The following is a 72089-nucleotide window of genomic DNA, read 5'->3' as shown; positions in this document are numbered from 1 at the left end:
AGCAGATCTACAATCTCAAAAGGTATTGCAAAGCAACACGTTGTGAGCTTGTAGGTCTGCTATTTTCTGTGTGCGACGCGCCGCACAAGCAAGTATAAATCAGGCATTAGCCACTGGCGATAAGTGCATTTTCAATTCAAAGCCAGCGAATGTAAAAACAGTACCTGAAAATAAGGTTTTGTGTAGCCATACAGAAAACGTTGTTCAATAATATAATATTTATGATAGACACCAAAAAAAAAAAGGAAACAAAATGAGATGTCTTCCCTTTGTGGTGTTAAATCAAAGTAAAATCACTATACAGTACTGTACCTCTACAAAGACAAACTGAATTTTAAGGATGGATATCTGATGACATCTAAAGTAGATGTTTGGTCTCACATTCATGCACGCACACGCACGCTCGCTCTCTCGCACACGCACACACTCACACAAACAACGACTAAAAACCAACATCTATAATAAACCTCAACATCAAACGAAGTTGCAATACAAAACATTTCATAATGCACATATTCATACCCTGACAGAATATCCCAAAAGTTTAGCATTGCATTTATAAATTAGACAATGAATAGTAATTTAAATTATGCATTTATATTATAGTCTATGTTAAGACTGTTAACAGCAAAGGGGCTCAAAATGGGGACATAGATATGGTACAGAAAAGTACCCTCCCACAACACAATCCTCCAAGGGGACAAAATATACAAAGCACCGAATAGGAGATGAATGTACAGCCAGAGTTGCCACTAGCACAATATATCCAAGTTGTGTTGCATTTATTAGCATCAGGTCTGAGTTTGTTTTAGTTCAGAGTTCAGACAGCAGGGGATGCTGTAGTGTACCAGTTGCTCTGGGAGTTCTCACACATCATGGTCATGGATTTGCTGCTGCATCTTGTTCAGCATCTCCTGCATCCTGGCCAGCTGGAAACACAAATAGGGGAGAGGTCAGAGCGAGAGCGCTACACCTAATTTACACCCTGTTGTAAGATGCAATGCAACGCGTCGTGGATTGCATGTCTATGTCATGTGCAGTAAACATGTCATGTTCTGGTATGTATGGTAGCTTTACAAATTGTGTTGGACTGTTTTGAAAAATCGATTCCATCTCTGAACGGCGCAATGAAAAATATAATAATACAATGTATAAATTAATAATAGTAAACTTGATTTAAATAGCACCTTTCATACCCATGTAGCAAACAGCTCTGGTAGCGGTACCATTGTTAAGAGAAATGTCTGTAATAGCTTCCATACCTCCTCATCTTTCATTTTGATGAGCCTCTCTGTCTCTACGTCAGGAGTGGACAGGGGCAGGAAGGGGGTGGGGCTCTCCATGCGGTTGTCCTGGGACAGTTTACTGAGGAAGCACACAATCACACACAGAGGATAAAGGCACGCCGTTCAAATCTGCCAATGTCAGCAATAAACCAAGATGTTTACAACATATACAAATTTCTCACCCGACTCTTTCTCTCTACCACATGAACCCGAGCACGGCAAACATTCTGTGAAAATAGCCGTTCTACAAGCTCACAACGTGTCACGACACAATGCATTGTGAACTTGTAGAACGGCCATTTTCAGCCAAGACGTGTTATAGATGGAAAAAAGGAAGTGGAAAAAAGGATAAACCCTTACGTAATTGTTTGAAGCTGCATCCCTGACTTTTTGTTTGTAAAGAGATGTTACTTTAACCAATCTCTATGATAGAGTTATGCTAATCCAATTTATTACACGGCTTGGTTGAATGCTTGATTCTGATTGGTCAATCGCAGAATTCGGCGAGTGCTATTTCTGGATAATGACCGCTCCGCTCAATAACAGACCGCTCTCTAATCAAGGTCTCAGAGTACCTGACTGTGCTGCTTGAATGTTATGCTGTATCCAACATGAAAGCCATGTAAACAATTATACAAAGTCATTTACAACTAAGGAGAATGGTTCTTGTATCAGACGTCACTATTCTGGCTAGGGTAGTGACTACACACTACGGCCTCGGCATAGAGCAGAGGGCCTTCCATTCTCAGTCGATAAGAATGGAACACATGTTCATGCAGTAGTTGGTCAGGGTAGTGTCGCCGCTCTCAGTCGCTGAGCATTGAGCAGCACATTTCATAGTCAGGCAGAAGTGACCTTCCATACTAAGTGTTGAGAGAACACATCTTTTGGTCAGACAGAAGGAATGTCAGTCCTCAGAATTATCTTAACAATGTGTATGTATCCTTGCAGTATCTGTATTTAAGCTGCCTCAACATCCAGATCAGTGTCAGACTCCTGTTGCCATCCGAGACAACTGAACCCTGTCCACCTTTCCTTCTTTCATCTCTTTTTACTTTCTCCTCTCTTCTTTCTATTCTCTACTCTCATTTTCTCATTATTATATTACATAGGAATTATTGTCATATTATTGTTATTGTCATCTGTTAAATTGAATAAATCTGTTATAGACATATCAGTGTCTAACTCTTCATTCTCTCACAGAGGAAATGTTCAATTTCCACAACAACGTTGCTCTCAGGAATGTTTTTGAAAACATTTGAAGCGAGAAATAGACCATGCAGTAACCGAAAATTGATACTATTTGATCAACACTTCTTTGTTTTCCGAGGCTACGGTGATGCACTGGGCGGACGGCCAGCGCAACACTTATGGAATACTTTCATTACCTTAAGCAAGAACATTGTTCGTTTTGTTGTAACTTTTCAGTCAGTTAATTAATTAATTTATTAAGTAGCCATGTTATAAGCAGGATAATTGCCGGGTCGCCGGTCATTATTGAGAAATAAATCCCTTTGGGTTGATAAGACACCTTCGCTACGCGTCAGTGCCTTATCGCCCTGTCTGGATTTTATTTCTCAATAATGACCAGCGACCCGGCAATTATCCCTTAAATAACCAACAAAGCTGCGGTGGTTGGAGGTGCTCTCTCTGCTCTTCTACTGAGAGATACAGATCCTGTGGTTGGGCAGGATCACTACTGACCGACAAGAGCTATTGCATGAAACTCAGATAGAAACAACAAGTCTTCCCAGGAATGCTCTCCGTTATAGCTAAAGCTCGACAGTAGAAATGTCAGTGCTCGTGGCTGCAAACCCTGGGTAGGGCATGCAAGTAATGCATTAAAACCACAAACACACCTGGTCATCTCCTGTATGCACTGGGCTCTGTAGTTCTCATAGTGCACATCGCAGGTCACGTCCTTCAGGTCATGCATGTGGGAGCGAATCAGCATGTTCCTCAGCTTAACAAAGTCACAGTGTGACTGGTTTTCCACTGAGGGACAGAATGACAAACACAAACTGTCAACAACGCGACACATTGTGAGCTTGTAGATCGGGTATTTTCACTATTTGTCGTACAACATAGTATACATGGCTTATTCTTTTCTTTTTATAATAATACGGACTTCCCACCCCCACACTTGCGGAGATGAATGATAAAGCCATCACACGCTTAGCACTGTCAATAACAAGTGACACTGATCATCCTCTGTATCGCTACTTCGACCTCTTGCCTTTGGGGGGTAGATATAGAACCTTGACGTGTCACAAGGTACGGTTTAGTAGGAGTTTTGTCCCCTCAGCCATCGCTGCACTAAACAATCTGCTAAGCAAGCGCCCCCGTCGCTAGGATGGTTTTCTGTGACTAGTGGGGACCTGATGATCTGTCCTGTGATGTTTTGTGTTATATGGTTTTTGTGTTGTTTTTGTGTTGAACAGACTGTGAAGACAAATTTCCCCTCAGGGACAATAAAGATTATTATTATTATACATTGACTTTTTTCTACTGCTGTGAGCAATGGTGCTTATGAAGTTCTCACACATGTTACTTGTGCTAATGTTTACATTTATTTATGTTTGTGAGGGTGTAATTTCATCATAACGCTGTGTCCATCTGTACACCTTGCATCAGGGTTGGTTAAGGAGCGGACGATGTTGTTGTTGAACGTACCTTCAACGATACCCCACGGGTACAGTCTCCCCCTCACTCTCTGTCCACGGGCTTCCACCACAGTGTTGCTGCCGATCACTGCAAACGGGGTGCACTCCTGCACACAGGGGAATACATTATAGGCTCCATTATGTCCACCAAATAGTTATTCAACAAGATAAAACAAAAATAAAACACAAGATTTGTAATATATATATATATATATATATGTCCTAGAACCTAGGTTCTAGGACATGTATGCTAATACCTAGTTTATACTAAATTAGGCTTAACGCCCCACATCTACACCAGTGGTTCTCAAACTGTTTCATGTCAAGGATCCCCAATGATACGTATTAGGCCACAGACCCCATTTGAAAGGATTTAGTGCCAAAGACTCCCATAAAAGAATCATTTTATTGTTAGATTGGATTCAGAACAATATTCTACAACTGTCTAATATACTGTAGATGGGGAGATAACAATGCAGACACTCATTTTGCTGGCCGACCCCTGGTCCCCTGGGGGGCCCCAGACACCACTTTGACAACGGCTGCCCCAGACTCACCTTCAGCTCTTTGTCCAGCTGCTTAAACTCCTCATCCTCATCTGAGTCACACTCAGGGAACTGGTACACCTTGATGCCAAACTTTTCAATCTCTTCTCGAACCTACACACCCACACACACACCCACACCCACACACACACACACACACACACACACACCCACCCACACACACACACACACACACACACACACACACACACACACACACACACACACACACACACACACACACACACACACACACACACACACACACACACACACACACACACACACACACACACACACACACACACACACACACACAAACACATTTTAGTTCTTTATTTGAAGACAAATTACAATGAATTTTACAGGGAAACAAATTTCATTCTAATAGGGCGACTCGCCGCTCACCCTGTCCTTAAGTTTCTTAATCTCATTTGGTGTGAGGCAGTCTGCCTTGGCGATGAGTGGAATGACGTTGACCTTTTCATGCAGCGCCTTCATGAATTCAACATCCACCGGACGTAGCCTACAGAGGGACAGACAATGGCTGGGTGAGTACCAGAACAGGATGGAGAGAAGGTAGTTTAAAAACGTGTTGTTTACATTTGTAAGGCTGTAAACGGGAGCTAAGCAGTCTTGTCTGTTGTAGGCCCTATGCTAAATAGTCTTGCATGGCATGTTGGGATAAGAGGTTCTCCAGAGGTAGTTTACAGAAGTGTTGTTTATATTTGTATGGCTGTAAACGGGAGCTAAATAGGCTTGTAGGTTGGGATAAGAACAATTAAAAAGAATGTTGTCCATCTAAGGCCTACTCTGCAAGAATAACCAAGGTTTACTCCATTACATGGTTGCATAGTGTAACACGTACAGTAACCCCCACTGTCTGAACCAGAAGGAGAACTTTCTCTTGAAAGGAGAGAGGACGGCTCTTTCTTCCTTTAATCATTCTTAATTGACTACAAACTACATAAAACAGTATAAAGCTTATAAAAGTTCTTTCCTTTTTTGATTTTGAGTTGAGGCTCCAACCTGAATTTCTGAATGTTAGACCTGCCCACTGTATACACTGCTGGAACAGTGTTGATGTAATCACACTTTGATTACATCAACCTCCAATGTGCTTTGCTATCATTTGTCTTTGGGCTTTGGTGACAGACACGCACAAATATAAGCCATTTGAAGTTGCTCAGAGAGGGATTATAGAGGTTTGTATGTCCTAACCCCCTCAAAACTGTTCAGTGGCCAATGTTATGTGCGTTGCTAGCAGATTGCATGTATAAAACAATAAGAATCACAAGCGCATTGAGTGTCTGACCACTCACACAATGTTCGCATTGGTGTCTCTGCGGTGGTGTTTGACTTGTTATAATAGCTTGGAGGTGCCAAACAAGGCAAGGCACTGCGTTTGTTCGCTGCCTCCGCAATAATGTAATTTTGTTCTTTTTGACCTGCTGAAGCCAAATAATGTTTGAACACTTTTGGAGAATGTTGCAGACTTTACTGTCCAGGAGCTGTGTAGCGGAGTGTGTGATGATAACAGTAGTTAGTATTGGTCCCCCCTATCATCACTGTCAGGATGTGTTATTCCACCTAGTCATCAGCATCAACATTACAGTACATTCCTGCAAGTGTGTTTTCACTCGATCCTCCAAGACAAAACATCCTCCAAGGCTAACATGAGGCAGATCCTCATTGGGGCTGTAGGTTAGGTCATGGTTATGGTTATGGTTATGGTTATGGTTATGGCTAGGGCCAGGCTTAAAGGGAAATTGTAATGCTAATTCATGTTTATTTCACAGCTTTGGTAGACTTTTATTTTGTGGCTAATGTCTTTTTGTTGACATTTTCTCCATAATCAATGAATTACAAGTTACGTTAAATTACATTACAATTATAAGTAGAGGGCACATTACCGTACCGTTCCACAAACATTTTAATTGTTCCAAAGAACAAATTGAGATAGTAAAACAAATGATGAATGCCATTAAGTTGGTTGAAACATTCTTATGTTTTGTGTTTTCAGTTTTTACCCATGGCCAAACGGAGGTATGAAGTATAGACAGCAGTGGACTCTGTTGTCTTGGATGTTCTTTCTGTTCAGGCCACTCTCGTCTCTGAAGTACTGTTCAAACTGCTGATCGATGTAATCTGTGATTGGCTTCCAGCTAAAACACGGCAACACGCAGACACACGCACACGCACAAACACAAACACAAACACACACACATACCGTACACACACACACACACACACACACACACACACACACACACACACACACACACACACACACACACACACACACACACACACACACACACACACACACACACACACACACACACACACAGGATACATCAGAGGCACTTTCTGAAACACTAAGACATGTGAATACATTTTTGGTCATAGACCAGGACTGAATAAGTCATGCCATGCCTAAACAGGACTGTGCCAGAGAAGAAGGTTATCTCACCACTCATTGTTGTTGACAGCATCTCCGAACCCTGGCGTGTCTACGATTGTCAGTTTGAGTTTGACTCCTTTCTCTTCGATGTCCACCGTATGCTTGATAATCTCTACTGTCTGGTTAATACGCTCTGAAAAGCAGAGTCAGTGGAAGAGACGAGTGAGGGAAATGAAGATGAGAGACAGAGAGATGAGCCGCGAACGATCTAATTGACGATGTCCATGTTTACAGACAGGCGGCACCGACAGGCAGAGAGCTGTGTATTAAATACCCTGGGATAGCACTCACCCTCGGCATTGAGTAGCTTTCTGTCCTTATAGAGGTCAGTAAGAAACAGGCTGTTGACCAGAGTGGATTTGCCCATACCTGACTCTCCTGTGAACAGACAGACAGACAGACAGACAGACAGACAGACAGACAGACAGACAGACAGACAGACAGACAGACAGAGTGAAACAACTATGTACCTCATGTTACATTACATTATAATGTTTAATATCCAATAAGTAAAGCAATGTTCGATTTCAACTCCAAATTGACCTGCAACCATGAGGGTGAAGTCAAATCCCTTCTTGACAGATTTCCTGTGGACTTGGTTGGGCAAGGTAGCGAAACCCACATACTGCTTCTCCTGAGAGAGAGAGAGAGAGAGAGAGAGAGAGAGAGAGAGAGAGAGAGAGAGAGAGAGAGAAAGAAAGGGAGAGAGAGTGAGAGTAGGATAAATATAAATGTATGGAAATAAATCTATCTTTTGTTTGAAGGTGTGTACGCAATGCAAATACATTCTTTTTAAGTCACAGCAGGTGCCAAGGAATGATGGATAGACAGATAGACAGACAGACAGACAGACAGAGAGAGAGGGGGGGGGGTGTTGAGGAGGCCTATTAATCAAACAAACGCCCAGAGTGATTCTGAAGTGAAACCATGATTGACATTTGCTAAATCGTTTAAATCACCACAACAGAAGGTAGGCAGCCACTATTACGCAGCCAATCTAAAGCAGAATGGAAAACACATCATGCCACTTCTGCAAAGAACTACAATTTTCCACTACATATGTGCACACACACACACACACACACACACACACACACACACACACACACACACACACACACACACACACACACACACACACACACACACACACACACACACACACACACACACACACACACACACACACAACCACAGGATACCAGACCAGTCTCTGACTATAACAAACTGTAGCTCTCAGCCCAAAGGGCTTGGTCTGGCAGAATGTCATCCTTGCCCTACTGCCCAATGTGAGCCCATTGACATGCATACACACTCAAGGCCAGCCTGCCACAGGCTGCCAGGCTGCCACAGTCTAGGGTCCAGCATTGAGACAGAAGCTATATTGAATGGACATGAAAAGCCCCTTTCTTCTCATCATCCAAACACAGTCGGCGTCCTTATAAGCTGTCATAACTTGTCACAGGCACTTCCGACAGCCTCGCTTTTACAAACACATTGCACAGAGATACACACACACACACACACACACACACACACACACACACGCATGCACACGCACAACACGCACACAACTATGACCCGTCACCCGTGGCTTTGTGCACGCAACACGCTACCAGAGATGCTTGCTTGCATCTCTGTGAGAATGAGGAAATCTACAAGGACAACACACTGAGTAACCAGTCAATCATTCGACGGCAACAGGGTGTGACAGCGAATACAAATCTCTCGTCACAAATCAATTTACCATTTAAACTGTCATTACATCATTGTGAGAGCACGGAGGATATGCAACAGTAATCCAAACACCTCCCTACCAAGAGAATACCACTGATGGTTGCGAGATGAGAAAGATCCTTCAGTGTGACTGAGGACTTCTTGCATTCCGGCAGGAACCATAAAACTTTAGCTGTTAACACAAATCCTTTGACACAAAAGACTCTTCTCACGTTCCCTCCCAATATATTATGTTTAGTTTGTTACCTTTTGACGGGCTGTTCTTACACGTGGGCAAAGCAAGCGTTCCACAAGTTTCTCCTGCAACATGATGGCATCCATACTAAACCGCACTGACGCCAATGGAACGAAAATAGCTAGCTACTGTGGCTAGTCTCTGAGGGAGAAAAAAAATAACAGGACGAGGCGGAGAAGGAACTCGACTCGTCCAAAAAGTCAGATTCCAGTCAGTGCCCTGAAACGCAGAGCACTGAAACTCCTGTCTGTCCTGTCCTCCTGTCTTTCCTGTTCCAATGGGTACCTCTCCCCCACTGGATCTCAATACACTTCTGTATGTTTACACTTTTTTCTATCTTCCTTTGTTCCTCCTACTTTCCTCCTCTCACTTTCTTTCACCTCTTTCCCTCCTTCCTCTCTTTCTCTTGTCTTCTCTTCTCTGCCCTACAGCGATCCCCTGCTCCCTGTCCAGACAGGTAGAGAGGAATTCTCACTGAGAGGGAGGGAGGGAGATGAAGAGATTAAGTGAGAGAGAGAGAGAGAGAGAGAGAGAGAGAGAGAGAGAGAGAGAGAGCGGTGGACATGAGCAGGGGGATAGGTAGTGAGAGGTGGCAATTTCGGGGGAGGAAGTCAGGGCGGGATGGAGGCAAAGGTCTAAAAGCAACTCATTCATTCACCCTTCCACCCCCACCCCATCGGCTGGAAAATAAAACATTGCTCTGAGAGCGACGACACAGTACTATACAGAAGGCAGAACGATTCACGGACAGGAGGCCATACAGACTGACTATTGACTCTGTTGAGAGGACGTGAACAAACATGACCGACGATGACAAAAGCTCGGGAACAGTGTCAAAACACCCACAAATTAAGATGACTCCAAACACTCCACACGAGTATATACATGTGGAAGAACTCATCATGGAGAGATGATAAAGTAAATGAGTTTGCTAATCTAATCATGTAACTATTCTGTGTGTGTGTGTGTGTGTGTGTGTGTGTGTGTGTGTGTGTGTGTGTGTGTGTGTGTGTTTGTGTGTGTGTGTGTGTGTGCGTGCGTGCGTGCGTGCGTGCGTGCGTGCGTGCGTGCGTGCGTGTGTTTGTTTGGGGGGGTACTCGGGAAAGTCCTGATCTGGCGAAGCCCGAACTGGCGAACAGGGGAAATGTCCCCTACCGTAGCGATCTGGCGAATCGTTTTATTGTCTTAAACATGGCTCTGTTTTAAGGCATTTTTCGTAGTTATTGAGTGCTTGCGCATTGGTCTCGCCTGTTGCCCGTGGCGTTATTGTAAATGACGCCGCTGCTCGATTGTCCACGACACTGCAAGCAGCGCGAAGGCCAGCGGACCTTGGTCCTGCTCTTCGCCCCCGAGCGCCGCAGGCGCGAGTGGCCGCGAAGAGCGGGCCAGGGCTGCGCGGCCGGCGGAGCGCCGCGCGAGTTACGAAGCCGTGGTGAATGCAATCGTTATATTTATGCCCAGGCCGTAAGGCCTGGGCAAGCGCACGATAAACGCCCTGTCCAGAAGGATTAAACGAAAAAGACGAAAAATATGCAGAAGGTTTTTTTTCCCCTTTTTCTTTCGCCAGATCGCTACGGTAGGGGACATTTCCCCTGTTCGCCAGTTCGGGCTTCGCCAAAAAGGTACGTGCCCGGGTACTCAACCTCAGGGACGTGTAGAGAATGTTAGAGAGGCAGGGTTGTGACGCGTTGTGAGCTTTGAGGTCGGCTATTTTCAGTACTTGATACCACACTAAACTAAGCATAAAAAAGGCAATGTGGCGTACAGCTTGGATTTCTACACAGAGAGGGCACTTCTTTCAACACAAGATGCTGCATTCAAGTTCAGGAGAGCTTGGACAAGGCAGTTCTCTTGAATGCTGCCTTCAGGTATGGCATGGAAAGAGGGTATTTGCATTTATTTCACCATTGTAAAAACATGGTCTGGAGAGGGCACTTTTTACAGGCGGGTAAAAGGGCAGGGGCTCAAGCCCCCTTTGATGTCTATGTGTGCACGTGCCTGCTCAACCTATGTCTAGACTAAACAGCAATTGGCTGTTCTGTCAGCAATGCCAGTCCGAGGCTTTCTGCCCAACAACTGTCTGTAGGTGAAAGAGGCCCCTTTCATGGCAGAGGCTGGAAACAATTGTTTCCAGATGGGATGGGTGGTGGTGGTGTGTGTTTGTGCATGTGCGTGCGTGCGTGCGTGCGTAAGTGCATGCACATGGGTGTGTCTCACTCCTAGTTGATGTGGAGAACAGAGGGTTATATGCTGTGATTGCTCTTTAAAATAAAAGAGGGTGAACTTTTTTTCTGCAGTGAAGGCACAGCCGGAGATAATGCCACGTACAGATACTACTGCAATTTCAGTCCACATCACAGGGGGGAGACAGAGAACTGTGTGTGCGTGCTTGCACGGTACGTGTGTGCGTGCATGGGTGCAGGGTACTCCAGTCCAGTTCTACGGACCAGTCCTCTAGTCTGGACCTATAATACAAGCCTAATTGTATGGTACATCATGTTGGTTTTCTACTCTGTCTAGTGTCTACAGTACACCATACTGTCCATCACTGTCGGATAGAGTTATAGTAGTAGGATCTAGGATGATTTAGAAGGACAAGCAAGTTAGGGTCAGTGAAAGATGGTGAATTTCTGACTGCTGTAAGCCAAATGGGCTACATTTTATATGATCTAACCATGGGTTTAAACAATTTTCATAAAGATCACGATCATCCATTACATTTTATTTTTCTAAATGCCTGGTTTTGACTTTGAATTTTCATCTCCTCCATTAATTGACACCATGTTTATTTCTTAACATAAATGTTCATCTTCATGCATCAAGATCAAAATCAAGTGATGCGTGCCTGTGTTATGATAACGTCACACTCGTCACTACACAGAGAGCCATGTGCGTACTGTGTATGTACTCTGGGGGAGGGGTGCAGAGGGGTTCATCTAAAGAGAACAGATGTCCTGTGTGTGACATCACAATAGCCTCCGGCCAACTCCCCCCACGCCCCTAACTTTCTAAGTGCCCAGCTGTCCATCTCATATAGCGCTATGGAACTGGGAGCCCTGTCAGACACGGAGACAGGTGAATTGACACATTTTCACTCACTCACTCACAGGACGGTAGCCATCTCTATGAACCGCAGGCTGTGCATTACTCTGATGCAGTATCTAGATCACTGTTCAGAGAAAAGAAATAAACGTTGTGACAATTACTCTGTAACAGAACGCACATCAGTTAGTTAAATGGGATCGTGGCTGATAGGGCATCCCACATTTTTGTGACACAGCAGAAGAATGAATTCAACCCTTTGTTTGAGCCGAATCTGGGTTGAACGTGACTGGTGGAGCTGCCTCTGGTGTTGTGATTGTGGACGTCTTTGATGTTTTGGAAGTAGTTTGACAGGTACATGGGTATCTTAGTCATTGCTGCTGTTGAAGTGGAGCCTGGAGGCATTCTTTGGACGCTCACAGTCACTGCTGAAAACCTGTTACGCAAAGCAGCCATTCGGGTACTCGGAGGATGCGCACACCACTGGTAAACCTGTTATGCAGAGTAGTCATTTGATTAGGGTACTTGGCGGGTCGTGAATCTATTCCAGGGGAACGCGTTCCAGCATGCACCATTCCATTCTTGCACGTGCGCGCGGAAGAAATTCCGTCCACATGCTGTACCGCGTTCAACAACCATTACACCACTGCATGATGCGTTCAACAACCATGGGGCTTTTAAGCAGTGACATCATTTTGTAGTCAGACGTCCAAGCAGATTTATTGTCAATATCTGTCCCTCGCTATTTCAACAGATCCGAGACAAAAATAAAGACTAAAGTATAATTCTAACACTTTCCTTTCAACAACAAAGAGAAGAAAAATGTGTAAATAGTAAAAATAGTAAAAAGATTCACGGAAACTGGGGGCAGAAATTCTCCTCTGCCTACAAAATGATGTCAGACTTAACAGCCCCATTACACCACTGCATGATGCGTTCAACAACACTTCCAGCTGATCAAATACAGGAGAAGCAGGAATTTAGGGCCTGTGGCAGGTGCAAAGGGGGTCATAAAGAAGACATTATTACCCAGAGCAGATGATGGACACAAGGAGTACAAGTGTGTGTGTGTGTGTGTGTGTGTGTGTGCGTGCGTGCGTGCGTGCGTGCGTGCGTGCGTGTGTGCGTGCGTGTGTGTGTGTGTGTGTGTATGTGTGTGTGTGTGTGTGTGTGTGTGTGTGTGTGTGTGTGTGTGTGTGTGTGTGTGTGTGTGTCACAGTTCGCAACATAAAAGTGTCTGCATAGAAGATAGCAACTTTTACTGTCAGTTATCACCTCAACCAACCCAATTGGCTGGGTATCTACTTGTTAATTCATTTCCCCATTTGCTTATTGTATAACTTCATTTCCTGATCCTAGCCTAAACTGCTAGCTTCCCACTCAACCAGGTGTTTGAATTGGCTAGTAACTGGAGTCTCACATCAAAATTCCTCGCCAATCAGGAGGCTAGACTGAAAATCCAGTGCCAGCCAGGACCGGAGTTGAAAACTACCCTGTAAACCAGTGGTTTCCAAACGCTCCAGACACAAAAGAGAAATTTGACCTTTGCCCGGAATCAGGGCCGGACTGGGACATAAATTCGGCCCTGGCATTTTGGCCCAGACCGGCCCACCACAACCGGCGCGAAGGCAGCGCATCAAGTCAGCGGTCCGTTTTTGCCTTGTATGCTGTTAAATGTTTAGGTGGGATTCCTGTGATTGGGCTACTAGGCCCAGATGATAGACAAGCCAGTCGGCCAATCATGTGATGTCTCCCTGCTCTGTGGGCCGGTGCTACTGAAGGATTGGCCCGCTCCACTTAGTGGCCGCCCAGCCCAAAAATTACTCTATCCTAACACGCCCACAGGCCCACTTGTATAGTCGGCCCACCAGGCATATGCCGGGATCCAAACAAGTGAAAATAGCGTCGCACCACGTTGTGAGCTTGTAGATCGGCTATTTTCACTACTTCTTAAACATTTGTTTTCTTTTATTTATTCATGACATTACTTAAAAAAAAAAACAATGATTTTCATTTTTTTATCATTTATTTATTTTTGGTAATGTTTTGAAATAATAATAATTAAAAACGAAATGTAGGAAACTAAAAAAATAAGGGATCCATAAAAATGTGTCCACGACCCAGAAATGGGTCCCGAGACTCCTGACTCCTGACCCACTGTTTGGGAACCAGTGCTGTAAACCATGGACTGAACGTCTTTAGCACTGTTGTGACTTTGGCATTTCTCTACTCAGTCACTCTGCATTACGCTGCCAGGACGCGGCTCCCACCAGCACCCAGCGGCAAGTGGAGCCTCCCCTTCTCCCGCTCCCAGTGATCTGGCTCATAATATCTGTCCTTCATAATGGGAAGACACAAAGCGAAGCGGCATGCCTGCTTGCCCCTGCCGCTGTGTGCAACCATGGCTCCTCGTCCCAGAGGGTGAAGCACGCCACGCACACCCACGTGTTTGTTTGTCTGTCTGTCATGGAGTTGGATGGGCGTTACGGAGGCAGCGAGCCGGACATCGACCAGCACCGCCGCTTGACTTCCTCCTCTGGGTCGAACGCTGTTGAAACCTTGGAGGAAACCGCTGTCAAGCTTCCACCATGGTTAACAACACGCCGGTGGAGTTTGGTTTGCAGACCCATTCGTTTACGCATACTAGGATTTTACAATGTACGAACCACATACACTAATGTAGTGAATATGCAAATATCCAGGGAGTGAGGTCAAGTGTGACAACTCCAGCAGTAACAGACATCACTCTCTCCCTTCACTCACTGCCCGCTACAGAGGACCTACAGTCTACTGTTGACACAACACAACACAACACAACACAACACAACACAACACAACACAAGGACAGTGAAGCAGCCAGACACTGCAGTGCAGCGGAGACAAGCGTTGACCTTTCCTGATGACATCTCTCCATCTCACAGCCATCCAGCTGCAGCATTCACACCATTAACCCTGAATGCCTCCCATATACCGGCTCACTGGATATGTGGTGAGAGGCAACTTGGAAAACAGGAGAGGGAAATGTGTGTGTGTGTGTGTGTGTGTGTGTGTGTGTGTGTGTGTGTGTGTGTGTGCGTGCGTGCGTGCGTGCGTGCGTGCGTGCGTGCGTGCGTGCGTGCATGCGTGCATGTGTGAGTGAGATGGAGATTATGCTAGGGCTGGGGCGGTATGGATCTTCAGTTATGACGGTAGTAAGTCACTGTTTACCGACGGTATGGCCGTATGGCGGTTTCTCCCCCAAAAAGTAGTTTTGTATGATACAAGAAAGAACAGCACGTACCGGTATGCATTACACAACCGCTTGCTGTATTGCAGTTATTGCACCCAGCCCTAGACCGCACCAATGGAACTCCTTGCAAATAGTCGCAACTCCTTGCAACTGTCGGTAGTGGCCTTACAGGCACTGGCCTTACAGGAAGTTCACACCACTATAACGATAACTGTCGTCATAGTTCTGGTGTGAACTCTGTAATCCACTTAAGCTAGAACGTTTTTAATTTTTTTAATAATATCTCAATCAAAAACACTCTTCCTTCATGATGCTAATGTTTCTAAAATAACATGTGCACACCTTTTGTTTCTATCTCTCTCCCTCTGCTCTTTTGGTAGAGGTAGACTAGAGTGTGCACGAATTTCAGTCGTACGAAAAAAGAATTTCCCCAACTTTTTTACACCTGTGATGTGACAAATAAGTCTTGTATTATACTTGTGAGGCCCAATAAAACAAATACACAATGTGTGTGTGTGTGTGTGTGTGTGTGTGTGTGTGTGTGTGTGTGTGTGTGTGTGTGTGTGTGTGTGTGTGTGAAAGGGAGGTTAGACATAGGCTACATGTGTACCCCCCTGCCTCCATTTTTATGTTTACTCTCCTAGGAGATGCGAGTGCCTAGGCGCGTTTGGTGCTTTGGCGTGATGTTAATCCAACAGCGTGTAATTGCTCTGGCAACAATAGTCTACTACTCCAAGGACACTTGGCCAACATAGCCAAGTTTTAGCATCTGCCCATTGGGCAACAAACAATAGGCTCTTGTGAGAGCATGGCTAGTGTGTATGTGCATTAGCATTTAGCTTCCTCTGTCCAGTTAGTAGAGGAATGCAGGCAACTGAATGCCATCAGGGAAACACGGTAGATGAGAATTATTCCTAGGTCACTACTCACTACACACGCGGGGAAAGCTAGGTTTTTATGCAACAGAGTGTTAACAGTAACATTTCACATGGGTTGGATAAGGAATGGATATAATCTTAAAATCCCTCTACTGGATTTTAGCTCCAAATCCCTCCTCATAATATCACATATCACTAAATGTCAACCAGATATATGAAATGGTTGTAGAATCCTGCTATCTGGGTCAGCCTAAACCTTCAAAATGTTTTGCAGTACAGAGTGGAAAACCTGAGGCATGACAGTCACACACACGCGCGCACACACACTCACACGCGCACACACTCGCGCACACACACACACACACACACACACACGCACACACGCATACACGCACACACACACACACGCACGCACGCACGCACGCACGCACGCACGCGCGCGCGCGCGCGCGCGCACGCACACACACACACACACACACACACACACACACACACACACACACACACACACACACACACACACACACAAACAAACACAAACACACACACACACACACACACACACACACACACACACGTGCACACTCACACACTCACACAGGGTGCGACAGGGAGGGTGCTAAACTCTGGGAAGGTGCAGTTATGCCAAGAAAATAAACCATAACATGAATGGCATTAGCATTAACATCAGCACACACACGGGCATTTGCTGCCCTACCCTGGCTTTCTCTTTTTTTCCCTACCTCATGTGGAGAGCAGAAACCCCATGGGGGCTCCCCCTTTTGAACCCCCCACCCCACCCACAACACACACACACCCTCCACCCCACCCTGAGTGAGTTACGCTCTGCAGCTGGCCTCCTGAATGCAAGCGAGGGTCAGAGGGTCCCATCTAGAGATCAAGTGGGTGAATGTGTGTTACGGAGGGGAAAGTTGGTGGGTGTGTGTGTGTGTGGGGGGGGGGGGGGGGGCATATCAGCGTGATGTAGGTGGGGAACTAAGGTGAGATCCAAGAGTCAAGACAGGAAAATGCATAGTGCATGGATGTGTACTGTTTGCACAATGCTGTACCCCCTCGAACTGTATATATCGTCACTGTCGGGCAGAAACCTCTTATCTCCAAGTTTCAAATTTGTATTTTTTTTCGCAAAGTAAAGCACTGCTTCATCATACAAGGCCATCGCACAAAAGTAGTGAAAACAGCCGATCTACAACGCCTCGCGGTGCGAGGCGTTGTGTGCTAGTAGATTGTCTGTTTTCACTAGTTTAAATCATTTAAAAAATGATAAATACAAAATAAACGGTTTTGGACATACAAGGTTTCCGGTTTTGGACAACAACGATATGTTCCCCATTTTCAACAGTTTTTATTTTATTTGTGACACTTGCTTTGACAATGTAAACGTATGTTTTCTCATGCCAATAAAGCTCCTTTGAATTGAATTGAAAATTTAATTGAAATTGTATGGATAAAAACGCACCAAAATCGGATATGCCGCTCAATGCCTGCAAGACAACCACTGACTACAACTGATTACTGAGTCTACAATTATATTATGCACAGACTGGTATCACTCACTATGATTCCCTCATTCCCATATATATATATATTTGCATCAATATTCATAAACACAGGAGAATGGGCTTTGTATTATAATTTAGTTTTTTATTCTATTCTTTTCAAGGCTATAATACTTTGTTGCATAACAATGTCATATGACATATTTTTTCAGCTTCCCTCAGTTAAAAATAGGTCATTTTTTTCAGGCAGTGAGATATGAATAATTCTTAAGGGGGACAGTGTAGGAATTATTACACAATCCCCAGCCAGTGGAGAATGAAGATACGTGGGGTTGTGACAGACAAACGTCATATCCACCCAACACGGTCAACACAGCCACGGACGAATCTTTTCGCAGCACCCGCATTACGTACCGTGTTCGTTGTGAGAATCTTTAAGCACAAAGTCGCAACGTACCACAGGATGGTACCATGCAGAAACTGGCTTATAGTAAATCCTGCCACAGCCACGGTCTCAATTCTACTATGGATTCTAGTGTCAATGAACCCACTGCCCACACACAGTAATAACCACATGGGTTTGTAGCTGAGTCACAAGGTATCATCCACTCCGAGCTCTGGAGAAGAGTTTCTATTATTCTTTTATGTTGCCTAGCAACACAATGGAATGGCTAATGAAGTTATTGGCAGAGAGGTGATGTCAGTAATGAAGGAGGATGCTAGAGAGAGAGAGAGAGAATACAGGGAGCCAGTGATAGTGGAAAGGTGTGAGGAGGAAGGAAATAAAAAGGTGCAAGCTATTAAAAAATCACACCCAATGTGAAGCGAGCGGTGCTATTTATGAGTTAATTTCATTAAGCGCCCGTGAAGCTTGGTCAATGTGGGATGGGGCAGAACATACTTACAAACAGACACGGACAAGCAGATGTAGGAGCGGTTAGCAGCACCACTCAAAAATATATAAAAGAGTAATCAAAAGGCTGATTTGTGCAATTGATATGATACTCTGAATTCCAGCATTCCTGAGCATTGTAACAGGACTTCGTCATTCACTCCTACTGTATCTCTCCTACTCATGGATGCCAGTCCACCAGCAGCCAAGTGATTTCTTTTTTTCAAAACCACTGTACAGTAGAGTGTGTGTGGGAGGACTGATAGCCATGAGCAATACAAAGGTTACAAAGTGTATACAAAAATCCATACACAGAGTTGTAACTGTATTAACATTCAAATAGTAGTAACCAAATATTATAACGTAAAATGTATTTATTTGGGGAGTAAAAATCCATGGTTGCTAATGGATGTTTGATTAAGTTCTCACTAGGAATCTTTAGCATCCATCACAGACAAGTTACTTCTATGGTAAATCTTCAAACAGAAATGCCCATTTGCTGCTGCATTCATCCTAGTCTTTCATAAATGCACTCACGAGACCATAATACTACCATTACTGTGGCTGAGCCATGTGACACAATTGTGACACGACCCTTTGGATTTGGTCAGACTGTAACTAGGCCTGGGAAGGTGCAAATCTGTCTGCAACGTAACAGCCAAGGTCGCAATAATAAAGAACGCTGTTACTTAAACGGTCCACTTCAAAAGGGGTGATCATTGAATCAGATCAAGGTTACTGCAACAAAGCCATGCTTATATTCCCAGAATGCCTACTGTATGTATGTGTCACTGTTATCAAACAGCTAAAGCATTGGAAATAGGAGAGGAGTTGGAATGCTCATGTGAGATGGTGTTGAGATGAAGTAGACCCCCCATAAGGGCTCATGTTGTCACCTTGTTTACAATATGAACAGGGGTGTCACACCAAATTCTGGGCCCTGGGTACAAAGATTCACTCACATTTTGTGCTTTAACTATTATATAGCAGATATACAAGCTCACAGCGCGGCACTCGTGCCATGCTGCGAGCTTGTAGATCTGCAATTTTTGAAAAATCTTGAAAATTTGTGCAGAGTCTGAATATTTCAAATCCTTCTAAGGTTTCTCTGTCAGTCAGTGGTGCTCAAATATTTTCATGTGAAGGAAAGGACCCCCAAAATGATATGTATTTGGCCACGGAACCCCATCTCAAAATATTTAGTTCCAGGGACCCCCCAGAAGCAGAATTTGAGCTACAAATGTTCGCTTAAAAAGTACATAATATTCAAAGATTTGCACACATTTTCACGACTTTTAAAAAATAGCAGATCTACAAGCTCGCAGCACGGCACTTGGTGCCACACTGTGAGCTTGTATGTATCTGCTATTTTTCAATAGCTATAAAATAATTAAGGCCCCCTCCACCTTGGGCCCAAGTAACTCAGTCCCACTCCTCCCCCACCCCCTTGTGACGCCCCTGAATATGAACAGTGCAGGGTTCAGAAGAGGTAAGCACCCTGCATAGGAGATGTGACGTGATAATATTATTAGGTCAGTCTGTCCGTCTGTCAGCACAGTGCTTCGCCATTGGCTGGCAGATCACGCTGATTTAAATAAAAGCAGGTCACTGCATGCCCACGGGATCAGGATGAGAGGGCTGACGGGATGCCTGGGTACCATGTTGCTTACGCATCCTGCATCCTCCACTGGCCAGCATGCCCTGTGCTGACTGCTGACGCTGGCTGGCCTATTCCTTATGCGAATGAAAATTAAACCTCTGTCAGCTTGATGTTCACCGAGCATCTAGTGATGTCAGGGGCTACCCTGCTCCTCCTCAGCACCATGAAGCCGAGTGGAAAGACTATCAAACTATAACGCTCGACAAAACCCGCACAAGCAGTAGAATCCATCGTCATGAATCTGACATTTTTCAACATTGCAAGGCAATGTATTGTCGAGGCGAATTATGCCGTGCAATTGCAATATGCAACCTTAGTAGCTGCCATGGGAACACTCAATACCAGCATCCACCCCCAACAGCAGCGGGGGAAAAAACGACAAAATTACACATTTAAAGACTCCTCTTACCTCCATGCCTTCATCTATTGGCCATTTGATGGGTGGATGGATGGAAATGGGAGACGCAGGTGCAAGGATGGAGAGACCGACGTCCATGGAATTTAAGAGAACAGAGAAACATGAAACAGTCATTAGAATAATCCACAATCAACCCACATTTATAACTGCAAAACGAACAATTGCATTGCGTACCGGTTTTAACCGGGATGCGGCTTTTGTATCGTATGTTGGCCGTCATGTTCGCAGCTTTGAGGCTTGGAGAACGCAAACCCCCTCTCTCTCTCTCTCTCACATCCAAAGCAGCGAAGGACCGTGTGGGTCTGAGGAGGGCGAGGCCTGGTCGTCATAAGCCCCGCCCCCCCACAATGTAGAACGCAGGCCCAGCAGCCAGTGTAGCCTGCACTGACAGACTGTCCCATTTGTATGTAGCATTATAGCCTATATCAGTGTTTCTCAAACTTTCAAATTTCAAGGTCTCCCCTTACGGATTAATTTGGTTCCAATTGTACACTGTCAGAGTTACAGACTTGGATGGGTCGATTTAGAGTAGACCCCCCTAAAGGAACCCACAGAATCCACTTTGAGAACCACTGGCCTATATTGAACAGTGGGGTCTTTATCTATGGGTCCCTTTGTTTTTTGTTTCCTACATTTTGTTTTTAATAATGATTTCAAAACATTTCCCGAAAACATTCAGAAAAAAGCAAAAAAAAGTCATGAATTAAAAATAAATTTCAGTGATTCTAATAAGGCATTTCATGAATAAATAAAAGAAAAATCTAGCGAAGCATAGCGTTGTGAGCTTGTAGATATGCTATATTTCACTAGTTTGGGTCCCGGGGCAAAGGTCTAATAGCTCTTTTGGGCAAACGTTTTGGAACTACTGGCCTATATAACCCCATGTCATGTCACCATTACATAAATAAACTAAAGCTCCTTACCTCAACATTGAAGGCAAAGTGTTATTTTTTGGTTAAAGGTAAATGTTTTCAACCCTTTTCACATCAAGGTCCATTATTTATTTGGCATTTGAGTCACGGACCACCATTATTTGACGAGATTTTGCCTCAACCCAAAACATAGAATATTTTGTTATTGTTGGATAAGAGTTTGAATTCCATGCTGTATTGATGTGGTACCATAGGACAGATGATCATCATATTAACAATTCTACTACAATCTCAAATTGTAGAGACTTTTTGTAAATTAAGTAATGAAGATATTTAACAATCATTTAATGCTAGAGAAAATATTTACACTCTCAAGAGTTAAAGATTGATCATTTAGCTGAGGACCACCTTGGACCCCCTCAAGGACCACTGGTTGAAAACCACTGCTCTATAGCAATGAATGCTATCAGAATATAGAGCTATAATATAGGCCTAGGATTAGGGATGGTCCGATCAGGTTTTTTGGAACCGATCACCGAGCACCGATCACAAAAGTTTGATCACCCGATACCGATCAATCACCGATCCGATCAATTTATTATTTATATATTATTTATATTTTCTAAATGTTAATGTTTTAACTTTAATTAATTCACTCATGAATTCATTTAGATATTTGCCTTATAGTTATTTACCAGCATTACTATGTATTTATTATCATAGCAGTAACTAATTATTCCTTCAGCACTGTGGAAATCAATACGCCAAAATGGCCTCAAGTGGGCATACTGAACGGCTGGTTGATCGGATGCACCGATCGGATCGGATCGGTGAATTTACCTTTTGATCTAAACCACCGATTATCGCCGATCACGCTTTGATCGGCCCGATCCGATCCATTGCCGATTGATCGGTAACATCTCTACCTAGGATCATTGACTGCTTTAACCAGTGAAAAATAGCAGATATACAAGCGCGCTGCGAGCTTGTAGATCTGCTATTTTTGAAAAAGTCGTGAAAATGTGTGCAAATCTTTGAATATATGTATTTCCAAAGCGAACGTTTGTAACTCAAATTTTGCTTCTGGGTGGTCCCTGGAGCTAGATATTTTGAAATGGGGGTCCGTGGCCAAATAAATATCATTTTGGGGGTCCTTCACATGAAAAGGTTTGAGCACCACTCTGACATAGTAGTCTCTCAAGAACAGACTAACTGAGCTCCAGTTAAGTGAAAAGGACCTTTTCTTTGACGATGGCTGGCCAGATTGCTGACATAGAAACATAGTTTTTTTCCAAAAATCTTAGAAGGATTCAAAAGACACTTATAGAATCGGGTCAAAATTCTAATTTTCACGATTTTTCAAAAATAGCAGATCTACAAGCTCGCACTGCTATTTTTTTATATTTAAAGCATAAAATATTGCGTCATAGTGTGTTCAGGCCTAAATGGGTAAAAAATGTAACCAAATTGTTCATTCATTGTTACCTTTGCAGCTCCTTCAGACGACAAAAGTGTGTTTGCATAGAATACATTTGATAACATAAAGTAAAAAGGCAAATGTCCAATTGAATTTTATTTAATAAAAGGAAAGAAATATAAAAAGTGAGACATCTAAAACAGGTCTCTGTTGCCTTGTGGTTAATATAATCTTTTGGGAAGGGTTCAAAAGACAAAGTTGTGTAGAAAAAAAGAAAGAGAAAGATATAAGACCAAAACAATGTCACACAATAAAATTGTATTTGACAGACAGTGATGAACACGACACAAAAGCTAGAATGTATAATAAAATCTGCTGTAAATAACTAACAAGAGAATAGTTTGGCGAGAAGACGGCAATCAGTCACATCAAAAGGTCCAGATTGTCATATTCAATAAATATTAGGCGTAAGAAAAAACTAAACAAAAAGCACTTTTGTTTTGCATTCTGAGACTGCTCAGTGCAGCGTCAATGTAGTGTAAAAAATATGGCATATCAACACCAGAGAGGAAAATACTGAAGTAAATTAACTATAAGTTTAGTATTGAACCAGTATGTTCATCAGCAACAAGATAATGAATCACTAATTAATTAATACAATCATGTGGCATCTTGATATCTTTATTCAACTTTAACGTGATCATATTAAGACAGATATTGTTTTCTGTTAACCATTACCATCTGAGTACCGGTGTAATTATATCTGGATGAGAATTAGACAAATAGATAGAAACCTAACCAATATAAAGATTTAGGGTTCGACACGAACAAGGTGAGATATTTGACTTGATAACTAAGTAAATATAAACTGCTGAGTGATCCTAATTTCACTAGGCAACAATACCAGAATAAAGAGTATTCAGCTCACATGAATCTTGGATCAAACAGATGGGGGTTTCACCACATGAATCATAGGCATAGCGTGCCTTTTCTGGGCATGTCATAATATGCAAACATTCATCAAAAACAGCAGATCTACAAGTTACAACGTCTTATGCTGCGATGACTTGTGAGCATGTAGATCTGGTATTTTCTGTGAAATTATTTGGTGTAGAGGGAAAAAAGGAGGGGAAAGTATAGACCACTGCTGGACATTGGTCAAATAAGTATATAGGGTTTAAGATTAAGAAGTAAAGGCAGATGTAACGGTGATGTCAGGCAAGTTACATTTATAGTTTTAAGTTAAAGTATATTAAAATAGTTTTCAAAACATCATTAAAAGTTGTTATTCATATTCAGCTATGGTGCCGTAGATGTGGGCAAAGAGTATCTCTTGAACACTCTGCTGATGCAAAATGAAATGAAGCAAATAATATCTACAAGCTTTCTTTTTGTAAACATGCAAACAAGAACGGCAGGCATCTCCGACACCTAGTACCGTTTATCACTGCCAGTGCCGCAGAGATACGATGTGTCCACGTAAAGGGGCATGAAACTGTAGGCCGATTTTGTAGTTTGATTTCCTGTACAGGTTAAAAACTACAGAATGATGAAAAACATGGCAACGCAGCGCAGCTAATGCTAATGCTAATTTAGATTGTTGTATTTAGGTGGCAATCAGTGACACATTATATAACACCCCCAATCCCCCATAACTGATTAGACTGCAGCTGTGTTAAAGCAGCCTGCGATTTGATAGTTTTTAACTTGAACTCATTGCAGATGGATTGAGTACAAAGGACCACAATGAAAACAAGCCCCATGGGGCTTTTTGTGTTTTAACACAACCTTTGACTGTACTACCTGTACAGTTAACAAACATGCTAATAAAGTACTCAATCAAACTGGAAAACAAACTACAAAACCAGCTAAGGGTTTCATCCCCTTTAGAAGTGACCGAATAATATATTTCAGATTTAGGTCAATATTTGACCAAATGAACATGATCAGTCTAATTGCAATCCTGCCCGTTCCCAAAACAGGACCGACAAGCAAGTCGGCCAATGCCAGGGTTGATGGATTGACACAGGTTATGTTTGATGGGTAATAGCACATAGATACTGAGGAAAGCCATCAATAACATATATTTGACCACCAGACATGGATGGATGGATGGATGGATGGAGGGGGAGTGGGCAGTTGGTTGTTTGAGGAGGTATGTTGATAATGGTGGTCACACTTGATTCCCGGATACCGGCACAGTAAAATACTTAGTGTTAGTTTATCCATTTAGATTTGTGACATTTAGACATTGGCAGAATTTAACACTACGGATTTGACAGTGTGCAGGATAAGCAGACAGTAGCTGGGAAGGATGGGTCCAGAGAAGGCTGAGTGGGAGCCAGTCAGAGGAGGCCGCCATCTTCTCCCTCCATCCTTCACTCATCCGCCCTCATCTTCATCTGTGCTTGCATTTGTGTGATCATCTGTTGCATGCGCCTCAGCTACGGATTGGGAGGCAGACCACAGAATTATTATTAGAATTGAGTGCTGCAGTGATATATTACTTTTAGGTGGAACACCTGCCCATACAACCCTAAAATGTAGTGTTGTATGTTCATTAAGTATTTAATACTTAATGAACTTGCCCTGCTAATTTTGCACAACCAGCTATAGTCTCCCAAAGTTGATGGCTTGCATTGTCATCGGTTAAGTTGAATGCATCTTTTGTGCATTGGAATGTAAATTAAACATTTATACATTTATATATTTTAAACATTTATTTATATTTGAAATAATAAATGTTATGATTGTTTCTTTGACTAACAGTACTGTCTCTTTCTTTACAGAATATTGCCATCTTGTGGCTAAGAGAGGAATTTCAAGTGTGTCACACATTCCAAGTTTCTACACACCTATGCCACTGATGTCATTAATTTCCACAAAAAAAAAAAAACGCTCAGTGTAATCAGGACAAATGCAGTGAAGTGTGACGCCCATGACTATGGCGAACAATGAAACAGTTTTTAAAGAACTGGAAACTAAGCTGCCCTGGTATTCCAAGCTGCTTGTAGCAGCAGGAATGCAGGTTGACTGTGAGAAAAGATCACAGAACTATAACGGCATATGTATTGCGACAAATCGATAGCTCAATCATGTCCAACCTTCCACCCACCTAAATAAAAAACATACATAGATGCCATGTATAAGGAAACAGATCACCCAAGCCCATCCCAGCTGCTAGGTTTTTGTCCTCAACTCCTTACTGAGGTCATTCCCACCATCTAACTAGGCCATCGAAACAGGACGTTGACGTCACACCCTGTCCTGGCATCTGTGTTTACCAACAGCACTGATTACACTCCACCCTGTTGCTGCTTTACATTGCCTGGACACAAACAGGCCAATCAAGAGCAACCAGGGAATGGGGGTGGACTATTTCAGGCATGCAGGCACCATGACTCAGGAGGATGTAAACAATGTGCAAAAAAAAGAAAAGGAGGTGAACAGGTGAAAATGACTCCAACTTCAAACATGTCTTTTCCTTGATGAATAGAGACTCACCAAAGAATGATCTAAGGAAATGAGATACAAACTAGGGCCTGTAAAAGACTCCATGTGCAAGGTTATTCTGTTTGTACAGATGCATGTGTACGTTCCTGAAAACCTATTTGTTTACCAATGCATTTCCTTAGACTTTAGTACCCTTGCCTTGCACATTTGCTTGTCTCAAATATGTTACTCTCTATATACTGTATGTATATGTGTATGTGTATGTATACGTTTAAGTATGTTTTGGTTTCATTGTATCTGTGAATTTTAATTGACTGTTGTTGAATTGTTTGTGTGTTCTCACCTCAGCCTCTTTCTGTAGCAGAATCTGGTCCTTGTCGACCACATCTTCCTCCACAGCCCTGTGGGGACGAAAACACATCAGAACCTCACTGGTTGAAACAAAGCAGATGAATAGCCAACTGGCAAACCTCCAGTGAAAACTTTCTCACCTGCCAGCCCTCTTGAGTCTCTCCGAGCGGAAGTTCTCATAGTGCAGGTCCTGAGTTACCTCCTGTAGGTCCTGCATGTGGGTCCTGCAAACAAAAAGGAAAGAAAAGATGCGATACTATTTTTGCACTCTAGGAGGCAGTAGAGCTTCTCCAAAAACGTATCCAGAGCTGGCCTGGACAGGAGGCTGAAACTACAACTAATCCAGTCAAAAAAAGTCTCATGGCGGACATAGTTCTAAACAACACAGACTCACACAAGCATGGTTCGTAGCTTGAGGAAATCATTGTGCTCTGGGTTCTCCACCTCAACCACGCCCCAGGGGTACAGACGGCCACGGATCTTCTTCCCCTTCACCTCTATCAGCTGGTTAGAGCCGATCACAGCAAATGGAATGCTGGCCTGGTCAGGGGGAGATAAAGCATCAGAGTCCCCGGGAGAGAGACAATGACAGCGGGTGGATAACGGAAAAACAGACAGGTTTCAGTCTATGTTTCCACAAAATGTCATCAATTAATAAAGAAGAAACAACAGACAATTATAAAAGGAATTATACCCTAACATTGTTGACAAATATAACCCCTAATTGCTCCAGATGAGCAGGTTTTCAGTGTGTGTGAATGGGTGAATATAATGCACAATCATTGTAAAGTGCCTTGGATAAAGGCACCATTTACCATACACATCACACAGGTTCAATAGTCATCCCCATTTGCTTAGTGGATCAACTAATAAGAATATTTCCACTATCTCACAAAGGAATTTTTCATATCATATATTAAAACACATCTACATTACAGGAGAATTTGATATATTCAGGATCAAATCCCATCTGAGAATTTCTCTCCTGCACCACCTCTCTTATGTCATCGCTCTCCGCTCCATCACAGTACAGGAAAAACTACTAGTGGACTGCCCATTCTCCTTAAGGTACAGCTGTGTTTAACCGATTATGCATCTCTCTCACCTTGAGGACTCTGGTCTGCTCTTTGAACTCTTCGTCCTCATCGGAGTCAGCATCAGGGAGTTGGTATATTCTGATCCCGTGCTCTGCGATCTCATCCAGGACCTAAGAGATGGAAACACAGGGTGAGCCAAAAGGAGTCACGGACCTGACCTGACCTTACCTCCTGAGTCCTGACACCTCACACTGTTCAGGGCCAAAACACTACTGGTCAAGATGCACATCTCATCCTGAGTGGGAATATGCATTTAGAACAGGGTTTGACAACCAGCGCGTCTGGAACCAATACTCTGACTACAATCGAGGAAAGGGGGACAGTGTTTGAGTATATGAGTTTTATGTTCTAAAAAGGTTATGGTGATGTATTTTAGCAAAACCAGTGAAGAAATACTACTAAGTGCTTCAGACTAAAGGTTAGCTTGACTCCCTGTTCATATTGATAGTGTCTGTTTGAGCTGGATGAAGGCTTTTCATGTAGAACATCAAAACATCTTGTCTTCTGAAAGTTAGGATTCCTCTCTTTCCGTGCTCCGTAAAATAAGTATTGTTTACTTCGATAATTGATTCAGCTAAGTATTGATAGCATAACCTGGGGCAAATCTCGATGGAACTTCCATCTAATTACATACTTAGTCCTGAAAACAGACTGATTCCATACACTTTTGAGCTGCATAAAGGTACTGCAGCTCTGACCCTAAAAGAAAGCGAAATCCTAAGGGGATATTACCTAGACTAACAGGGCGGAACTGTTTCTGCAGAAGTCATACATTTAATTAAAGTGCCCCATTGGGGGAGACATGAAAGAGGGGTTCACGCAGAGAGGCAAGGCAGGTGAAAATAACAAGTCTCTCTGTGTGTGTGTGTGTGTGTGTGTGTGTGTGTGTGTGTGTGTGTGTGTGTGTGTGTGTGTGTGTGTAAACGCTTATTTCTATACGTCCTACTCCTATAAAGGATGTATAAGGAAATGTATCACCCCTTCTTCCAGTAGGCCACCGGTGAAGAAACAACCTGAAACAAAGGCGCTTTCTTTCCCGGTATACAGGGGACAGATGTGAATATTTATTATTCCAAACATCAAAGGTACATTCTTTCTTTGTTTTCTGTGAGAGCACAATTTTCAAATTCAGACAATGTAGCCTTATGTAACCGAGCCAAAATATGTCAAGCGTTGTTTTCCTGACATTTTTTGGGGACTTTCATGTCATCTATAAAGGACAGTGGTGAGTCAGCCAGGAGCCTGGGAAGTGAGAGCAGGTTTTCCTATAGAGTGGGCCACAGTTTGCGCCTTGTTATGGCTGCCGCTTGTTTTCTCAGCGAGCCACCGAGCGTACACTGTGTGTGAGATAGTGTGTGTGGAGAGAGTAGGGTATTGTTGCGGGGCAGATCTAAAAACAAACAGACTTTGCAGGACTCAAGAGCAAGAGCGTAACACAGGACCGGACCTGCTGTCCGTTTTGCTAAAGTGCGTGCACGTACATTGACACACACAGTACACACACTCAACAAAGAGGCAAAGACACACACACACACACACACACACACACACACACACACACACACACACACACACACACACACACACACACACACACACACACACACACACACACACACACACACACACACACACACACACACACACACACACACATTTTACTGACCCTTCCAACATAGGGAGTGGATAAACATCACTAGAGAATTTGGGGAAACATGGGAAAATAAACACGTTTTTCACACAATGGACTGAAGAAAGAACACAACAAAAGCAGCTTTTAAACACACAAAGATTCAGGAACAAACTGGAAGAAAACTTAAGCAACCAGTGCAGCAAATTACCACCACAAACACGTTTGCGTCAAGGCTAGGATTGTCTAACGCAATGTCAGTACAATGTGTGTGTGTGTGTGTGTGTGTGTGTGTGTGTGTGTGTGTGTGTGTGTGTGTTAACCAATGCAATCCACCATTAAAACATCCAGAAACGACATCTGGTCATGGCACGAGCAAGCAGGCCGTTTTCTGCCATCATGCTTTTCCAGACATCGCTAAAGCCAAAAGCTGCTAATGTCTATTTGCCTGGATTACCGTGGACTCTAACGTGTGTTTACTACAGCCTGCCACCTATAATCACGACCTCTCAAGAGATGATCAGATGTCAGAATCATTGCCTTCTCCAAATCCCACTTGTCTCCTGCTGATTATGTGTAAATAACGTCGGCCCTGATTGTGCTGCTCCGCAAGTCTCTCTTTCTTCTCCTTGTACTTGTGTATTTTAGTTGGCACGAAGATGTTGGCAGAGGGAGCCATTTTGATTTTATGACCATCCTGTTGGACTGTAATACCCCCCCACACCCCTCTCTCCTCTCTCTCTCTTTCTGCGCTGTTATGGTTGGCTGCCCAGGTCTGCTTAGTGATATCAGAGTCTAAGCCAAACAATGCCATCCAGGACTCAGTCTCACTATTAATTAGAATAGGAAGCCAAAGATGTATTGTCTTCGCCTTCTGGCCTACGTGGTCAAAAATGATGCATTGTTTGTGGAACTTTTTCACTCACGTTTAACAGTAACGATAAGTATGGGAGTGGACGGAGTCCGATGTTGTCCAGTTAAAATAAGCGGGCAAATAGGACAAAGCGCCGCTGAATCATTCTTGACACATATTTCCACATTGTGTGGACATATTCTTCAGACTGGCTCTGTGACCATACCAGACAAATGGCAGTGATGGTGGCCCAAATATAGCATACCTGCATGTCTATACATAGCTATAATTGCACAGGGAAAAGACATGGGAGACATTGCTAAGCACTTTTGCGGGAAATTACACAGTAGGGTCTTCACCAAACCTTGCGACCGCAACGAAGCCGGGTGTAAACCCATCATTACAGGGGATCAGACGTATCAACACGTCAACCTCGTAGCGTGGAATAATATTTTCAGGTTTGCTCAATCTCTTACAAGAAAAGCCACAAAAATATCACTACAGCTAAAAAAAAAGAAAGAAAACACCCGCAAAGTGATGAGAATTCCACCCCAGATAAACACCTTCTGAAGCAAACAAATAGCTGACAAACAATCAGTACAGGGCAAACAAATGAAAGACAGGATTACACCAGCCACATAGTAATCTATGTGTGCAATAATATGCTCGCGTGCGCACACACACACACACTTTTTGCAGTGCCCGTTCAGGTGTCAATGTGACACAGCGGAGCCTTCCTCTGGTCTCTTCTGGTCAGGCACGGCTTGCACACGTAAAACTATGATTCTACCAGGGAACAATACTTGGAAGTGGAAATATGTACCAGAGCCCTCAGAGGAAATCTGATTGAGAGGAAGACATGGTTCTCACTCTTTTTAACCACATTAACCCTGGCGTCCTTATTTGGGGATTTTTTTATCTTTCATCTTGTTATAATAGCAGATCTACAGATCACGAGAGCTGGTACATCGGCATTTTTCGTTATTTGTCATAGAATATGATAAAGTATATAGGGCTTAAGTGGATAGAGATCACCAGGATATTGGACCTTCACACATATCGATATCACAATATCAAGTAATTAGCATGTGTTCATATTGATAATACATAGACAAAATTGTCTGCACGTCTCAAGCCTATATTCAGGCCAGGTGCTGGACATCAAGGTATCAGACAATGGAAAGAGAGGAACGTCCGCACACTGTTTATATGCTCCAAAAACTCACTTTTATTTTAGGCAACTGCAGTGCAGGCATTCCTCTCCTTCCATATTGATAATACTGCATTGTATCATAAACTAACAACTGTCTGCTCTACACAAAATTACCTAAAGTACATTTTTGCAGTTGAATAATCAGTTTAGTGATGTGCTATTGATGACTGTGTTTCCATAATATCAAATTAAAAGTTATGTTTTCTGCTGATGTGGGTTCAGATAGTTTGTGATGAGCATTTTTATCATTTACTTCTTTATTACCTTTGTCATTTTATCGTATAAATCGCACAGATGAATTGAATAACCACAAAAATAATCAACAGATTCATTCAATATGTGGGAATCCTAAAAGAAGAGCCGGGGCTTGGCATGCCGTGGAACGAGCACCGCATTGAAAATGATCTTTGAGGATTTTTAAAATCTTTTATGCAGTGTCATATTAGCTGCCTGCCAACTGCAACAGAATGGACCATGGGATTGGCATGACGATGCCTTGTGATTAGGGGTTAATATATTCGATTAGCTTCGGCGAGATCGCACAACAGCTCAGATGTACTAAACAAAGAGCAGAGGTCAGGCAACATGAAGAGAAAAACACTGACTCCTTGTTAAGAGTCCTGCATGGGGACAATCAACCACCCTCCCCCCAAACCCAACAACGGTGGTTCCCCAAACTTAATTTGCAAACATTAAGGTCAGACCAGAACAAGCTTCCCTCTTGCCAGGAAATGTCTTTGGACATTCTCTCTCTCTCTCTCTCTCTCTCTCTCCCTCCCTCTCTCTCTCTCTCTCCCTCTCTCTCTTTCTCTCTCGCCTGCAGGGTGTCTGAGCGAGGAAGCCCCAACAATACCTGATCTGAGGGTGGGGCCAGAGGGAATTAGACCCCTGCACCAATCTCCTAACACAAACACACTCATGCATGGGTGCACAAAAGCATGCACATGCACACACTCAAATGCCAGGAGGGCGCACACACACACACACACACACACACACACACATCGTTCTGGTGTAAACGTGTGTGTGTGTTATGGAGCTTTGTAGATTCAGGAGGTGGGGATTGCCAGAGAGAGAATTCAGCCAGTCTGGGGAGGCAGAGCGTGTGTGCCTGCCTGGCTATATAGACCCTCTGGAACAAGAAAACCCAAGAAGCAGTGGCAAAATATGCGGCAAATACATACAGAACATCATGCTTACTATACCCAAGTCCATATGTTCTACAAAGATCACATACCTGGTACACAGACTGCAATATACATGTTGCCTACTCATAGACTATGACATAGTACATACCGGTAGACCCTAATGTGTACCTACTGACATTACACACCATGGACAGTGTTTCCTTCAAATTGGATTAGAGAACAGAAGATGCTAATCAAGTCGCACACGCGCACGTACACACACACACACACACACACACACACACACACACACACACACACACACACACACACACACACACACACACACACACACACACACACACACACACACACACACACACACACACACACACACACACACACAGTCAGCGTTAGAGCTCAAACTGAGCAGTGAATGGACGGTGTGGACTGAACCATAACAGCTGGATTTTTGTGTTGTAACAGGAGGCCCTGATGGGAAGGGCATGGGCAACCACCATAACCATGGTAACAAGTAGGTAGGCGTCATATGAATGAGAGATCCCCCACCCTCCCTCTGTCTGGAGTCTGGACCGAGTATTAGTACAGTCAAGACCACCCAAATCTCTCTCATGCTGATCAAAGAGTGTGTAGAGAGGAACAATGTGGGGATTCGTGTAATCTTGTGTAAGCTGCCTTTACAAAAGACAAAGTATGAGTTCAGGAGTTTTGACCAGCAAAGAGGGGCTTGGTCTGATAATCAACAAAGCATTTTGCAGGACAAAACCCCATAAACACGAGCAAATGCACACACACACACACACACACACACACACACACACACACACACACACACACACACACACACACACACACACACACACACACACACACACACACACACACACACACACACACACACACACACACACACACACACAGCAACATGGTTAACGGGTTGGCGTGACAGACTTGAGAAATGTCCCTCGAGTGAGACTACAGCAAAGGAAACCTACTGTTTTCCAAGTGTAATTGGCATATACCTTATTCACTTGAGAGGAGGTGATTGTGTGCAGTTGAGGGGCTCATTCTATGAGGGGAAACACATACTTATTGTTTTCAAATTTCAAATGTGCAGAAGCGTGGTGCAATGCTCCAGCACAATGACTGCAGGAGGCCAAAAAAATAAATACGTCCCCGCGTTTCAGACACTGGCAGGAAAAAAAAAAGGAACTGGCATGAACTGAACAGGAACACACACTCACACACGCACAGGACGTACGACACAGGAGCAGACGTAACCGATGAGGTAAAGATGAGGTAATAGGCACTCAACCTTTAGTACTGGACGTTGGCCAGTATTCATGCAGCCAGCGACACTGTAGGCTTCACAAAACAGCAGAACAGAGAACCACATTTACAGAGGGAACCAAGAGGTCAACATCAAAGTTGGCACGCACTTAAATCAATGGCCATATCATAATCTCCCTTCCTCGCGGCTGCCCGATTTGACGTTCAACCCCCCGCCAGCGTTGACCTACAGTGTCACTACTCTGCTGTGTGATAGCTACAGTATACAGGGACGAGAGCCTGGTGACAATACTGGCTGGTGCGACCGGGCCAGCAGCGACTTTAATGTTTCCCAACGGGCCCATGGAGCTGGTTCACACAGCAGGAGCGCGGCCCAGGAGCGCCTGGGAGAGTCGACGCTTGGCTGGAGACAATGAAGGGAAAACCGTGACAGCGTGGCGGCCAGGGTTGAAATATGGCAGCCGCCCGGAGGAGGCAAACAGCTCTGTTGGTGGGGAAGTTAGAGGGGACACGGGGGGAGAGGTATGACGGCACGGGGTGGGCGATGGTCGGAGTGACGAGGGAAGACATGGAGAGTAGAGGCTCGAGAGAAACGATAGAGCATTGGTTCTCAACCTGTGGGTCGGGACCCACTGGGGTGCCCCCAAATTATTTTGGGGGGGTCCCCAGATGATTAACTTAACATGCAATATTGTTTTCTCTCTCACAGTAAACAAACCAAAATAATGTTTAAGTGTATAGAGGGTATCTTCACATTTCTAAAGTGACAATTTAAGGAAGTTTTAATACCTCTGAAATGACAAATTAGACATTGGCCAAATTGTAAAATATTAGAGGCAGAAATTGTTGCGAGGCGGTGTGAGCATTTTCACAATAGAACTGTGTTATACAAAATGTAATGCCTCAACTCTTAATGCTTGTAGGGTGGGGGGATCCCCAGATAAAATATGATTATTTTGGGGGTCGCGGCCTGAAAAGGTTCAGAACCACTGCGATAGAGGAGATAGGGATGGGAGAGGGAAACGAGGACGGAGATGCCAGGGAGAGGACAAGGAGGGGAGGAAGAAGAGGAGAGAAGAGAAGGAAGGCGGGTGTGTGTGTGTGGGGGGTGACGACTGACCTATTGTCTGCTACCCTCAGCCTTGTTTGCGAGAACGGAGGGGTAGTTGGGTTCTCTAGGAGGCCTCTCTGACCCCTGGCTTAGGAGAGAGGCCGGCAGCAGGAGGAGGGTCACGCATTAAATCACACAAGGAGCATTGGGGGGAGGGTGCTGGGGTGGGGGGGTTGGGGTTGGGCACTGGGCAGCACTTCAGCTGCTTGGCTGATGAGAGCCCCCTCCCGTTATTTCTGAGGGTTTAATGAGATGATTTATGAGGTGATGTTCTGCCAATATAGCTAGTTGCCAATTTTATTATGATTTGTTGGTGATTGGTGTATATGTTACAGTACGTTTGGGTAACTCAGTACGTTCATGGTAAGAGCGCTTGTTTTGTCGTTCACCACACACCAATCACCACCAGATGGCGACGACAGCCATTCACTAGTGAAGGCGCTGACGTCACTCGTTTGCGACTCTCTTTCTTTATTTACTAGCCTAGCTCGGCAGTGTTTAGCCATTAGCTTACTATGAGCTAGGGAGCGCTCCATTGTAGTCACTTGGACAGGGCGTTTATCGTGGGCTTGAAGCTTGAAGTGGGCTTGAAGTTATAAATATAACGATTGCATTCACCACGGCTTCGTAACTCGCGCGGCGCTCCGCCGGCCGTGCGGCCCTGGCCCGCTCTTCGCGGCCAAGGTCCAAGGTCCGCTGGCCTTCGCGCCGCTTGCAATGTCGTGGACAATCGAGCGGCTCCGCCTGGAGGACGTTGTTGTGGCGACCGCTTGTTCCGCCCCGTGCCGCACGACGAGTGCTCCGTTTCTCGACCGTACTGTTTCTCTATCAAACCGTGACATATAGATTAACACATTTGTTTTAAATCAAGGGGTGGGGTCAGGTTAGCTGCCGGATGAGCTGAAGAATGCTAAAGCGACTGTCTTGAGAAATATCAAAAGTTCATGTTCAAGTCTTTCACTGATAACGTGATCAACATGTAATCCATCAAACAAAATAACATTTAAACGGTGAAAATAAAAATCCCTGCTTTGAGGGTAACTATTCTGTGTTTGTTTTTGAGCGATGTTAACCGCTCCTACTGTACATCTGGCTTTGTCTATGTGTATGTATGTATGTATGTATGTATGTATGTATGTATGTATGTATGTTATGTACAGTATGTATGTATGTATGCATGTCCGTCTCACACTTGGCTCATTGGCCAAGCTTTGCAGGACGCTTAATGAAACTAGAAATGCAGTTCCTAGAGAAACTGTGTGGGCTTGCTGAAAACACACAAAACACGCAAAGTATATAATGGGCAGTACAAAAAGATGGCAGTAATATAAATGTTAAGACGAAATTCATTTCCCATAGGAATTCACTGATTCCAAAATCAAAAAGTATAACAATTGCTAATGAAAACAATACAAGCAATGACAACTGTGTAAAGCTGAATAAGTTGAAGTTTGAACGAAATGTGTAGCTCAAAAACAAAAGACTAGTTTCAGGTGCCAAAAAATGGGGATAGGACAACTCTAAGCTAAAGCGAGCCCACAAATAACTCATAAAAGGCAGTTTCACACTGGGTGTGAAGTGATTTTTGTTTTACACCTGTAGTGATGGAAGGGGTTACAAGTAGGTAGCCCTGTTTTCAGTCCAGTTCAAACCAGCTCCTGTCTCTGTGCTGCCCTTTGAGACAGAAAACAAGCAGCAGGCTCGGTTTGTGACTAAAGCCCCACACAGGATATGACTGCCAGGTCTCAGACTGAGAGGATCAGCTCCTCAATATATACCGCTAAGGACAACTTATGAGTTTACAGACCACTGTGACCTCAGCAAAGGAAATTGGCATTAGAGAGAGATTTATGAAGAACAAGACGAACGGTACACATACAAGGGAGAGGGAGGTAATGCCAGGAAAGAGAGCGATGAAACAATGCATATTAGCAGAGAGGGAGGCACAACCAAACTAAGGGGACAAAAACTCAAAAAATCTGAGCAACGGCAGGATCTAGGGAGGGAGGAGGTCTGTTCACTTTGTGCATAAGGCAACCCAGGCAGTGGGCTGCGTCTTTTCGGTGGAATAGTCTTGACACATTGCAGGAAACGTATATTGTTCTCTACAAGCTGTTTCCCCCTAATAATACAAGAAGGGGCTGTGCAGATCCAGAGAGAGGGGGGGGAGCTTCCATTTACTGGAGACAAATGGTATATGATGGTGAGAAAGTACTGGGCAAAGAACACAATAAACTAATAAATATTGGGGTAAAAACATTAGGATCGTTGATCATTCTGCAACGGCAGGCTTTGTCATTATTGACTTAATTTGATGTACTGGTGTCCCCCACCCAGTAGCTGGATGTCATTGTGCGGCAGGGGTAAGGCAAGTACTCCTAAGCACCACTAGACTTTACAATCAGATCTAATTCAGAGGCTATGTTTCAATCTCAACATGCGGTGAATCGCAGCATGTTTAAATAATTCCTCAGACCATTTTGACTGCATGACAGCACTGCACCATCTTGCCTATTTTTAAAACCGTTGGATGATGAGATAAGACAAAAGCTGGTGAAACCCTCCCAATAAACACACTTTCCAAATTTAGATAATATGCCATCCTTTGGGGATATTATGTCAATTTGGTGGCGCTGATGGGCTGAATTATTTCCTGACAATAATGGTCCATCCAGGATTCAACGGCATTAGATAGTTAGTCTCCCTTTTTTCACTATGTTGCGTACAAGTTTCACAGACACATGCATCATCTAGATTGTCTATGCTTTTGTGTTTGGTGATTTACTGTGTATAGACAGTATCAGCCTTATGAGGTGTGTATGTGCACGTACAATTTTGTTGAACTCCATACACTAATTGCTTGTTAGTAGACACTGGGAAATGTCTGTTAAGAGAACACTTAGTGGAGCATGGGAAGCGATCCTATAGGACAGATCGTAGTTTTGGACGGTTGAGCAGGAAAGCGGAAAAGATCAGAGTGATGCTATCACAGTATGTCTCCTCCTGTCCCTCTTTCACCCATTCCTAGCCGACCACCACTGCCTACCACTTTAAATGCATGCCAACGAAGAAAGAAAACACCATTTAAAAATGTTGAAGTAAAAAAAAAAAAAGAAGAAAAAAAAAATCTATATAAAAAGGGCACGACCCAAGCTTATCGCAAACTGCCAACTAGCACATGTTATGGAAACAACAGAGCAGAGTGCATTTGGAATGCAGGGCAAATACAGTCGAGGGTTTTCTGTAGTTCGAGGTGGAGGGGCCACTGGCAACAGGAAACCGTTTTGTTCATCTTAAGGGCCACAGGAACCCTCAACAAGTTCTCGGAAGGTCACAACACAAAAACACCACTAATACAGAATACAATTCAGCTGACAAGAGACGATATTTCATCCACTGGTGCTGGAGTGACTTATGTGTTGTTACTGCATGTACAGTATGGACAACATCCATTGAGCTGCAGAAGGTTAAGAACCCAAGCGGATCTTGAGCCTTAGGATACTTAGGGAGTGGGGAGATTGTGTGTCCTGAATACCTACTGTGACCATGATTTTCGTAACACGCCGGCTCAGCGCTTTTATACAATCTGGCTGTGTGAGCCTCAGCCTTCAAGGAAAAACAAGCTCACTGTCCTCTGGTGGAGCCTTGCAAGATTGTGTAGAGCAGAGCTCCGGCACGCCAGCCCACTGTCTCCAAGGACTGAATGAGAAGCGGGCAGGGGGTCTGAGATCCTGGCCATGCAGGGAGAAGTGGTGAGCAGGCTGAGCTCTGGTCAAAAGAGGGAGGCCGAAAGGTGAGTGGATTGAGGGTGGAAGAATTAACACTCAGCAAAGGTCATGGTTATGTACTAGGGCTGGGCAATATAGTATATATATACATACTTATTGTAATATCACGATGCGGCATAAGCGTCGTGTTTTCCTGGTTTTAATCACACAGTCTTTATTTTATACTCTTAGAATGTGTTAAGATTTAAATACGGTAAATATCGAAGCTCACAAAGTGTCACATGTTGTGATCTTGTAGATCTGTGAAAATGCAACAAGTTGTGACTGTGTGAGTTTGTATATCGTTTTGAAAAAATGCATAAAAAATATATTCAATAGTGGTATTTTGGCAAGGTACATAAAGTGAATGGCTATTAGTTAAAAAGTAACTGTGTTACTAACCAAGATACTAGATTATAAAAGTAAATAGTGACTTTAAGTAAGTTTTACATTTAGCATAGTTTACATTTTTGTGTTGAAAAGTAGTAGTACACACACACAACAGAGTAAACTGTTGATTTACTTAAACAACATAATCTTGAAATCACTGTTTCTGCCTGTTCTGCCTGGCTGAAGGCTCATGCTTGGACTCAAGTGTTTAGTTTGTTGCCGATTCCACAGGAAACAAACACACAAGCTCACTCACTTCTAGTTCAGGGGTTTTCAACATTGACATGTCATCACAGTTCACCAGGTCATTAATGCACTGTTACATGGAACACAAAGAGAAAATGTCACTTTCCTACATTACTAAATGCATGGTCAGGGACCACATGCAAAACCTTCACGGACCCCGAGTGACCACCTGTTGAAAACCCCTGTTCTAGATCAAGATGACGTACCTGGCCATTCAGGGTTCTGCTTATAATGGAAACATAAGAAAAGAACCATCACACATCTTCACAGGTTCTGGAATTATGGAACATTCTAGCCTGGTTACCCTTCGATGCCAAAATGAGTCTCAGACTTGAAAATGTTAGAGCACAAGATCATGGACTTAGAAGAAAATATGCTCTACATACCGTTTAGTTACGTGGCATTATTACCTTGTACTCTCTCTGTGGGAATGTGAGCACAGACACTCGCCTGTGATGCTCCTCTTCCAGGAAATGGCTTAAAAACATATTACCCTTATGTGGCCAACTCCCACTGTGAGGAGTATTGTCATTAAACCTGGCTTATTTCAGGTTAAAATGAATTTAAAAAACAATGACAAGATTTTTAAAGCTGAACTCTATAGCAAACAGAATACAATACCTATAATCCTGACTGTATGATTATGGGCTGCGTATTTGGGGTTATAGAGAGGTCCATACTGCATAGATGCTAATACTGGTGTCATTCAAATACTAGAATGCACGATTATGAATGATAATCCTGATTATTTTGCTGAATACGGTAATCATGATTACTAATGACAACTAGAAAGATGCAATTGGAAATTGCAGGTGTGGTTGCCATGACGCAAATTGAAGTTCACAATTTAATTTTCCCCCTTCAAGTCAATGGGGGAAAATAATTCACTAATAAATTAATGGCCATATATGGAGATCTCTGTATCAGTCCTTGTCACTGTATCAGTCCTTGTCACATATACTGTATGGAGATCCCTGATGTTATCAATATTAAGCCCATATTTTGGAAAGCCCATATATGGACATATCTTGTCAGTCTCATGTGGTCTATGATGTCAGACATCTATGATGTCAGCCATCTACATAGTTGGGAAAAGTTTAATTTGTATTTAAAGTAAATGGAGAAAATTAATTCACAAATAAAAAAAGCTGTAAGTAATAATGATTAATTTGTAAATAGATTATTTGTAGGATTATGTTATTCCAAAAAGGGAAATCATGCTCAATATAAATTAAGCCAAAATGCAAACGACAATTTAAATGTTTTTATTTTTAGATACTATTATGTTAAATGAAGATACTTCTACTCAGTATCAGCGAGCGCTCAATAGTTAAGTACTTGTGCATGTTTGTGAAAACAAAAAGTGGTATTCTGTACACCCCAAAATGTGAACATGTTGCAAAGGGTACTGGGAGGCCCTGCAGATAGCTAAAGGGCCCAGACAAATATCCAGGACTTGGACTACAAAAGATCTCATGCTCACCAGAGGATTCTATCAACACACACAAACATGGTCTTGTTCAGTTTATCCGACTGACCCTGTCTGTTATCTGCAAAAGCAGGATCCACGTTTGATCACACAAATGTCCACTCAAACTGAGTCACACACAATACAATATACAGAAGCGACTAAATCTCTTGATACTGTTGCACTTCTGAAAGCTAAAACTATGTGTTTTATAATTTCTTCCCCCTCCTGGAATACATTTCTTTAGATGTCCTTGTGTAGACAGTCAATTGACTGTACAGTATATCACCAGTAAGACTCCCTAATCGGGAGATAAGCGACCGTAGGTCGCTTATCCAATATAATCACAGAGAACAAGCCTAATCCTAAAATACTGTTTTCAACTGTTGATACATTACTCAACTGAAGCTGAGTGAAAACCACTTCCTCCAGTGAGGATTTGGGCTAATTCTTTTTTTTTTTTACAGTAAAACCTCAATCATTTGGGCTAGCATTGGTCTGAGAAAGGATAAGGTTCCCTCTGACCCACCCTCTCTTCTGCTACTCTCAGCAGATTTTCAACTTATGTAAAATCTTCATTTTATGACTATGAAGCAATTTGAGTTGCATTTCTTGATACAAAAAGTACTCTATGAACAAAAAGTGTTTAGTGTTATATAAATCATAACGACCGACTCTGGATCCATTATTTAATAGAAAAGAAGGGAAGAGAAGAGCAGAGAAGAGCAGAGCAGAGCAGCGGGAGGTTCAAGAGAAGAGGGTATCACAGAAGCAGGATATCCTATTAGCTCAGCCTTTCTCTGTTGTGTACGATTAAGGTTATCAGCTGAACATACCACACCTCTCCAGAGGTGTGTGTGTGTGTGTGTGTGTGTGTGTGTGTGTGTGTGTGTGTGTGTGTGTGTCTCTTTTATCACACTGCTGTGACTCTTCCCACAGCACTGGACAGCAGGAAATAGTGGAGCGTGCAGGCAGGCAAGACACCTGGGTCTGTTCCAATAGGAAGCATCTGGAAATGAGTGAGACTGGACGCAGTGTGCTCTCTCTCTCTATTATACACATGCACAGACAGACACACACACACACACACACACACACACACACACACACACACACACACACACACACACACACACACACACACACACACACACGTATCTCTCTTTCTACCTCAGTCCTTCCCACTCTTCCCTCCCTTATATCTTCCTCCCTGGCACTCTATGCGGGTCTTCATTGTCCAGGGACAAGCTGGCTGCATCATCAAAACATCATGCAAGTAGACCACACCTCACGCACGCACGCACGCACGCACGCACTATGTTCGACTTGCACTAGCTGCCTGTTTTAATTTAGTGGTCTGGAAGACCCCCTGAGACCATACAGGGGCGGGGGTCTCAACAGTTCAGAGCGTGGTGTGTGTATGCGTGAGTCCAACCCACCCTCCTCTTGAGACGATCCCTCTCTCTCAGCGTCAGGGTGTCAGCCTTGGCTATGACAGGTACTATGTTCACCTTGCTGTGGATGGCTTTCATGAACTCCACATCCAGAGGCTTTAGACTGGTAGGGAGGAAAACAAAGAAGACACGGTATAGTGAGACAAACAGTCAAATCTGTCACACAGAAACGATGGGCATTATGTCCTATAGCATGGGATGTCATCATTCAAGAGTAGCTACCGCAAATTGTTTGTGTCAAAAAGGCCAAGTGTCAACACAGGAATGTGTGTATTAAGTGTGTTTACCCATGTCCAAAAGGAGATATGAAGTAGAAGCAGCAGTGCACCCTGTTGTCCACTATATGTCTCCGGTTCAGGCCGCTCTCATCGTGGAGGTATCGTTCAAACTGGTTGTCAATGTACTGGATGATGGTCTTAAAGCTGAGATCAGAAGCAGCAACAAGCACAGTGGCATAGAGCAACTGTCTATTAAACACTATTTACAGCAAGCACTGAATGAGGTCTATAATGGCTTAATAACGATGTAAGGAAAAGAGTCACTTAGGGAGAACATGAGAGTGATGCTCATTCACAGTATGGGATGTAGCTAATCCATCAGACATCTGAACAACTTCCACTAATAACTTCCTTCAGGGCCACTAGGCACAGTAAGAGTCATTATATAGGCGCCCGGCACTTTCTCTCAGTAGCCAAGACAAGTGCTGGCCTAGATGTATCACTTCACTTTTCATCTAGCTTCTAGATACAAATGTTTGAGATATCCCACAATCTGAATCCTTCTGGTATACTGTAGATAATTCCTTTTCATATTCCCTTGTACGCAGTGACAATTACTTTATTTCACATAGGTCAGTCTAGAGACAAGAAAACAAGGGCAGAGAGACAGGAAAGACTTGCAAGACAAGACAAGGTCAGATTTGAACCCAGGTCCTCACGATTACACAGAGCATATTATGGTCTGTGCAGTAACTGGCTATGCTACTAGGAATCAATTACTTTTGAGCTGATTCAAAATCTGAATGAGATATTCCATACATTAGAAGTTGTGCGGTGCTCTCTTCTCAGGATTGTTAGACTTTTAAGAAACAAACCCTTGATTTAACTATACCAATTATGCACACACGCACAATGGTGCTGTGCGCATGGTCCGCTTAAGAACCCAAACCAGCCATTACAAACCATTAGGTTCCCTCGCCGCTCAAGTTAAGTGACCCAACAACCACAGCACACAGACCCCAGGAACATTAAATAGTGCAGTAACACAGCTGCTGGAGATATGGAGGTCACGGTTACATACGGTGCATAATTGTATACACAGAAGAGAATAATGCACCATCCATCCTATTCCCAGTGTATGTTTATATATAATTACATGAATGTAATTACATACATTCGCAGGATATCCTCAGTGCTTATTTCAAAATGTACCCCCATGGGTTCATTTCATTACACACCGAGTCAACACTGGGGATTTTTACCATATATCGTTACTGTGTCAAGTGGTCCAAAAGTGTTACTTTTCAGGAGATGGACCTGTGTTCCAATGGATCCAATATAGTCCTTCTATAGCTCTTAATACTTTTCATCGGTTAAATACAGACTTATTCGTTATTGATATACTGTAGATTATATAGATCTGCTATCTTTGCAACTTTTGTGTTACAATGTCAAACAATGAAGTATAAAGTAGAGAAATAATTTACGAAATATGGATGCAAGGTTTCTGGCAAACAGCAATGATATATACATTTTGTTATGCAAAGAATGTAAAGGGGGGGGTGGGTGCTTGGTGTGATTGTCTCTTTGTCTCTAAGGTTTTGTTTTTGTTTTTTCGCGTGGGGAGGAGAATGCAGTCCCAGGGGTACAAATACAGCCATGTCAGGACAATCAACAGGAAATGGAACTGGGACTGGGAGGAGGAGAGGATGCAAGGAGAAAGAGAGAGAGAGGGGGGGGGGGGGTTAACAACCGCACCACTGGCATGAGAAGGAGATGGCATACACCCATGTAAACACACACACACACACACACACACACACACATACAGTACATACACACAAGAAGGAAATGGAGGAGAGGACAGTCAGGGAATGCTTGTGGGAGGAGAGGTGGGAAACCGGGGGACAGAATTACGAAGAAATTGGAGTGACTTGGCTAGGGAGAGGAGAGGAGGAGGTGGACGAGGGGGAGGAAGATAGAAAGAGAGAGGGCACTATGAACAGGAAACACTTGTTATCTCTACTAGCTCCTACACACACACACACACACACACACACACACACACACACACACACACACACACACACACACACACACACACACACACACAGAGGGAACACACCAGTCCTGGCTGTTAATGGCGTCTCCGTATCCGGGCGTGTCGACCACCGTGAGTCGAAGCTTCACTCCCCTCTCCTCTATCTCCACGGTGGACGCCTCGATCTGCACCGTCCTCTCGATCTTCTCTGCGGGTTTCGGGAAAGCGGGGAAAGAGAGGGTCAAAATACAGCGGCAAGTTGTTCCATGACCCGAGGCGGGTTCCTAGCTATTTCAATATCATCCTGTTGGACTGGGAGGATCACATCTTTTAATATGAGGCTGAACCCTGCCTCGGGTCACAATAAACCGGTGGTTCTCAAACCTTTTCATGTCAAGGACCCCCTAATGTATGTAATTGGCTGCGGACGCCCATCTGAAAAAGATGTTGTGCCAGGGGCTAGAGGAAATCTGTATTGTTCAAAATATATTCTACATTTTTCACAACTGCGCCACTTAGAGAACCTCTGCAATAACGTACTTAACGTGTAAAAAACAGTAAGACTCCCTAATCCAGTGATAAGCGACCGTCAGGTCGGCAACCTCATGGTGGTGCTAGAAGAGGGGCATGTGAGAAATGAGGTTTGGAGGTTGTGGTTTGCCAGCCAAGTAGTGTGTGTGCAAAGTGGTCCGTTTATAGTTCCGTATGTTAGATTTTGTGTACGTTTTGGGTGAGAGAGGACGTGCAGTAATTGCGTCAACATGCTAAGTATGCTTGCCGACCCCCTCTCCACTCCAATTCTGCTCCCTTTGGGGCCACGCGCCACATTTGCTCCTCACAGCACAGAGCACACAAGAGCAGAACAGAGCAATTAAAGCACAAGCAATTCTCAGCGCGCCCCCGACCAGGATTTCACTCTAATGTCTCTGTCATCCACAGTCTTTTTATCAATACTTTGTGTCAGTTAACGTTATATCACCAGCCAGTCAAAGGATATACGTTTCGAAACGCAAGTGAAACGGATTTTGGCTGAATGTACCACACTCACCTGGAGTAGCCTCCATCCCTCGAATCTGGTGATTAATCAATAACCAACAGGATTTAATATTGTCCGTCTTATTAAAAAGGACAATGTCAACATAAAAAGGAAACTTAGATGGGGTCTTTTTCAGCATATTAGGCTAGACTAGCTTTCCATGTCCATCCAGGATCACTGCCGTTTCACTTTACCATGGGCTCTTGATGAGAACAGCGTTCAAGCCACGGACAGAGCTTTCCATGCTGGTATCATAGAGGTATAAGAACAACATATTTTCACTCTTTTTGCAGAGGATACGTTATTTTCCTCACTACTGCCCCTACGGTTGACAACGGTGGCCATGGGTACTTCTTGCTACGGACAAATCCAGTACATTCAGTTGAGAGGTGTACGGTAGCGTCCGTGTACGGACTGTAATCATACGCCCAAGTACAGACAGGGAGAAAGAACAAACGGACCAAACGGAAGAAATCTCTCCGTTTCTAGTGTAGACCTGCGGTCCTAATGTATTACAATGCATGGTACTTAAGCAGGAGGAGTTGGGGTTGTTTTGAGACCAGACAATAATCCAGGTCAAGTCATAAGGTAGGTCTAGGGGTGGGATGGTGGGGGCTGTTTTTCAGACTAATACAAGAAACATTCCCAACATTCCAGTTAAAATAATGCTCCGCTGGAGGCACTGGAATAGACCTTTCTCTTTTATTACAGTATTTGTGCAAGTGTTAGTATGTCTGCGTACGTGCGTGCGGTTACCTGCAGCACCAGGGATGTAGCGCTCAGGATAGAGGTCAGTGAGAAACAGGCTGTTTATCAGAGTAGATTTGCCCAGGCCAGACTCCCCTGCAGACAAAGACATGACCAAATAGTTACGGTACCACTTGACTTGCAAATATACAATATACTGACTGACATTTAATAATTGTATACTTTCAAAATTGTTTAAAAATAGTGGAAATCTTTAAAAAATGTTTGACAATGTATCAACTTTTATTTTTCAACATGGGAAAAGGCCTACATTACATGTACTCAATAATGCAAAAGACAAACCAAACAGCCTGCACATTAAACTCCTAGAGTGTAAAAACAGACAGAAGGGGAACAAATACATTCTCAGGATTTTTCTGAGATACCATTTATTCTTTATTTTTGTAACTATTGATGACCGCAAATGTCATCAAAAGGTTAGATAAAACACATATCAAAATATGTACTGTATAAATAGGTGTGCCAAGCAGTAAAGTAGTCCCTGTTGTCCGACTACTAACACACCACATATTCACTATTGTGAAACATGCAATGACATTACAGAAAGAGAAGTGATACTAGTTTGACGACACATAGGAACAGTACTTATTTTTAAGATTTATTTTTGCTTTTATGCCTTTGTTACTAGGGATAGACAGCAGGCTGAAAAGAAACGGGGGACAGAGATGGGGCGTGACATGCAGCAAAGGCTGCCGGGATCGGGACTCGAACCCGCGACACACTGAAGGGCTACACTGAGGCCAGGTACCTGGACCGCTGCGCCAGCGGCTCAGGCCAGTATTTCATCTTTGTCACTCAGTAATTCTATTCTATTATTATAGGCAGGTGATCACATACCAACAACCATGAGGGTGAATTCAAAGCCCTTCTTCACAGACTTCCTGTGCACTTGGTTTGGAAGGTTGGCAAAGCCTACATAACCTGCTGCCTCTGGGAACTGTCCAGCACAAAAAGATACACACATTTCAGCGTTAGGTTTGCGTACATTTCAACATAATCACAAAATGCATTTGTAAAACAAATATGTTAAACTTTTATGTTAAGAGTTCAAACCTCTACATATAAAAGGCAATTCTTTATTTAACATTTAAGGGCTACCACAAATTATATGCACTTTGGCAGATAGGGACTTGTTTTGTTGTGCAGCAACGTATTTAGTTCCTCCAAAAACATTTGTCATCTCTTTATGAGGTGCCTGGTCGAAAAGTGCAAGTGGGTGTATGCACGAAAGTGAGACTGATGGTGATGCGTAAGATAAAAAAATTCCAGAGGGCAATAAAACGCCACTTGTGAAACGCTCACGTTTAAACAGGATATCCTCTCTGGATGCCTGTCCAAGGTTGTGTGCTATGTGAGATCTCAAGTGTTGTGAGTATGTGCCAATCACCATCACCGTATTGGAGTATTCGTCCCTAAGGTATTTAGTCAGTCGTGTTTTCAGAGTGTCAAGTACAACAGCTGTAATGGGGAGGAAATTCCACCTTGCTCACCTTCCCTTTCTCTCCCGACTGGGACATGGCTACAGCTTCAGGATGCTTAGAGGAAACCTGTTGGTGGAGAAGAAGAACGAATGAATACCCTCTCAGACTTTATATTTAGCAGACAGTTTCTAGAATGGTTAGAATGCCCCTGAGAGCGTATCTTCACACCACAGATTCATCAGGTTGTGCCAATTTCTCTCCAGGAGAAACCTCCGAAATCCTCCTACTACTGCACAATTCCACAGCTTCCATTACGTTGGACTATGTTTCACATCAAGAGCATCGATAACGTTCACATTCAGGCTCCATCTCCTATATTACAACTTACCAAACATTAATGTTACCCTACCCAACACTATCACAGTGGACAAAGCAGTGATTAGTAGGTCTGGGAGGTCCGAGGTTGGTTCCCAGACTTCATTGGTTGCACCCTATGGGCTGTCAGACCCAAGTGCCCAATTTACGCTACGGCTTGAACAGATGACAGAGTAATGAGCCTGTTTGATTAATTAAACCCATAATGACCTTACAGGAAGAGCCAGCTCAATTTTATCACCCACACACACTGGCCTTTGACAGGTGCAGTGTGATAAGAATTAGAAGGAGGCAGGCTAGCGTGTGCTGCCAAAGAGAGACGCACCGTTTACACCAAGTTAGTTAGTTACGAAAGGCACAACTCAAAAAGGCCTTTCTTCTTTGGTCTGTGTTGAAATGCCCAGCATACCAAGCAAGCTTTTGTGGACACTTGGGCACCAATTTCACAATGTTACGGTCAGGACGTGAGATGGTACCAGAGGCCTCTATATCTACATGAGAGTGGGCAGCGATCTCTCATTCTGACAGGGAGGTTTCATCGAGACCACAGCCAGAACAATGGATGTTTATCCCACTGGTTCCTGAAGCCTTTCCTATACAGGACCACTGTGCTGGGGGGAGGAGGGAGAGCACGTGCCTTGCCACCGACCACATTCACGACCGACCACATGTGGAACAGCAAGACAGTTTGGGGTGAAAGGGTGGGGAGACAGGGGCAAGAACTGTGTCTGACTGTCAAAAGGTTATTTCAGTTAAACCACCAGGATAAAATTTGAGAGCCATGTGGGCAACTTAAGTATGCTTAAAGAAAAAAGTGTGATATTAAAAGAATGGCCATCCATCTTGCATTAGTGTCAAAACAAGACAAACAAGACAATAGCTGTAGTATAATATTAACACAATATCTTACAGAAATAATTTAGAGTGAGCTGGGTGTGTGAGTTCATGTACATATAACAGGTGTATGCAAACACACACACACGCGCACAAACACGCGCGCGCGCACACACGCGCGCGCACACACACACACACACACACACACACACACACACACACACACACACACACACACACACACACACACACACACACACACACACACACACACACACACACACACACACACACACACGCATGTTATTACTGGACAGGCTCTGTGGGAACCAGCATTAGTCTGGCGGCAGATTAATTAAAGTGTTCCATTATGGCTGCGGTAATAACACAAAGACAACACTACAGGACAGACAGGCAGGAGGCACACCGCAATAATATCCACTCAATAATGGCCACTTAATCGCCCCTGCTTCTGTGTGCTACTGAAGTGCATGCACATACACAAACACATACGCAGCTATGGACTCTGGCCAGCCCTGAGGGAGATTTAACAATTTGGGCCAAAAGGGAAAACTTACACCAAAGTAAAGTCAAAGTCCCGGCATGTGAAGCATATCTACGTTCTTAATTTATTATGTTTAGAAGCCACAAAGCGGCAGTGGTAGTGGTGGAACTATTCACCTTCCTGACACAATGTCAGGGGTCTACTTGCTTTCTTCCCTTATGAGACTGAAACAATAATATCCCATAATGGTGATGGTGACTGTTTTTTTATGACTATGTAATAAACTGCTAAAACATTAGGAAAGTATTTTACACCAGTAAATATGTGATGTGATCATGTGACAATAAAGTGGAAATTGAAAAAAAAAAAGAAAAGAAAAAAACTACAGTAATGGCAATTTACTGCCATGTGATCCAGCCAACAGGGCATCCGACCCCATGGCAGGCCTTGAATTGGATGCATGTTTTTGCACATGCTCACACATGCTTACAAAGACTTACACAAAATACACACACTCACAGCTGGAAGCTTGACTGTAATAAATTAAGCCTTTAGTTTGGGGCCACGGGTAGCGGTGGTGGATAAAAGTAATAAAGATATAATACTAGAGTGAGGGCTTTGGTGTAGAAGTACTTCATAATATGAGTCATGAAAGAGGGGGGAAAAAAAGAAAAACATAACAATAGGCGGAATGAGTGGTCCTTTCAACCTGCAAGGAAACCAGCAGGCACGTTCATAACACACTGAGAGTTTAAAGCACAGGATGGGCCTTTTATGATGATGTGGACAGGACAGGAAATGACCAAAAAACAAATGGGAGTCCAGCAGCAAGAAAATGTTATCATAACAGTGCTATTGACACAGCTACTGTATAACCAGAATAGAGTCGTGGAGGAAAATGACTTTAGACTGCTCTTTCATTGTCTATGTGTGGCCACGTAATGCTGTGAACTGGTGAGATCACTGAGATGCAATTCTAGTGTTTGGTCAGTGACAGGGGTCTCCACTCTCCACGTCTTTAGTAAACAGAAGATTCATCCATTTATCAACTTCAATATTGTGTTCCAGTTCCAATTTTGTCTCATCACTTCTTGGTCTCATCACTATCCAATTCCACTTGTTTATCTTGTATCTTGCATGAGTTCTCTCTCCTGATTGGATTACATTGCTATGCTGGCCTGAAAATGTATTTTCTGTTAGTGTTACTGTGTTTGTCTGTGTTTACTAAAGAGCCCGAGGGACAGGGTGAACCCTGTTACAGAGCAAACACCCTACAGAGAAATATTGCTTTCACCCCCTTTAAGTTGCAATAATAATAACATTTATGAATGATACTATGGGCAAGTTGGGCAACATTACACTTACAGAACTTACAGACACATATTCAGTGAGGATCTGCTTTGTTGTAGTGTGACACGAGTAATCTGATATCAGAATACTAAGCATTAACTAAAAAGAATTAAGAAAGATGGAAACTCCTGGCACACCCTCATGCCACCTGGATCTGTCACGGTGAACTATTTGTTTTTCCATTCACTCTAAACTACAAAAAACCCAGGAAAACGACTCCCCTCAGTTCGTGGAGTCAGACTAATGTCTTCCCTTTGCTCTTGTGCAGGCCAGTCTTTGTGAGATAAGACCAGGGGAAGGGAAGAGGTCAGAGAAGGGTCACAGAACTGCCGAAGGAGCCAACGAATACTATCTCACACAGTAGCCCGAGATGTCACTCCTCAGATAGCCAGGTAAGTTATCTGTGGTCAGTTTGCCAGCTCCTGAATGAAGAAGGTAGTAATTTGGGATAGGTATGTAGCAGACACGTACAGGCATGTCGGTATAGGTACAGCAGCCATGAGCCTGCCATTATGTTCTTAACATTCGCCACTCAGCATGAAGTGAAAATGCAACAGTTTTCACTGAGCCAAAAGATATGAGCCAAGATGGATGATAACTCTTCAATAGTGGCCCTTTGCCACGTCTTAACTGAGACACACACACAATGAGAATGTATTATTGTTTCCCTTTGTTATTGTGAAGTTGTCTAAACATTTAATTTATTTAATGGCAACAGTCAAAGGTCGAGGATTAATCTGATGTTTAAAGGCCATGTTACTGTTCAGTAAGAATCTACTGGAACAACATGAAAGTCACTTGTTTGAATGGCTAGCCTTATACTATGCTCAGTTGGCAGAGGGGATTTTGGGCTCTATTGTGCTGATTTTTGGTAAAGTATACATTTGAGTATTAGAACAAATATGTGACTAATCTTGTCTAATAGCTATAGGCCTATACATATCAAATCCAAGGCCTATATAATGTAACCACATTTAACCAAATTAGGACATTATTCTAAGAAAACGTTTACATTGAGTGGAGCTGGACTTAAATCATTAAAAAGTATGTGGACATGTGTTGCAAAATGCTCTAATCTAACGTATAGGCCAGTGAGTAAAATAACTAACCTAAAATCTAGCCATATCTGTGCGAGGCAAGACTGATGTCCACCACACCCAATTTGTGGCTGACTAACCTTTTCAACTATGTATCATCATTAGTATCAATGTCATTACTAACAATTTGTAGATAAGTAGGTCCACATTAAATGATTATGAATAGCGAGTGTGATATAACTAAACATAATTTGAGCGTAGTAGTACTGCACTGAAACTGTTACATGTCAAACTTTAGCATGCAACAGTTGTTACCGCGAGTGGTGGTGTCATATTACCATAAACTTGTCCGCACTCTCACAACACTCTTCACTCCTTCTTCGACTCGTAATGTAAAAGTGTGAAAACAAAGAACGTTTTCGTGGCCTTGTTCTTACCTGCGCGTAACTTTGAAACAATGTTTATCAACAGAAGTGTTGAGCCCCTCTCTCTCTCTCGTCTGTCCCAGCCCAGAAAGGGATACCCGGAAACCGTTCCAACGATTCCGTCATTCCGCCCATGTCTGTGATGCTCTTTGTATTCGGCTGGAAACTGTGTGCCACCGGAGCCATTACGGCTCAACGTCACAGCGACGGGTCCGTCTGTAACCATGGGCTGTTTGAGCCAGCATGGTTGCCAGTGTACGGCGGTTTCTGTGTTGGACAACTGCTTGACTGGCGTTGGGGTGTTTGGTCGAGTGAGTGTGGATGTTTATAGGCAGTATAGTCAGTTAAGTTCTCAAACATTTTCATGTCAAGGAGGACCCCCAAATTGACACTTATTAGCCCGTGGACCCCCATTTGAATAGATATGTCAGGGACCCCATAAGAGAAGAGTTTTATAGCTCTAGCAGTGTTCTCAACCATTTTAATTTAAATTTATATTGAAGAATGTATGTGTACAAATGGACCTGCATTAATTTTGGTTCCATTTATACACTCTCAGTCAGAGTTACAAAACCAATGGTCCATTTGGTACTATCATTTAGCTGTGGACCCCCTGGAACTCCCTCAAGGACCCCTGGCTGTGGGTCCCCTGTCTCCACTTTGAGAACCAATATGATGTAGCCAACAACTTTTCTGTGTAATTAGATTTGTTCGGGAAGGGCGTGATAATTCACCATAGAACTGCGCGTGCAATTAATGTTCTCAGTGTGGGCCATGATGAGCCTGACAAGGCTGATTTAACAGTAGGCTCATAATCATGCGTTGAAAAATCAATAACAAGTGCATCGATGCACTTGCCGCGCGTCATTAACGCGTTGCATGACGCCTACCCCCTCCCCAACCAACCCCCAGTCCTATTCATGTTAAATAACACACACACACACACACACACACACACACACACACACACACACACACACACACACACACACACACACACACACACACACACACACACACACACACACACACACACACACACACACACACACACACACACACACACACGGTCCTCTGGAGTCTGGAGTGGACCGCTAAGTCTCTCAACTAACTTCCTCGCCTTTTCATTGGTGCGTAGAGGATGCGCTCCCATCTGATTGGAGGGAAGTTTTTCCTCTAGCTCCCACACCCCCGCCCCGCAGATATTCGTGGTCCTGTGGTACTGTGTGATTATTCCAGTTGTTTTTACAACCCGTCAGCAACTAAAGAGACCTAGAGCTGCTGCCTCTGATACTCCGATTAATGTAGCGACTGATGCGCGTCTAACCGTTTGACTCTCCCTTCTTTACATCGAGGCGAGTAAGAAAGCGCAGAAATCAACAGCAGGGCCACATTTGCGCAAAGCACCGAGAGATCAGGTGGAGAATTGAAAGTTTTAGGACTTTATTAATTGAAAAAAAGAGGTAAAATGTCGGGCGGACTAGAAATCATTGGGCTGGCCCTGTGCGTGCTCGGTTCGCTCCTGGTGATGGTTGCGTGCGGGCTGCCCATGTGGAAGGTGACGGCATTCATTGAGGCCAACATCGTGGTGGCTCAGACAATCTGGGACGGTCTGTGGATGTCGTGCGTGGTGCAGAGCACGGGCCAGATGCAGTGCAAGGTGCACGACTCGGTCCTCGCGCTCACCCACGACCTGCAAGCGGCCCGAGCGCTCACCATCATCTCCTCTGTGATGGGCGTGCTGGGGCTGATGGTGACCATCGCCGGGGCGCAGTGCACCAACTGCATCCGCGCGGAAAACCTCAAAGCCCGGGTGGTGAACGCCGGAGGGGTCATCTACATCATCAGCGCCCTGTTCTTCCTCGTTCCTCTGTGCTGGATGGCCCACAACATCATCTCGGACTTCTACAATCCACAGGTGCCCGCGTCCAAGAAGAGGGAGATAGGCGCCGCGCTCTACATCGGCTGGGCGGCCACGGCGCTGCTGCTGATGGGGGGCGCGCTGCTCCTCTGCTCTTGTCCCTCGAACGGGAACTCTGGATACTCAGTAAAATATGCGCCGACTAAACGATCAGCCACACAGAACGGGGAATACGACAAGAGGAATTATGTGTAGCTTCGGTCCCCGCCGCCATGTTATAGGACAGTTAGCCGGTGCGTAAAAGTATCCTGCAGCCTTTGAAAAACTTTCTGATGGACGTATTTTTGCACCTGCATTTTAAAAGAATTTGAACAATTGAATCAATGGGAAGCACCTGCCATTTTTTACACTGGCCTTCCAACACTTGGAACACCATTTTGCAGATCCTTTTTGTATACAGACAATAAACTGCATGTTTTGGAGATGGAAAGACTCAAGCGGTAGCTCGTGACAAAAAGGAATATCTTTGTTATAGGTACCTGCTATTTTTCCACTTTTTTTTGTAGCCTATTTTTTCTATAAGCGCTCGAAATTATTAGTAGGCCTAGGCCTATTTTGAATTGTTTACTGTAACTATACCGTATTTTGTTTTGTTTTTAGAGAGTCTTGCCATCGCATATATCCATTGCTCTTTCAAGCATATACAGGTATGTGCCATCTTAGCACACGTTTGTACAGTTACTCTCAGAATGATTGCACTCCCAAACATTCAAAGACTATTTTTGGCCAGTGGATTTACGCCGACATGAAGAGACTCGTACATTGTATAAGCAATGAAAAGAAGAACGTATATGCATATTAAAGCCAAAATAAAACTCAGACAGCATTGTGTATAGTGCGTAACTTCGGGTAATAGCATTGACTGTAATATTTGAAATCTTGACACCCGAAGAGCCTGGGGCTGGAACCTGTTGTTTTCCAGCATCAACTGTTCCTTTTCTCATCTAGCAACTGCAGTGCAAAGTTTTTGCAACATTGTTGCTGTGCTGGGTGTATTTCTATTTCTTTTCATTCATTGTAGGAATAAACGCTGTTTTCCGTTGGTTTGTGGATATCTGTTGTAATGAATCATTATTCATGTATTTGACGATGCAATATTCTCTTTTTATGAAGATTAAACTGACTATATTGTCTCAAACTAAAATCAAGCCTATTATTACATTACACAATGTGTTTGATAACCGACAGAGGCAGGGAACCAGCTTTGATGACCTACAGCAGTGGTTCCTAACGTTTTAGCTCGCCTCGTGACCCAAAACAGAAATTAAACGTTTGCCCGGGACCCAAACTAGTGAACAACAGCAGATCTACAAGCTCACACTACCTCAGTGTTGTGAGCTTGTAGATCGGCTATTTTCACCACTTCTAATACACTAATTTATGACATGTCTTAACTTTTTTCTTTGATTTAAATTTTGGGAACGTTTTTTTATAGCCTAGCCTACTTAATAAACAAAATGTAGAAAGCAAAAAACAGTAACCCTTAAAAATCTGTCCGCGACCCACAAATGGGTCCCGACCCAGTGCTTGAGAACCAGTGGCCCTACAGTGACATTATGGTGGTGGTGCGTAGGCTATTTGCGTAATGTAGGTTCCCACCGTGGACCCATGAACCCCCATGGCGGGAGCAAGTATTTTCGTTAGCTATAGAAATCCAGATGACAATGCCCATTCAGCGAGAGTGCCGAGTGGGGCTCTGCTGCTCAACTCACAATACTCCACTGCCCCACCCCCCCTTTCAGACCAGCTCCCCCCCACAGTACGCGGTCATGAAAGCCGTTCAAATTAGAGCTATGGCGAATGTGCGTCTTGTCGTCTTCCCGCAAGTCATTTTATTCAGTCATCCTCACAATCCCATCTCCCGCCTTTAGATGCTGCTGTGATGAAGAATAGTGTTGAGCCAATCAGACTCAGAGCATCAAGGCTGATAAATAATTGTAGCCTTATAAAAAAAAAACGTCTTCAGACATTGCATTGCCCTCTTATTTAGGCCTAAAGCTGGAATTCCAGGGTTTTTAATAGGCTACTTTCACTTATACTTAAGACTAAGAGTATTACAACTTAACAAAATATGCTGTTCAGAATGTTAGCCTATTGGCCTATATGCTGTCAGGTGTAGCTCTGATGTTGAGCTTATTCATGTTTAAGCATATAGTAAATAAATAAGTAAAAATAAATAAGTAACATATTTAGCATAAAGACTCACTTTCCAGGTAGAGTGTAGATAGTTGTTTACTTGATTGTGGGCTAGATAATGCCATGGGCATTATCTAGGTCATTAGTAGGTTACTAACTAGAGATTATTGTGCACTGTACACAGTAAGCAGTACTGTACTGTATACTCATTCATATTTTGGGTTCTCAATGGAGTTTTTGAGCCATAAAAGCCTGGGTATACAGATGGAGTGACTACGCACTCCAAACCTAGCCTGGGGCCAGCCTAGATACTAATGCATCTAGCTAACTAACTGCAGTATCTACCTTGTTTTAACATGGCTGGGATGTCTAGCTCAGCTAGGCTACTCCAAACCAGCCTCTGGCTAGTGGCTACTGGCTAGTCTGGAGTGGATGGATGGTGTCAGGGAGCTGTTTTTGTGGGATTGTTAGTTCCAGTCCTGTAGTCATCACACAGAGGGTGACGAAGCTCGGGGTGTGGGGGTATAAGCAGAGGGTGTGTAGTGCATATTTGTAGGGCGTTAAGTGTGTGTGTGTGTGTGTGTGTGTGTGTGTGTGTGTGTGTGTGTGTGTGTGTGTGTGTGTGTGTGTGTGTGTGTGTGTGTGTGTGTGTGTGTGTGTGTGTGTGTGTGTGTTTTGAGGGGTTGGGGGTGCACCTTTAAAAAGACCCTCATTCCAAAAGAGAAGAAAGGCAAACAGGGCCGGCAACGTCACTCAATAGACATGTCTCCATAGTTACCAACCAGAACCTGCAGTTGCCTGGCTACAGGGCCCTATAATGTGGTGGTATGGATGAGTCTAATAAAAGGCCTGGCCTGCAGACATTCCAGCAAGTATGGACACACACACACACACACACACACACACACACACACACACACACACACACACACACACACACACACACACACACACACACACACACACACACACACACACACACACACACACACACACACACACACACACACACACACACACACACACAGTCTAGATAGACGGTGAAGAAGGGATTTGCTAAAAGCCTGTGATTTACCAAGCATTGCTAGAGGAAGCGCTGTGACAGCAGAAGCTTTACTTTCATCATACAGCAAAAGAATGTAATGGTGATGTTGTTGAATAGCACAAAACCGGACTCCTCAGTTCACTGTGCTCCCAGCAGCAGTTTGGTTTGAACTGACACACTTGACCTGGCTCAATCAAGGGAGCGCAGACATAGTTGGTCAGGCTTTGGTCAGGTTGTATACCAATTTCAGATCTGTGGAAAAGGCTAGGTCAGTATATACACCAATTCTGCGCAGTCTGGGTGTGTGTGTGTCTGTGTGTGTGTGTGTGTGTGGGGGGGGGGGGGGGGGGGGGGGGGGGTTGGACTCAGTTGTTGTTTCTCATGACGTGAACTTTGAACCCTAAATCTGGCCTCAGGGCAACCAAGTCGGAAGTCAATTCCCTCGACTGACCATCACGCATGATCTCATGATCCCCCCAGCATTGTGTTGGTGGAGTCAGATAAAGTACATAGCTAATTTGTTAGTCAGGAACTGTCTGATTCAGCTTACGCCTTATGACTCAGCCCAAGCAGGTGCTTGGTCTCTCTTCTCCTCACAGCTGGATGCCGTTTACTCTGATGGATGGTCAAGCCAGCATTCAGGTCATTAAATTAAAAGAACAATGGTTTTGTTTTAATTGAGCTAATGACCAGCCGGAATGGCAGCTTTTGACAGTTTTTCTGTACCTAAAAAAGGGATCAGGAGAGAACCTGAAAGCAAAGCATTCATTAGAGAAAATAGACAACAAATTGGTTTAGACGTTCATCAGGAAAAAAACAGATCTGTTCTCGTTAAAATTTTGCGATAATCCCCCTACACAGTGACTCAGAGAGGTCTGTCACAGTCCAGTAGCATGGCTGGTTTCCTGTGCACTGGACAGCGGAACAGGAAACAGGAAGGAACATGTGGGGTGTGAGGGGGGGGGGGGGGAATGGGCCTTTAACATGAATACTACATGAAACCAGCTTCATGGTTGAGTTGAAGCATACACACAGATACAAGGAAACACATAATTTCAACCCATCTCATAACCCCTAACGCAGTCAGGGAAAGAAATGTGTGTAACACAAGACAGCTGGAAGGAGTACAAACACATGTAAGGAAAATAATTTGATTCACTGCTAACAGTTAAATCAAATTACAAATCTAAACAAAAGAGGCAAAAAGTAGTAGCCAAAGCCAAAACAATAAACCAAACACCACACTGCCTAAGACATAAACTAATCTATACCAGCTGGTCAAACAAAAATACAATTCTAGTATCTCCAACTAACTCAAAACACGCAAAAAAGGGGCACACAGCAATATGAGGACACTCCTACCAAGAACGTATGTGTACGACTATGTGTTAGTGACTAAATGACAAAAGCAAAAAGTTCTTCTAGATTGGACCTTCACTCAGGCATATACCGTACGTATAGTCGTATACTGTACCACAGGTATAGGTAAAGACACAAACACAACCTGCAACCCTATAGGGACATAACGTAACACATCTGTACACTAGACACAGACATACTATGCATACCTGTATGCACCTCATCCACGCACGCATGCATCTTTCACTCATGAGCATATAGATGCCCACATACAGACACACACAAACAGACTCAGGCATTCCTACATTTTTACATAACGTGTACGTGTACGTCTATTTATCATAGCTCAGCCAAATAAAGACTTTTGAGTACAACATACTGTACAATCTTCAAAAGTCTTTACGATGTTTGGTCTTGCTTGATCTGCCAACAAAGTTTTACACCACTATTATGTATCCACCCAAGACCCTTGGCATCAGATGAACTTCTCCAAGAGATAGTGATGAGTGTGTCTAGAGTAGAGTGTACCTCAAATGAAATATGATAGAGAGATGTTGAAATCGGGAGTATTGACACCTTTTGTACCTGTCAGAATCAGGTGGTGCTGTCATATATCATCAAAATAAGGTGTTTTGAATCTTTAGTTTAGATGCATGCACACGAAGAGCATGACCACACACATAAGCGCACGCACGCACACACACGCACGCACACACACGCGCACGCACACACACACACACACACACACACACACACACACACACACACACACACACACACACACACACACACACACCACACCACACCACACCACAGACACCACACCACACCACACCACACCACACCACACCACACCACACCACACCACACACACACACCACACACCACACACCACACACCACACACCACACACACACACACACACACACACACACACACACACACACACACACACAGTCTATGGCAGTCAGACCAGACAAAACCCTGAGTGACGGCCCTCTGCTGAGATGGAGAGGACTTGCATTATGAGGAATGTCTGGGGGAGCTCAAAAGACATTTCTGATTAACCATGGTTGGCATAAAGTATCTGGTGTCAACCAGTCTGTTCAACTGAGACAAGAAGCCCCCTCTGAGTCAGCACCACCCCTACCCTGACACAGATGTGATCATGTATATAAGCAATTAAAGTAAGCCTTGCTGAGCCATGATTCTGTAGCGTGATGCAGCTTGATGTACAAGTACACCCCCTGGACATGACACTAGTATGTTGCAGGGACTTAGACCCAATCCAACCCTTGATGCTGACTGAGTGCCAAGCAGGAGGCACTGGGTCCCATTTTTCAGAGTGTTTGGTATGACCCAACCGGGGTTCGAACCCCGTCTTCCCCATCTCAGGGCAGACACTCTAACCACAAGGCCACTGAGCTGGTTGATAACCTATACTCCACTAAGTATTGAATCTGTTTACATTTGCAATCAGCTCAAGGACTTTGGCAAATGCAGGTGGGTGTTTTAGCATTAGATGCTAGTACTTAGATAGGATATGGCAATCAGTGGCTGAGTAAACAAACAAATCATGAGCTGTAATAAGCGCATTGTTTGGATACTAATTGTGTCTTGCAGGAAACCCTTGTCGTTGCTATTCTGAGGACTGTTGAGTGTTTGCTCTCATGATAATTCTTCACAACAGCCAATGGTTTCCCATGCATGTTCCTTTCAAAAAAGTTGAATATACACCTCCTAAACTGTTCAATTCTTAACCTCTGCGTGTTCTCTACTACTGCCCCCTTTGATCTCTAGGGATGAGACTTCAGTATATTTCGAAGAATGAAAGTTGTAACCATCCTGCATGGTGCATGTCTTCTACTCAAAGGAGAGTGCCTGCATGACTGACCTGCCTAGAATGAGAGAAAAGACTACCTCATACCAGAGAGTTAAATGTTTAGATAGACATTATATTGAGATCTCCTGTTAGATTTTATTCATTGGTATCTGAGCGCAAACCTTCAAATCGGGATGACATGTTGGTATGTGTTTTCACAGTTCAACACAAGATGTAGCAACTCTGGTCCTCTGGTCGACTGTCCACAAATGTGGAGAATAATATACTGTACTGTTCTGATTCTGATTACCATAACGATGATGATTTCTTTTTTACATATATATTATGTGAATTTAATTTCATCCCTGTCCATGATGGCATCTAGAAACATGACTGAAAATGCATGTCTGTTGACTAGTCTGCTAAATGTGGTAAAATGGTATTTGTTTTTTGCTGTCTACTATAAAATTCGATATTTTGTAGCTGCGTAATAAGTATCTATTCTGTAAAAGGCATGAACATTACAGGCTTACAACAGAACAGACCTCCTTGCATTCATACACACTAGTATCTAATGTAATGCGGAGATTTCCATTCCAAAATTAATTTGAATAAACAACTGATAAAGAGAAATGAGTATTGTAGGCTTTCATGGTATAGTTGCTCATTTATGTATTACCCTTGTGGTACTTGTACTGTAACTGATGCTTATAGTATCCTGTTTGTTTCACACTTCCGCTACCTTTTGAGTAAACATCCTTAGTGACACCTTGCTTCTAGTTCATTCATTTCCTGAAAGAGTTTAGCTAGCAGGATAGATGGGTACAACAATAAATGTAACCATATGGAAAAAACAAGACTTTACTCGTTCTATCTCAATTAGGAAGTTCCAAACATTAGAACCATGATTGGAACTTTCTCATTGAGATAGAACGAGAACCTCTGCATTCCATTCTTACGATGGGAGTCAACGCCTGTGTCGTTACTCTCATACTAGATCACACTGATACTTTTATAGACTGGATACTGCTCATATCAATTGTTTTCCCTCCGGGTTCAGTGATAGGTCTACCTTTTATCTAAAACTAAACACCAATTCCAGGTTGCACAATTCTGTTCTGGGGACTTTTGTGAAATAAATCTCTGTCAACGTCATGCAAAAAAAATGTTCGCATGCAATGCAACATTAGGCTCTTTTGCTTGAGTGCACTTCAAGACAATGCATAACAGTGGAGAGCAATACAGACAATGACACCCCAATTGTGAAAGGTTAAAGAGGCTAAGGGTCATCGAGGTTAGGGATCATTAAGGACATCTGGGACCCCTGAAGTTGACAACAGTTTTAATGGTAATGGTTTTGAAGTTACTGGTAATGGTTTGAAGTAGGGAGTCCACACCAATGAGGATAAGGGTCTACTATTTTGTGTTCCTGACATAAACCATATTTGGGGACAAATATTAGACATTAATTCCGTTGATTGAGGTCATATTGTGTACAAAACTGAGGATGTGTGAGATTTGGATTGAATAAGTCTGTGCAATTTCCCTAGAATGTGTGTGTGTGTGTGTGTGTGTGTGTGTGTGTGTGTGTGTGTGTGTGTGTGTGTGTGTGTGTGTGTTTGACTCACCACACTGACCGCATGACTATGAAACAGGCCGCAGGCAAAGGGAGTCAGCTGTGGTCTTTTGTCTCTGGCCGTCCAGTATAGCTAATCCCATTTGGAATCTGAGATTGTTAGAGACAGAACTACAACGGGGGTTACAACCAAATGGCTTTAGAAGCAGGGAGAGAAAGAGGGATATTGAGCAACGGTGTGACTGTGTGTTAATACCTCACACAAACTGGTCTGCACCAGAAGTGACTACAAAACCTCACAGACTTACAGGAATTTCTACATGTGAGCATCATGTGAGTTTGAGAGAGCACAGGTACATTGACCATGCGCAGTCCTGCAAGCCTTGTGTGAAATTATCTTAAAATTACAAAAACAGAGCCACAAACGAAGACACATCTTCAATCTCACACAAAACAATCAGGTACATAAAACAGTTTCAAGCTAACGTCTTCCTCATGCATTATTGAAGGGCAGAATACAGTTCCCATGTACAGTACATGTAGTGAATTCAATGAGGGGTGTGTGGTAACCTGTACTAGAAACTAGCCTGGGTGAGGAGGAGGAATACTGTCAGTGTGCATGGGTTTTCAACAGTATGCATGTACTGTAGGTTGTTGCCACATTCAATAAATCTGTACATTTACTTTCCTGGGGAATTCCTGTTTATCAGTGCAAAACCTGTGCAGCCACATGAAATGTTGTATGGCTATCTCATTAGTCATATATGATATATTTACACATACACAAAATCTGTCCTCTGAACTTTACCCATCCTAGAAGTATAGGTTGGTTGTATCGCTCTGGGAGCATTTGGGGGTTAAGTGCTTTGCTCAGGAACAACACATTGTTGAGGCCTGGAATCGAAACCTGGGATATTTAGCTAAAGAGGCGGGCTCTCTAACCATTCAGATCTGGCCGGAATCGACATGTTTAAATGTACAGTAGCGGGCTAACATCTCCTGAGGCTGGTAGGAGAATAGTGTTGTGATCTGTAAAGATGGATGTAACATTACGTTCTGGTGTCTTGAGTAGGTCTAGGAAGTTGACCCTCGGTTGGCTACACTCAATAGTAGGAGTGTGTAAAAGTTTCTAAAGTATCAACTATGAATCTTGGCCAAATCACAACATGGGGCAGGAAGGTGTTCATGTCAGGATTATTTATGACACTAGACTAGACTCAAATTCCCCAACATATTTTCAAACTGAAATAAGTGATTAGTCAGATTTAGTTCAGCCAATTGTAGAAAAAATTTATTAAATGTGTTAGAGAGCATTTCCTTTCACCATATGCCTGTGCTGTGGTCACAAAGAATAGGCCCTTGGAGAGTAATCAGAGCTGAGATGGTGAAAGACTCTTAAAAAGAGAAAGATTGATAGCCAGTGCGTGAGGTTTTGCCTCTGGAGTGGGTCACACCAACTGTTTTTTTTTATTCTCACTTGTTTACACCTGCTCCAGAAAAGTTGTAAGATTTACATACCTGGTAATCCTACAGTATTTTAGATTATATTAGATTATTAGATTATATTTGGATGATTTGGGATAGCTCTGCAAAATAATAATAATAATAATAAAAAGGTCTAGATTCTAGACCTTTTCTGGACTCTAGAGCAGGGGTCTTCAACAGGGGGTCCGGGACCCCTAGGGGGTCCTCAGAGTTACTAAAGGGGGAAACCTTTTTCCTCCAATTAACCACTTGAACCCTAGTGTCCATATTCTGAAAATCTTCGCCAAAAATAGCAGATCTACAAGCTCACAACGCCTTGCGCTGCGAGGCGTTGTGAACTTGTAGATCGGCTATTTTTGGCAAAGAGGTTTGGTGTAGAGGGGAAAAAGAGCAGACTAAGTACAGAGTGAAAGGTCAAGTTTATTAAGTATTGACGGTTCAAGTGGTTAAATATCTGAAAACACAAATTGACATGAATCCAAAATACACTGATGATTGTGCTGTCAAACGATTAAAATCTATGGAATCTGTTAACAAGTTGTGGGGGTCCCTGCTTAATCTCTCTCTCAACTAAGGGGTCCTTGGCCTGAAACATTGAAGACCCCTGCTCTAGAACATCTACTCATCTACAATAGGCTACAAACACAACAACAGACTGTACGATAGGCCTACATCCATTTCGGAACAATACAATACATTTCAGGCTGGTGTTTACGGGTGTATAGCAAAACAAACATCAAACTTTGAGCAAGACAACAAACTTTGAGCTGTTTGTGCCAGGATGTCGGTCGGATATTGTAGCCGCGCTTCAGTTTACTTAAGTCCAGACATTTTTTTACGTGTTTTCCCATTGGTTTTAGACCGGACAAAGCCAGATGTCAAGCATTACAGATGCTACAGGGTTGTGGAAGGAGAACCTGGCCACAGCGGGACACCTGATATGAGATGATGAATTGGGAATTGGCAAATCAGCTCATATAGGGGTGACGTAGGCCTAATTTGTACAAGGAGTAATTGTGGAAGGGGCTTGAGGCTGAAGATTATGTTGGGCAAGAGATGACTAAAAGCAAAAACTAAAAACTAAACAACTACTAGTATGTTGATTCACAACAACTCCCAAAGAGGAACGCTTAAAAGAATTCACAAGGCATTTCAAATACTGCAAATGCACTGCCTAGCCCTAGCGGACACCCACCCCCAAGTCACCAAGATCCACATACACCACTCCCACCACAAAAGCACCATTAGACTCTCCAAAGCAGATTACCCCCTTCAGAGTAAAAAGGCAACATGACTGGGAGAGTGTGGGGCCTTTTAAGTCCTGTATTATGCATCTATGCACACATAAGTGCACGACCCGCTCCTGTCAGTGAGGGTATGTTTGCCTGTGTGCGTGTGGGGCCTTGTGCGTGCCACATTCCCCAGATGCAGAGCAGCGGAATGGCCGGTGGTCCCACTTTGCCAAAGGTGGGAGAGAGTGGGGGATGGATTGCAGATTGATTGAAGGGTGAGGCGAAAAGACAGTGATGGCAAAAACAGGTGGATTTATGCTTTTGTTAAAATAAGTGTTAGCTCTATAATCCAATAGCAATCATTGGTAAGCAACCTATTTTTTTATTAGATGTATTGCCAGATCTTGTTAGGTTTTATTCTATGCCTGTATTACTTGGTTTTCACTGTTTTCATCCTCCTCTTCCTTCTAGTAATCAGGAAAGATTTTTTCAGGTTGGGATACCAATTTGATCCAGTCAGGAGAGAGAACTCACACAGGATACAAGATAATCAAGTGAAATAGAAAATGATAAAGCATTTTTAAATTGGAAATGGAACACTCAAATTGAAGCGGATAAATTATCTTTGTGGGGTTTCTTTTAACTTTTTATTAAACCGAAGGTGGCGATGTGGATAAGCCATCAACAGCACAAACGTAAAAGGTAGGCTACTGCACTTGTAACCACCTGGATTCAGTCCCAAATGAAGACAAGTGTGAGTAGTAGATAAAAGGCAGTCTAGAAAGCAGATCCCAGAGGTTATAGGGGCGTGACATGAATGTGACGGCACTGCAGTCAGAGTCAGTCAGTTAATTGCCAGTACTGTATATACCTCAGATGTTCTTTAGTAGATCCAGCCTGTCTGTCCTGGACCTGTCACAGCATGAGTTCCAGTGTGTGTAGAGAGAGTGTTATCTGATGGTCATCCCGTGGTAATGATGATGCTGAGAAAATAAGCAGCCTTGCTGTAATTGATACACGGCAGTGTTTGTTTCTGTACTGTACATATGCACACATACAGTAATTTGGTAGATCTGGTGCTCCATAAACTAACATCGTGCTGTTTCTCACAGTATGGATAAGATCGTCCTGTTTATAACCAGTACAATCCTGCAATGTGAGCGGCTTCCAAACAGTCTACCCAGGGGAAGTGTGGAGTCACACACATTTCATACACAAAGCAATTACATGATGTTTGACGCACGCACCCACACACTGGTGACAATAACACACATCCCAATTAGCTCACTGCTTCTGCACGATGCGGTTTCTGGCACTGTTGGGGACCACGTCCAGCCTTTCCTGTGAAACAACCCAAACACCCTCTGCTACGAGGTTCATGACCTAATCCTGATCCAAGAGTGATAAGGAGCTTAATCGCCCCACTGAGAGGGGACTGGACCCCACCCTTCCAAGTCATGCAATAGACCCTGATCAAATCACCATCAGGAAGCCTGGCCTATATTTCCCCATGTGGGCCAAGGTCACTGGCCTCATCACCTTTGCTCTATATTTGTCGTGTGAGCTTGTTGGAAGATGTTATGCTCATCAAACTTTAGATATCTGATGTTATCCAATGGGTAATCTTTGAGGTCCTGAAAGCACTTCAGACAATTATAATGCAACTTAAAAATATTGGCGTTTGATAACTGTACTTGCATTCATTTGTTATAATCAGAGACTGTTAATATATACGTTTGTCAAGGTTATATTTGTCTATTAATTGTTGTAAAGTAAGCAGGATATAGGCTACTTAAAAATGTAATAATGCAGATGTGTGATCACTTTGACCCAATTCATACTTAAAACTACCAAAGATGATTCGGGTTGTATTTTATCATCTCACAAACACCTAACAATATCCATAATATGATAAAGATAATAAAAGCAATTCAATGTGCTGTTAAAATGATTTATTAAACATGTAAAGGGTATGACACAACCATCACTTAAAATGAAAAGAAAAAGGCATCACTGTATTTACGAAAGTTTAAAACACTAAATTTACATCACTGTACAATATACACATAAATCTGATAAGAAAAAAAAAAGATTAATACCATACGCAGGATAAAGAATACAATATATTCACACATTTCATAAAAATAAAACCACGCACAAATACAGAATATAGTCCAATTTATCAGGCTCAGATACTGAATAATGGTGTTTTCTACCTCTAAGAGTGATTGCAAATCACACTTCTGATGTTGTAAGGTACAATTCAGCAGCACTTTCGGAGGCCTGCCCTTGTTCCACTGAGCGTGACAAATCCTCATGACAGGAGGGTGATCAGTGCATCCAGAAACTTGGTCCTGTCCTCCATCTTCAGTTCAATTACTGAAGAAGAAAATGGGTCAGAAAAAGAAAAGTGTATGACTAAAAGGATTGGTCATGTCAGTGGCATGTGGGCCATACCATGTTAAGGTTTTAGAAGAGACTTATTACAGTAATAAGACATCATTGGGAGAGGTTTATGCAAGCAGTTTTTGAAATACAGTACAATACTATTCATTTGAAATCATTTACTGTGATATTCAGACTGAGAGGCAGCCTGGGGTAAATCTGTTATATTCAACATATTAATCCACATTGAGGCTTTCTGAAGTACATTGTACATTTAAAACAAGAAAATCGAATTGAAATCATTGCCATAATTAGGAAAACTGGCAGCTATAGATTTTGGACGAAAATATTACAACAGCATAATGCACTATCGATTATACACTTTGTGGTGTGAACTGTGAAAGATATCCTATGGTCACAATTACTCATTAATACTCAGTAGTGTCTGATTGTTTCAGAGGTCTGACTGAAGTTTAAATGAATTCAATTCAGGGCTGCCACCTAGAGGCCAATGTGAAGAAAATCAATGCATTGAACATGGACCAGATTGAAAACAAGCCCCCACACACAGCCCCCCACACTACCCAGGGCTCAATCAAACCTGTCAATAAAGTATTCAGTCAGTCAATCAACCAATGCAACATTATGGCATTTATCCATTTGCTTACCTGATGTATCAAAGTGGTCATGGAGTGTTCTGGAGCTGGTGCTCTCTGCAGCTTTCTCAAAAGCCCGGCCAAAAAAACTAGTGAAAGAGAAAAATTTCAGAGTCATCAAATGCATATGAAATAGATGCACGAATGTAAACAACAAACGCAATCTGCATAAATATCATGTACAAAAAAAATTATTAATAATAATAATAGAGGGGAAAAAATAATAATAATAAAGAAATAAAGAAATAAAAATAATAATCCCTGATTTACTAACCCAACAAGCATACAATACATCAGGGGTCTTCAACAGGGGGTCCGGGACCCCTAGGGGGTCCTCAGAGTTACTACAGGGGGTCCTCCAAATCTTTGAGTGATAGAAAGATTTCTTTCCCTTTTTTATATCAACCAACTAGCGTCCATTTTCGGAGCACTTTAGCAGAGGGTAAAATGAGCAGACTAAGTACAGAGTGAAAGGTCAAGTTTATTAAGTATTTCAGGTTCAAGTGGTTAAATATCAGAAAACACAAATTGACATGAATCCAAAATACACTGATGATTGTGCTGTCAAACGATGAAACTAAATGGAATCTATGAACAGGTTGTGGGGTCCCTGCTTCATCGCTCTCTCAACTAAGGGGTCCTTGGCCTGAAAACGTTGAAGACCCCTGCAATACATAGTGGGGTGGGGGGGAATCTACTTCCATGTATCTGAATTTTCAATCATAAAAGGACACCGGTGATCTGATTTATTGATGTCATGCAGCTCTACTCAGAGGGCCCTTACTTTTTCTTGTCAGAGGTCTCAGACTCTGGAGGGATGCCCAAAATGATGACAGTGCCCTTCTCCACATCCAGGGGAGCAGCCATGATCAGGGGCAGCAGCCTACAGCGCTTGTTCCTCGTCTGATTGAGAAGAGGAAGACATGGAGACGTTAACACATGAGTTCACCGCACACAAGCAGAGCTTCCTCTATGTTTGGACGGCGACGTGCCTCGAGGAACTCACAGAACGGACAAAGGCTTTCAGGAGGTACTTGCAGAGCAGAGTTAAGGCCATGGGTTTGGAAAACAGCTTCACATCGGGGGTGCCCTAATGTATACATATAATGGAGGAAAGGATTAGAGTTTGCAGAGGATGCAGAAGCCACAAGATACACATATACAATTGTTATGCAGACGTGCACCAACCTCCATGAGGTAGCAGTAGAGGAAAGGTCCCTGGGACACAATGAGATTGGTACAAATGCAGCTGGCCACCGTCTGTTGGATGGCCATCAGCTTCTTTTTGGCTAAGTTGATGCCCAAGTGTAACCGCTCCAGGTTACTCCTGCATGGGCGAGACAGGGAGAAAACCATTTACCATCTACTAAACCAGTAAGACTCCCTAATCGGGAGATAAGCGACCGTTGGTCGCTTATCTCCACAAATAGGCCAAAAGTTTGTTTTACCAATTATCAAGACATACGGGCAGTTGACAGTTTGCCATGGTTACTCATTGAAGTTGAATCTCCATATATATGGAGATAACCTACGCATCACACTAAGTCTGACCTCACCAGCCCATATTTGGGCATGAGCAACTTATGTCTCCATATATGGAGATATGATGACATCACACAGTCCTCAGCCGATGATGTGGCGTGATGTCATACAATACACAAACGAGCCCTACAGTATAAAGGGGCAATTCTTGCCAGGAAAGAAGCATTTCTTCGACTCAGACCTTATCGCCAGGGTTGGCTTATAGCAGCTGTCGGTAGGACCATATATGGATTCTGTTAGTGTGGATCTCCTAACAGGGCATCATCTGGGATACAATCCCTTTTATGCCCATATATGGAGATCCCTAACATAATCCCTTTCATGCCCATATATGGAGATCCCTAACAGAATCCCTTTTATGCCCATATATGGAGATCCCTAATAGCATCCCTTTTATGCCCATATATGGAGATCACTAACAGCTAACAGAATCCCTTTTATGCCCATATATGGAGATCCCTAACAGAATCCCTTTTATGCCCATATATGGAGATCCCTAACAGAATCCCTTTTATGCCCATATATGGAGATCCCTAACAGAATCCCTTTTATGCCCATATATGGAGATCCCTAACAGAATCCCTTTTATGCCCAGTTGGTTGCTAGGGTAAAAAAACATGGTTGCTATGGTAAACAGTTGGTTGCTAGGGTAAACAGTTGGTTGCTAGGGTAAAACCACGGTTGCTAAGGTGGTTGCTAACGTACACTAACAGACCAGCAACAACAGACTGTTGCCACAGCAACGTACACAAAGGTTTGTGTACACATGTGGTGTGATGTCATACTGAAGATATATGACATCACACCGTACACAAACAAAGGTGTGACGTGTGACGGACGGCCGGTGGAGGTTTTCATAGTAAACTGCTCCCTGACGGTCGCAATAAATTACACTGAACGTTTTTTTGAGTTCAGTTTTAAATATGAATTGCAGTCAAGGAGAGCAATGCATCAATCCTGCCGATATATGTCCTGTGTTCCTGTGAAATATACCTGGAAAGGCAGTCGAGAGCCTTTATGAAGTTGTCGCTGGCACCCTCATCTTTCTCCGTGTTCTCGAGCAAGGCAGTGGCAGCATGCACAACATCACTGGCCAGGAAACGGTTCTTAAATCCGAAGTGAACACCAAACGTCTGGATACGGATGTCCTTCATACTGGTGTGTGGGTGTGACACAGACAATGGGAATTGCAACTTCCACTAGAAGTGTGTGTATATTACACACCCACACACACTAATATAAATACTGTAAATGTATTATTCTAGAGAAAGTAGTTTGTTTAACTGTCATTCCTGTTGTGAATTTATCTAGGACATACCCATATTTATTGGAAGACTCCTCTATAACATCCCTTAGGTTCTCTTTGATTGACATGTCCATGGAGTTGAATTTCTGACGGACTTGCTTCAATGGCAAACTGAAAAGAAAGTACACAAAACATCCAAGTGCTAGTGAGAAACACAGCATAATATTGTCCCAACATCTATTCCAGCAGGTCAGGTTATTTAATTCAGGTTTCGTGGCAGAGATGGCAATATTCAAATGTCACTTTACCGACGACTCCTAGTCCTGCTCCATAAACATTGAATCCTAAAATCGTGTGATTACAACCTGCTGATGACTGAAACATTTGTTTTTTGCAGTACCATGTAATAATACCAATCCTTTTTAGCTGAATCCTCATCATGTGTATGCTCATTCTTAGGACTCACCCCATGTCTGCTAGGAACTCCTGGAGTTTCTTCTGTCCATTCAGAGACCACAGTTTGAAGTTGCAGGACGTGTAGCAAGAGTTACAAATACTCTCATAAAGAGACCAGTGCTGGTAGAGTGTCAGACGAAGACTGGGGTGCCACAGTTAAGGAGAAACGCCAAAGAGAGGGAGAGAGGACGCAACCACAAATATACAAGGTACCAATGCCAATCATTCCTATCATAGGTAGTGAACAAAGTGTTGTTGGTGCAGGGGAAAATGTTGCCATGCTAGTATCCAGGATACTCGTATTCAAAAGAGATCCTCATGCAGTCGATGGAGAGGGAGTTCTCTTCGTCCTCGTTCCTGTGGTTGTGACGGGAGACGTGGCGCTGCAGGGTGGCGATGTCTGTCACATACTTCATGCTGACAGAGATGAGGACAAAACATTGGTATTATAGTAAGATTATTTATCATATTGGCTACAAGTGTGTGACTACTTTCCTCCAAACTATAACATATGAAAATGATATTGCTACGACAAGATGACAGAGAATGTAGTAACATCACGCTCTAACAGTTAGTATAATTCTTTTTAGTTCTGTATGTGACTACATAGAAATGGTCAACATATTCTTACTTTGTGATTTTATCATGAACCCACTGGTCTGTCAGGCCAATGATAGCCCACCTGCAAAACATCAAAACAGTACATGCACAATTAAGAAAATGTCTCAAATATAGTTGAGATTTTTGTATGCTTCTTATGCCAGAAAAGCCACATTTACAGCAATAGCTTACCACAGCATATCCTTGGTATCTTTAGTCAACACCCAGGCCAGCTCAAATATCACCATTGCAGCCTGACAAGAGGAAAAACATTTGTTTTCTTAGGCAC

General features: G+C 43.2%; 4 protein-coding genes across 4 annotated transcripts in view; 1 reads left to right on the top strand and 3 right to left on the bottom strand.

Annotated features, from left to right (window-relative positions):
• Positions 1 to 866: 866 nt before the first annotated feature.
• Positions 867 to 9016, bottom strand: septin5a (septin 5a; the record flags this gene model as incomplete). Its single annotated transcript, XM_080739510.1, has 11 exons — positions 867 to 929; positions 1263 to 1365; positions 3146 to 3281; positions 3960 to 4056; positions 4507 to 4608; positions 4903 to 5020; positions 6525 to 6659; positions 6968 to 7091; positions 7250 to 7336; positions 7502 to 7592; positions 8942 to 9016. 11 exons carry the CDS (start codon positions 9014 to 9016, stop codon positions 867 to 869), a joined length of 1131 nt encoding a protein of 376 aa, XP_080595636.1.
• Positions 9017 to 23074: 14058 nt separating this feature from the next.
• On the bottom strand, positions 23075 to 52433 carry LOC308295187 (septin-2). Its single transcript, XM_080738182.1, has 12 exons — positions 52352 to 52433; positions 47883 to 47939; positions 47230 to 47329; positions 46381 to 46467; positions 44673 to 44796; positions 42617 to 42751; positions 42315 to 42432; positions 27768 to 27869; positions 27057 to 27202; positions 26803 to 26886; positions 26655 to 26712; positions 23075 to 25302 (listed from the first exon to the last, which is right to left on the bottom strand). Exons 2-12 carry the CDS (start codon positions 47907 to 47909, stop codon positions 25237 to 25239), a joined length of 1047 nt encoding a protein of 348 aa, XP_080594308.1. The 5' UTR covers positions 47910 to 47939; positions 52352 to 52433; the 3' UTR covers positions 23075 to 25236.
• Positions 52434 to 53807: 1374 nt separating this feature from the next.
• Positions 53808 to 54455, top strand: cldn5a (claudin 5a; the record flags this gene model as incomplete). Its single annotated transcript, XM_080738932.1, has 1 exon — positions 53808 to 54455. One exon carries the CDS (start codon positions 53808 to 53810, stop codon positions 54453 to 54455), a length of 648 nt encoding a protein of 215 aa, XP_080595058.1.
• Positions 54456 to 67229: 12774 nt separating this feature from the next.
• cdc45 (CDC45 cell division cycle 45 homolog) overlaps positions 67230 to 72089 on the bottom strand; it is a gene marked incomplete at both ends in the record, with an annotated part of 8041 nt that continues 3181 nt past the window's right edge. The window contains 11 exons of the mRNA XM_080738370.1: positions 67230 to 67294; positions 67969 to 68045; positions 68741 to 68859; positions 68963 to 69046; positions 69145 to 69283; positions 70492 to 70653; positions 70817 to 70915; positions 71211 to 71342; positions 71498 to 71617; positions 71832 to 71882; positions 71993 to 72054. Coding sequence (XP_080594496.1) covers positions 67230 to 67294; positions 67969 to 68045; positions 68741 to 68859; positions 68963 to 69046; positions 69145 to 69283; positions 70492 to 70653; positions 70817 to 70915; positions 71211 to 71342; positions 71498 to 71617; positions 71832 to 71882; positions 71993 to 72054 — 1110 coding nt within the window. The remainder of the gene's footprint in view (positions 67295 to 67968; positions 68046 to 68740; positions 68860 to 68962; positions 69047 to 69144; positions 69284 to 70491; positions 70654 to 70816; positions 70916 to 71210; positions 71343 to 71497; positions 71618 to 71831; positions 71883 to 71992; positions 72055 to 72089) is intronic.

This window comes from Nannobrachium achirus, assembly GCF_963921795.1.
Source record: "Nannobrachium achirus genome assembly, chromosome: 12".
Lineage (NCBI taxonomy): Eukaryota > Metazoa > Chordata > Actinopteri > Myctophiformes > Myctophidae > Nannobrachium > Nannobrachium achirus.
This window is presented reverse-complemented; position numbering and strand designations above follow the sequence as displayed.

Excerpts from the sequence above, each read along its gene's own strand:
- LOC308295187 (XM_080738182.1), bottom strand. The coding sequence starts at position 47,909 with ATGTCCCAGTCGGGAGAGAAAGGGAAG. Across the intron at positions 46,468-47,229 it reads ATTCACCCTCATGGTTGTTG|GGGAGTCTGGCCTGGGCAAA; the intron begins GTATGTGATCAC and ends CTTTGTCTGCAG. Across the intron at positions 27,870-42,314 it reads GGGATCGTCTCAAGAGGAGG|GTCCTGGATGAGATCGCAGA; the intron begins GTGGGTTGGACT and ends TCCATCTCTTAG.